Source organism: Nerophis lumbriciformis, linkage group LG14, assembly GCF_033978685.3.
Source record: "Nerophis lumbriciformis linkage group LG14, RoL_Nlum_v2.1, whole genome shotgun sequence".
Lineage (NCBI taxonomy): Eukaryota > Metazoa > Chordata > Actinopteri > Syngnathiformes > Syngnathidae > Nerophis > Nerophis lumbriciformis.
Genome location: NC_084561.2, coordinates 40311052 through 40383140, shown reverse-complemented (window position 1 = coordinate 40383140; position 72089 = coordinate 40311052). Strand labels below are relative to the sequence as shown.

Here is a 72089-nt window from a genome sequence, read left to right as displayed (position 1 = left end):
CATCCCAGGGCCAACACAGATATACAGACAACATTCACACTCACATTCACACACTAGGGACCATTTTAAATGGTAAATGGGTTATACTTGCATAGCGCTTTTCTACCTTCAAGGTCAGTGCCATCAAGGAAAGAAAAAAAAAGTAAAAAGAAAAAAAAAAAATTAAATTGTTAAATGTATCCAGTGATTATACTATAAAGTTATTTTCCACTTAACTTCACCAGTTTTAGATTATTTTTATTCAAAATCGCTGAATTTTCACATTTGCCGTTCAAATACTGAGAAGAGACGGTGCGGTGAACAGCAGCCAGTTGAGGCACGTCACTCAGTGCCTCAACATGGACGGACTCGGCTAACTGCTGGCCTGCTGTGCAGTGAGACTGTATTGCTATATGAATTATATTATACATTTCCATAGTTTAGTTAGCTGAGGTATATAATGTACAGTGTATTTTGTCAACAACTGTATGTGTGTAAAGTATTTCTTGTGCTGAGCGATCATAAAACTGCTGCGAAGACGCACTGGCTGAGGCTCGCGTAACCCCGCCTCCTGGTGCTTAAGGCACCTTCGCCGCAGACTGCACCCCCCGACGAGAACGCCACACCAACCAAAGCCCACACCCAAACCCTCCACGTGCAAGACCGAATCCACCCAAAAAAAGTCACTTAACAAGAAGCCAAAAAGTGCAAAAACAACATTGCTCGCGCCGGAGGAGCCGTGAACGACTGCAAGGACACAACATTAGGTACACCTGCAGACTGCAGCACAGATTTCATATTTCATTCATTCACAACTCCTCCAACACGAACACCACTGTTCCCGCACTTATAAGTAAAGGTAAGACTATAATAACGTTTTTTGTATTAAATGTGCTTTTTTGTGTGCTACAGTTTGTATGTGTAAAGTTAAAGTTAAGTTAAAGCAGGGGCGTCACTAGCTTTTAAGGACAGGGGGGGCTTTGCCCCCAGGAGATGCACAGGATGCGAGCGAATGTTACGCACAAGCACAAAACTTAACAAACGGCTAACAAAGACTTAGAAATTATTCATTGTTATTATTATTATTTTTTAAAAATGCACGGGACGAAATGAAATGCTCCCCGGGTAGATGGCTTTTAACTATATATTTTCTTTTTCTTTTTATGTATTTATTCATTTTACATTTTATATTAAATGTCTTGGTTTTTCCTCCCTCTGAAAATCCTATTAAATGTTTAACAAGCCATCCTATAATACTAAAACAGCTATTAATGTAACAATACAACAAAACAAATATATTTAATGATGTTTTTTTCATTATTTTAACAATAGGCTTATGTATATTACTTTATATAGATTCTACAAGAAACACAAAACTTAAAAAATAAATGATTTACAATTGCACACACAAGGTTTTGTGCAGCTTCACTCATTGTAAAGGAAGATAATGTGCTTCGTACACCTGCAGGACCGCAAGCAAGGTCGCAGAGAAAATGCGGGCTGGAATTTGAGTGATGTGGGCATTTTCTATATGAACAAGTGGAATGGATTGGATACCGACGCACTAAAGGGGCTCTCTACCTTACGCTACGAAGTGAGGGGAAACTGAGTGACTAATAACAGGTTATATGATTATTTATTTAAACTCATATTTGGGCCACTTTAAAATGAATATGTCGGCATTTATTTGTAAAAAAAAACAAAAAAAAACACCAAATTATTTAGGGGGGCTTAAGAATATTTTAGGGGGGCTTGAGCCCCCCTAAAATAGGCCTAACAACGCCAATGAGTTAAAGTACCAATGATTGTCACACACACTAGGTGTGGTGAAATTTGTCCTCTGCATTTGACCCATCACCCTTGCTCACCCCCCGGGAGGTGAGGGGAGCAGTGGGCAGCAGCGGCGTCGTGCCCGGGAATAATTTTTGGTGATTTAACCCCCAATTCCAACCCTTGATGCTGAGTGCCAAGCAGGGAAGAATGCTGGTATGAGCTTTTAAACATAACTGCTGCCAATCAAATGGTGAATAAGATACTCTTTAGGGTTCATATGTTTGTAAATCTGACTGTGATGAAGTCAGTGCCTCACCAGCACGTCACTGTTCAAGGTACTCAAAGGGCTTTGACACTATTCTCACATTCATCCATTCACACACTGATGGAGGGAGCTGCCATGCAAGGCCCTAACCACCACCCATCAGGAGCAAGGGTGAAGTGTCTTGCTCAAGGACACAACGGACATGACGAGGTTGGTAGTAGGTGGGGATCGAACCAGGAACCCTCAGGTTGCTGGCACGGCCACTCTCTTAATCGTGCCACGCCGTTAAATAAAGGGTTTGAATGTTCTCTATATCTAACATGATGTATTATTATCCTAACTGACACACTTCATGAATTAAGTGCACTATTGTAGTTGTTTTCCCCATATTTCTGCACAATAACTCAGATATGGTAACACTAACGAGCAGTAGAGAGTCTGGTGTGAATTTTGGTCCAAAACATCCATCCATCCATCCATTTTCTACCATTTGTCCCTTTCGGGCGGAAGGCGGGGTACACCCTGGACAAGTCACCACCTCATCACAGGGCCAACACAGATAGACAGACAACATTCACACACTAGGGCCAATTTTAGTGTTGCCAATCAACCTATTTTTGCTTTATTCATTATTCAAGTCTCTCTTGCCACCTTGTGTTAGTATACTTTGATATGAGATATCGAGTTCATTTTATCAGCTATTGTACGGACAAATGTGATTTTTTAAAAACATTTTTTTTACACTGTCAATGTTTAAGTCAGGGGTGTCGAACTCATTTTAGATGGGGGGCCCACATGGAGAGAAATCTACTCCCAAGTGGGCCGGACTGGTAAAATCACGGCACGATAACTTAAAAATAAAGACAACTTCAGATTGTTTTCTTTGTTTAAAAATAGAACAAGCACATTCTGAAAATGTACAAATCATAATGTTGTTGTTTTTGTTTTACACTTACATGTTGCAGTTAATAGTATTCTACCTTTTTTTGTAATTATTTATACTTTCTGAATAAATCAGAAAAGATAAAAAAAGAATTTTTTTTTTTAATCAAAATCAAATTACAGGATGTTATTTTTGTAGTTTGCTCATTTTCCTCGACTGGTGCACTAACATGTGATTTATTATTATTATTATTATTATTTTTACATATGTAGCATCATCTACAAAGATACAAAGAATTGTTATTGCGCCATCTAGTGGACACATTTAGAACAGCAGTTTCTTTCATTCAAAAAACTTGGGCTCATTTTTATACTGAGCAAACTCGGGTCTTACGTTCGACACTCCTGGTCTAAGTCGTCTATTTGCATTTGACTTCTGCGGTTCCCGAATAACTTTAGTTTAATTTTACCGAGATTCAAGTATAGTCAGTTTTTGTCAAACCATCTCTTTAATTGGTTGATTTCTTCTGTGTGTTGCCTCTCGAACAGCAGTCGCATTCATTGTCCCATTTAAAGCACCGGTTCCATTGGCAGCAAAACAGGCCCGGAGCATAATACTACCACCACCATGCTTGATGGTAGGTGTGGTGTTCCTGGGATTAAAGGCCTCACTTTTTCTCCTCCAAACATATTGCTGGGTATTGTGGCCAAACAGCTCAAAATGATTTGATATATATATATATATATATATATATATATATATATATATATATATATATATAGATAGTCGAGGTTTCTGTGGTTTATCCGTTATATAATGTTCAATACCGGGGTAGAGCGGAATATACGTTAGGTCAGTAAAAACACAGGGGCTATATCATCCTTTCTCGCAGGGAAACCTGCAAAACAGGCTTGTAGGGATGATATAACCTCTGTTTTTTTCCTGACCTAACGTATATACAACCCTTAACTCAACAATGAGTAGATGAGTGTTATGTGTGTGTATATGTGTAAATAAATGAACACTGAAATTCAAGTATTTATTATATATATATAATAAAATAAATATATATTTATAGCTAGAATTCACTGAAAGTCAAGTATTTCTTGTGTATATATATATATTTTTATATATATATATATATATATATTTTTTTTTTTTTTCTGGTTCATTATTCTGATATGTAAAGTAGTTCTAGCATAGACCCACCGTAGAGCAGTATACTTTTGTATTCACATGTCCTCATTTGTATTCTAGTTTTATGTATACTTTTTAGATCTATAAATAATTGGTATTATTACTCATTATTTGTGTATTTTTTTCTGTTTTGTTGAAAATGCTCTTGTTTTTGAGGTGAGGGGAAATCGGAAATGTGAGTCTAAAGCACGGAGAGACGACACAAGCCAATGGATTTGTTTACAATGGAAAATAGAAATATTGTCAGTATTTCTGAATAATTTGTACCAATACTATAGAGTGAATCAGTGTAAATGTTAATAATTCCGATCCATATTTTTATTGTTTACCTATAATTGCTTCCTTGATAATAAAAAAAAAATACAAATTTTGAACGACAAACGGCTCCTGAAGATTTGGCTCCCTTCAAATAGCTACACATCCCATCTCTAATAGGCTCCAGCAATGAATAAGTGGTATAGAAAATTAATTCATTTATGTATCATGAATATACTAATTTATAGTCATCATATTATGGATTTCATGATTTTTTTTTTATTTGCAACTATAATATATCACAGCAAACACGGTATGCATTAAGAAATATGGTATAAATAATATTGAATACAAATATGCATATTTAAAAATAAATCACAGAGAGCTTGTTTTACATCTTTGAGTATGTTTTTTTAATCATTTTTCACACGTAAGTTTGGAGAGTGAGAGACAACGCTGAAGTCCTGCTATGGTATCAGGTAGTGTTGCACTGCCCTCCAGTGGACAAAAGTAGAAATACATACCGGTGTGTACTATACAGTATATTAAGTGTAATTAGCTCTATAATTGCTTTTTGTTATATGTTAATTTTCCATGACTTATCCTGTTGCTGCATCTTGCGCTGGAGCTTATCCTAGCTGAGTTTGGTAAGAGTGCCGTACATCTAAATGCATAAAATGAACACCCGTGTATGTTTTCTTTCTACAAAATAAGTTAACCAGTGTTAACCAGAATCACAGTGAAACCCAACAGTGACTTCAGGATCTGTAAACTTATGTAGAAAGAAAGTTACAGAAGTAACCATATAATTAGACATGATGTTTAGTTTGTGTTAGTTTATTAATACATACTAGATTAGGACAGACGAAGAATGGTTAAGAGGGGAGGAGTATATTTACAGCTATAATTCACCAAGTCAAATATTTCATATATATATTTCATATATATATATATAAGAAATACTAAGTCAAGTATTTCATATATATATATATACACAGGTAAAAGCCAGTAAATTAGAATATTTTGAAAAACTTGATTTATTTCAGTAATTGCATTCAAAAGGTGTAACTTGTACATTATATTTATTCATTGCACACAGACTGATGCATTCAAATGTTTATTTCATTTAATTTTGATGATTTGAAGTGGCAACAAATGAAAATCCAAAATTCCGTGTGTCACAAAATTAGAATATTACTTAAGGCTAATACAAAAAAGGGATTTTTAGAAATGTTGGCCAACTGAAAAGTATGAAAATGAAAAATATGAGCATGTACAATACTCAATACTTGGTTGGAGCTCCTTTTCAGAAGAATCAGAATCAGAATCAGCTTTATTGTCATTACGCAAGGTAACGAGATTGAGGCCATTCCATACAGTGCGATGTGTGCATGCTAGAAAAACAATGTGCAAATATATAAAAATTTAAAACATTTGCCTCAATTACTGCGTTAATGCGGCGTGGCATGGAGTCGATGAGTTTCTGGCACTGCTCAGGTGTTATGAGAGCCCAGGTTGCTGATAGTGGCCTTCAACTCTTCTGCGTTTTTGGGTCTGGCATTCTGCATCTTCCTTTTCACAATACCCCACAGATTTTCTATGGGGCTAAGGTCAGGGGAGTTGGCGGGCCAATTTAGAACAGAAATACCATAGTCCGTAAACCAGGCACGGGTAGATTTTGCGCTGTGTGCAGGCGCCAAGTCCTGTTGGAACTTGAAATCTCCATCTCCATAGAGCAGGTCAGCAGCAGGAAGCATGAAGTGCTTTAAAACTTGCTGGTAGACGGCTGCGTTGACCCTGGATCTCAGGAAACAGAGTGGACTGACACCAGCAGATGACATGGCACCCCAAACCATCACTGATGGTGGAAACTTTACTCTAGACTTCAGGCAACGTGGATCCTGTGCCTCTCCTGTCTTCCTCCAGACTCTGGGACCTCGATTTCCAAAGGAAATGCAAAATTTGCATGGTTGGGTGATGGTTTGGGGTGCCATGTCATCTGCTGGTGTCGGTCCACTCTGTTTCCTGACATCCAGGGTCAACGCAGCCGTCTACCAGCAAGTTTTAGAGAACTTCATGCTTCCTGCTGCTGACCTGCTCTATGGAGATGGAGATTTCAAGTTCCAACAGGACTTGGCGCCTGCACACAGCGCAAAATCTACCCGTGCCTGGTTTACGGACCATGGTATTTCTGTTCTAAATTGGCCCGCCAACTCCCCTGACCTTAGCCCCATAGAAAATCTGTGGGGTATTGTGAAAAGGAAGATGCAGAATGCCAGACCCAAAAACGCAGAAGAGTTGAAGGCCACTATCAGAGCAACCTGGGCTCTCATAACACCTGAGCAGTGCCAGAAACTCATCAACTCCATGCCACGCCGCATTAACGCAGTAATTGAGGCAAAAGGAGCTCCAACCAAGTATTGAGTATTGTACATGCTCATATTTTTCATTTTCATACTTTTCAGTTGGCCAACATTTCTAAAAATCCCTTTTTTGTATTAGCCTTAAGTAATATTCTAATTTTGTGACACACGGAATTTTGGATTTTCATTTGTTGCCACTTCAAATCATCAAAATTAAATGAAATAAACATTTGAATGCATCAGTCTGTGTGCAATGAATAAATATAATGTACAAGTTACACCTTTTGAATGCAATTACTGAAATAAATCAAGTTTTTCAAAATATTCTAATTTACTGGCTTTTACCTGTATATATATATATACATACACACCAGTGACGTGCGGTGAGGTTGATGACTGGTGAGGCACTGACTTCATCACAGTCAGATTTACAAACATATGAACCCTAAAGAGTATCTTATTCACCATTTGATTGGCAGCAGTTAACGGGTTATGTTTAAAAGCTCATACCAGCATTCTTCCCTGCTTGGCACTCAGCATCAAGGGTTGGAATTGGGGGTTAAATCACCAACAATTATTCCCGGGCTGCTGCCCACTGCTCCCTCACATCCCAGGGGGTGATCAAGGGGATGGGTCAAATGCAGAGGACAAATTTCACCACACCTAGTGTGTGTGACAATCATTGGTACTTTAACTCATTGGCGTTGTTAGGCCTATTTTAGGGGGGCCCAATCCCCCCTAAAATATTCTTAAGCCCCCCTAAATAATTTGGTGGTTTTTTGGTTTGTTTTTTTTTACAAATAAATGCCGACATATTCATTATAAAGTGGCCCAAATATGAGTTTAAATAAATAATCATATAACCTGTTATTATTCACTCAGTTTCCCCTCACTTCGTAGCATAAGGTAGAGAGCCCCTTTAGTGCGTCGGTATCCAATCCATTCCACTTGTTCATATAGAAAATGCCCACATCACTCAAATTCCAGCCCGCATTTTCTCTGCGACCTTGCTTGCGGTCCTGCAGGTGTACGAAGCACATTATCTTCCTTTACAATGAGTGAAGCTGCACAAAACCTTGTGTGTGCAATTGTAAATCATTTATTTTTTAAGTTTTGTGTTTCTTGTAGAATCTATATAAAGTAATATACATAAGCCTATTGTTAAAATAATGAAAAAAACATTAAATATATTTGTTTTAAATCTGCCGCCAGACCCCCATTGAATCTGCCGGAGTGTGTGAGCAATTCAGGAACAAAGGACCTCGGTAGCACGGCAAGCAATGGCGGCAGTTTGTTCCCGCAGACGAGCGAGCTAAACCCCCTATCGACCCTAGCTTCCCTGGCCTGCTGACATCAACTCCAAAACTGGACAGATCAGCTTTCAGGAAAAGAGCACGGATGAGGGTATGTCTACAGAATATATTAATTGATGAAAATTGGGCTGTCTGCACTCTCAAAGTGCATGTTGTTGCCAAATGTATTTCATATGCTGTAAACCTAGTTCATAGTTGTTAGTTTCCTTTAATGCCAAACAAACACATACCAATCGTTGGTTAGAAGGCGATCGCCGAATTCGTCCTCGCTTTCTCCCGTGTCGCTGGCTGTCGTGTCGTTTTCGCTTGCATACGCTTCAAACCGATATGGCTCAATAGCTTCAGTTTCTTCTTCAATTTCGTTTTCGCTACCTGCCTCCACACTACAACCATCCGTTTCAATACATGCATAATCTGTTGAATCGCTTAAGCCGCTGAAATCCGAGTCTGAATCCGAGCTAATGTCGCTATAGCTTGCTGTTCTTTCCGCCATGTTTGTTTGTGTTGGCTTCACTACGTGACGTCACAGGAAAATGGACGGGTGTTTATAACGATGGTTAAAATCAGGCACTTTGAAGCTTTTTTTTAGGGATATTGGGTAAAATTTTGAAAAAAAACTTCGAAAAATATAATAAGCCACTGGGAACTGATTTTTAATGGTTTTAACAATTCTGAAATTGTGATAATGTTCCCCTTTAAGTGAACGAAACGCACGATTGCAGCTATTTCGGATACAACACATCTCAGACGGCAAGAGAACTTTCCAATGTGATTCTACTTAAAAACGAAAAACTTCGCCCCTTACTCCCGTGGATGTGATAAAAAAGGTAGCGTGTGCTTTGTATTACCTGGCCGTCGAGTGAAGACTACGGAAAACATTGAATGCATTTGGACTGGCAACGCAGACCGTATCAGTTATTGTCCGCCATGTATGTCGTGGACGCAACGTCTAGGTCAGGGGTCTGCAACCCACGGCTCCGTCTTTGATCACTCTGATGCGGCTCAGCTGCATACTTGCCGAGCCCCGATTTTCCCGGGAGACTTCCGGACTTCAGTGCCTCTCGCAGAAAACTCCCGGCGGGATTAATATTCCCCGATTTTTACCCTTACAATTTTATTAAGGGCGTGCTATGATGGTACAGTATTTAGCACCCTCTACAATCTGTATTAACAGCGTGCCAGCCCAGCCTCTTGTTATATGCATCTTCTGCTTGCACACGTAAGTGACAGCAAGGCATACTTGGTCAACAGCCACACAGGTTACACTGACGGTGGCCATATAAAAGAACTTTAACACTCTTACTAATAATGCGCCACACTTTGAACCAAAACCAAACAAGAATGACAAACACATTTCGGGAGAACATCTGCACCTTAACACAACATAACCAATACCCAGAATCCCATGCAGCCCTGACTCTTCCGGGCTACATTATACACCCCTGCTACCACCAAACCCCGCCCCCACCCCAACCCTGCTCCCTCACACATCAACCCCCCCTCCGTGAGTCGGTTGAGGTGGGCGGGGTTTGGTAGCGGGGGTGTATAATGTAGCCCGGAAGAGTTAGGGCTGCATGGGATTCTGGGTATTTGTTCTGTTGTGTTTATGTTGTCTTACGGTGCAGATGTTCTCCCGAAATGTGTTTGTCATTCTTGTTTGGTGTGGGTTCACAGTGTGGCGCATTATTAGTAAGAGTGTTAAAGTTTTTTATACCGCCACCGTCAATGTAACCTGTGTGGTTGTTGACCAAGTATGCCTTGCTGTCATATACGTGGGCAAGCAGAAGCCCCGTACAACGTGTGGCTGGGCTGGCACGCTGGTTGTAGTGGGTGCTAAATGCTGTACCATCACGGCATGTTCGAGAGAATAGCTGCCCTGAAATTCGTAGTATGCCGGAAAAACCATTCATATAAAACTCGCGGGCCGCACTAACAATCAATTTTCATATCAAGATGTGGGCAGCGTGTCTGAGACCCTTGGTTTATACATAGCACAAAGCAAAAAAAAACTTTGTATGCAATGTTAATTCATTTTAAATTTCAAAAGATTTTTGTGGCTCCCATTGTTTTCTTTAATTTGTGAAACTGGTCAAAATGGCTCTTTGACTGGTAAAGGTTGCCGACCCCTGTTCTAGGTCCAGAGTATATAAAGTCAGCAAAAAGGAATGGACAATGAAGGTGAAGGCAAAAGAGTGAGGAGTGTCCTGACCAGATATCTAGATCCCTAGGTTGATTGTTGTAAAATGTTCTTTGTCACATATCCTTTAAATCCATCCATCCATCCATCTTCTTCCGCTTATCCGAGGTCGGGTCGCGGGGGCAGCAGCCTAAGCAGGGAAGCCCAGACTTCCCTCTCCCCAGCCACTTCGTCCAGCTCCTCCCGGGGGATCCCGAGGCGTTCCCAGGCCAGCCGGGAGACATAGTCTTCCCAACGTGTCCTGGGTCTTCCCCGTGGCCTCCTACCGGTCGGACGTGCCCTAAACACCTCCCGAGGGAGGCGATCGGGTGACATCCTGACCAGATGCCCGAACCACCTCATCTGGCTCCTCTCGATGTGGAGGAGCAGCGGCTTTACTTTGAGCTCCCCCCGGATGACAGAGCTTCTCACCCTATCTCTAAGGGAGAGCCCTGCCACCCGGTGGAGGAAACTCATTTCGGCCGCTTGTACCCATGATCTTGTCCTTTCGGTCATAACCCAAAGCTCATGACCATAGGTGAGGATGGGAACGTAGATCGACCGGTTCAGCTCCTTCTTCACCACAACGGATCGATACAGCGTCCGCATTACTGAAGATGCCGCACCGATCCGCCTGTCGATCTCACGATCCACTCTTCCCTCACTCGTGAACAAGACTCCGAGGTACTTGAACTCCTCCACTTGGGGCAGGGTCTCCTCCCCAACCCGAAGATGGCATTCCACCCTTTTCCGGGCGAGAACCATGGACTCGGACTTGGAGGTGCTGATTCTCATCCCAGTCGCTTCACTCGGCTGCGAACCGATCCAGCGAGAGCTGAAGATCTTGGCCAGAGGAACCCATCAGGACCACATCATCTGCAAATAGCCACCAAACCAGATCCCCTCAACGCCTTGACTGCGCCTAGAAATTCTGTCCATAAAGGTTATGAACAGAATCGGTGACAAAGGGCAGCCTGAAATTTGTAGTATGCCGGAAAAACCATTCATATAAAACTCGCGGGCCGCACTAACAATCAATTTTCATATCAAGATGTGGGCAGCGTGTCTGAGACCCTTGGTTTATACATAGCACAAAGCAAAAAAACAACTCTGTATGCAATGTTAATTCATTTTAAATTTCAAAAGATTTTTGTGGCTCCCATTGTTTTCTTTAATTTGTGAAACTGGTCAAAATGGCTCTTTGTCTGGTAAAGGTTGCCGACCCCTGGTCTAGGTCCAGAGTATATAAAGTCACCAAAAAGGAATGGACAATGAAGGTGAAGGCAAAAGAGTGAGGAGTGTCCTGACCAGAGGTGGGTAGTAACGCGCTACATTTACTCCGTTACATCTACTTGAGTAACTGTTGGGATAAATTGTACTTCTAAGAGTAGTTTTAATGCAACTTACTTTTACTTTTACTTGAGTATATTTATAGAGAAGAAACGCTACTTTTACTCCGCTACTTTTATCTACATTCAGCTCGCTACTAATTTTTATCGATCTGTTAATGCACGCTTTGTTTGTTTTGGTCTGTCAGACAGACCTTCAAAGTGCCTGCCTTACTGGTGACGTTCCACTTCGTTCCACCAATAAAATGCAGTCACTGGTGACGTTTGACTCCGTTCCACCAATCAGATGCAGTCACTGGTGACGTTGGACCAATCAAACAGAGCCAGGCGGTCACATGACCTGACTTAAACAAGTTGAAAAACTTATTGGGGTGTTACCATTTACCGGTAGTGGTCAATTGTACGTAATATGTACTGTACTGTGCAATCTACTAATAAAAGTTTCAATCAATCAATCAAAAGTGTGAAGGAAAAAAGACACTTTTTTATTTCAAACGTACATCCCGTCACAAGCCTAAAGACTGACTGCACAGTTCCTGTCTTCACAATAAAAGTGCCGCTCCATCGCGCCTGCGCTTTCAAAATAAGAGTCTCCGAAAGCCAGCGCAAACAAGCTAGCAAGCTACGGAGTTTGCCGCCAATGTATTTCTTGTAAAGTGTGTGAAAACGAATATGGAAGCTGGACAAATAAGATACCAAAAACCAACCACTTTCATGTGGTATTAGACAGAAAGGAGGAACTTTTTTTCTCCTGCATTTGAAAACGTGGACGTTAAGCACTGCTGTCTGATTACAATCAATGCAAGTCATCAGAATCAGGTAATACACCAACTTATATTCTTGTCAACATGAAAGAAAGGAATCTATATGTGTTAAACATGCATGTATATTCATTAAAACACCTTTAACATGTAAACAAAAACGGCAAAATAAATAAATATAAATGATACACTGTATATATCAATGTATGTGTATATATGTATATATATATATATATATATATATATATATATATATATATGATATGTGTGTGTATGTTACTCATCAGTTACTCAGTACTTGAGTAGTTTTTTCACAACATACTTTTTACTTTTACTCAAGTAAATATTTGGGTGACTACTCATTACTTTTACTTGAGTAATAAATCTCTAAAGTAACAGTACTCTTACTTGAGTACAATTTCTGGCTACTCTACCCACCTCTGGTCCTGACCAGATATCTAGATCCCTAGGTTGATTGTTGTAAAATGTTCTTTGTCACATATCCATTAAAGATTTGATTAATTTATGATGGCTCAGGTGTGATTCACTACAATAGGGCCCCACAGCACACTGGATTCCAGTTCATTGAAATACCACAACACTGGATATTGTTCAGATAAGTAATTTAACAACTTAAACGACCATTGTGTGTGTGGAAAAGGATAAGGTTAGGTGGGATTTACCCTGGATAACCTTAGTGTAGAAGGGGCCCTAAAGCAGTCTCTGCATCACACCAATCAAGAGAGACATTTCCCTGGCTATTCTCGCCTCCAAAAACCCAACTGTTACTTGATGTTTGGGTCTGATGGCATTGAGAGGGAGGCCACACTATGCAAAGTGGACTTCAAACAGTCTGACTCACAGTGGCTTCCATGCTCCTTTTCGAACCTAGAAGCTGCTTAAAAAAGCAATCTTCCACACATGCTGAGCCAGAAGGGAGAACACATCTTCTAAATTCAAGAGAAATGTTGAAACTCTCCCAGGTGAACAAGAAATATCATCACCTTTGACTTAAGGTTTCAGCACACTTGCACCTTGGAGGGACTCACTGCAAGTTGTAATAATATGACATACTGTCAGTTACCATGGGGTGAGGGGGTTAAAATGGGACTGAATTAAACACATCTTTAAACAATTACTTACATGTGTCAGTTCATTATAATTGGCATGTTAATGCATAAATGGGTTGTTTCAATGTTATTTTATTAATCAATCCAACAAAATAATATACAAACCCCATTTCCATGAGTTGGGAAATTGTGTTAGATGTAAATATAAACGGAATACAATGATTTACAAATCATTTTCAACCCATATTCAATTGAATGCACTACAAAGACAACATATTTGATGTTCAAACTGATAAACATTTTTTTTTTTGCAAATAATCATTAACTTTAGAATTTGATGCCAGCAACACGTGACAAAGAAGTTGGGAAAGGTGGCAATAAATACTGATAAAGTTGAGGAATGCTCATCAAACACTTATTTGGAACATCCCACAGGTGAACAGGCAAATTGGGAACAGGTGGGTGCCATGATTGGGTATAAAAGTAGCTTCCATGAAATGCTCAGTCATTCACAAACAAGGATGGGGCGAGGGTCACCACTTTGTCAACAAATGCGTGAGCAAATTGTTGAACAGTTTAAGAAAAACCTTTCTCAAGCAGCTATTGCAAGGAATTTAGGGATTTCACCATCTACGGTCCGTAATATCATCAAAGGGTTCAGAGAATCTGGAGAAATCCCTGCACATAAGCAGCTAATCCCGTGACCTTCGATCCCTCAGGCTGTACTGCATCTACAAACGACATAAGTGTGTATAGGATATCACCACATAGGCTCAGGAACACCTCAGAAACCCACTGTCAGTAACTACAGTTGGTCGCTACATCTGTAAGTGCAAGTTAAAACTTTCCTATGCAAGGCAAAAACCGTTTATCAACAACACCCAGAAACGCCGTCGGCTTCGCTGGGCCTGAGCTCATCTAAGATGGACTGATACAAAGTGGAAAAGTGTTCTGTGGTCTGACGAGTCCACATTTAAAATTGTTTTCGGAAACTGTGGACGTCGTGTCCTCCGGACCAAAGAGGAAAAGAACCATCCGGATTGTTCTTGGTGCAAAGTTGAAAAGCCAGCATGTGTGATGGTATGGGGGTGTATTAGTGCCCAAGACATGGGTAACTTACACATCTGAGAAGGCACCATTAATGCTGAAAGGTACATACAGGTTTTGGAACAACATATGTTGCCATCCAAGCAACGTTACCATGGACGCCCCTGCTTATTTCAGCAAGACAATGCCAAGCCACGTGTTACATCAACATGGCTTCATAGTAAAAGAGTGCGGGTACTAGACTGGCCTGCCTGTAGTCCAGACCTGTCTCCCATTGAAAATGTGTGGCGCATTATGAAGCCTAAAATAGCACAACGGAGACCACCAGACTGTTGAACAACTTAAGCTGTACATCAAGCAAGAATGGGAAAGAATTCCACCTGAGAAGCTTCAAAAATGTGTCTCCTCAGTTCCCAAATGTTTACTGAGTGTTGTTAAAAGGAAAGGCCATGTAACACAGTGGTGAACATGCCCTTTCCCAACTACTTTGGCACGTGTTGCAGCCATGAAATTCTAAGTTAATTATTATTTGCAAAAAAAAATTAAGTTTATGAGTTTGAACATCAAATATGTTGTCTTTGTAGTGCATTCAACTGAATATGGTTGGAAAAGGATTTGCAAATCTTTGTATTCTGTTTATATTTACATCTAACACAATTTCCCAACTCATATGGAAACGGGGTTTGTACAATAACATAATAATACAATTCCAATTCCAAAACCAAAACCGTTCCAGCAACATTCAGAATAGCAATCAACAGAGCAAATGAGGACACACAAACATGACACAAAACAATCCAAAAATAGTCAAACAAAAATGAATATCAACAACAGTATTTATATTAATAAGAATTCCAACATAGCAGTGATTAGAAATCCCTCATTGATTCGTCTAATGTCTAATTATTTGATCAAATGTTGATTTCATGATTTAATAATTTTATGACCGTGTGCCAGCGCTTCATGGCGGCTAATGTAGACAAACTCCTACTTTTTCGGGAGTTGGTGTTAGATATTTTAAATCTTGCTAAGTAGTTGGAAACAAGACATACGCAGAGAACGTAGCAAGTAGAGGAATTGATTGAAGCTGTCTGAGTTATTTCCGCACTATCAGACCAAGATATTGACCAGTACTAGTGGAAGTATCCAATCAGATGTTAGAATCCGCCCACTGATTTTAGAAGCTGAGCCTGACGGATACAAGTCATGAAGCACATGTTCATGAAATAATTAAATCAAGAAACAAGTTGAGAAAAAATTGGTGAAGCCATTAAAACATTTAAAGGGGAACATTATCACAATTTCAGAAGGGTTAAAACCATTAAACATCAGTTCCCACTGGCTTATTTTATTTTTCGAAGTTTTTTTCAAAATTTTACCCATCACCCAATATCCCTAAAAAAAGCTTCAAAGTGCCTGATTTTAACCATCGTTATATACACCCATCCATTTTCCTGTGACGTCACATAGTGAAGCCAACACAACCAAACATGGCGCATAGAACAGCAAGCTATAGCGACATTAGCTCGGATTTCAGCGGTTTAAGAGATTCAACAGATTACGCATGTATTGAAACGGATGGTTGTAGTGTGGAGGCAGGTAGCGAAAACGAAATTGAAAAAGAAACTGAAGCTATTGAGCCATATCGGTTTGAACCAGCTTCTTCCCCAGGGCCATAACCATCCTGAACGGACTGCCCCATTGTCCCTCATAACTGCCTTCTCTTCGGTGCAATAACCCATTCCACCAACCACCCTGTTTTTGTTTTGTTTTTGTTTTTTTCATGTATATATTCATTTCACACCATATTCATTGCACTTCTACATTTTTTATATTTTTATATATTTGCACATTGTTTTTCTAGCATGCACACATCGCACTGTATGGAATGGCCTCAATCTCGTTACCTTGCGTAATGACAATAAAGCTGATTCTGATTCTGATTCTGATTCATATGCAAGCGAAACCGACGAAAACGACACGACAGCCAGCGACACGGGATAAAGCGAGGACGAATTCGGCGATCGCCTTCTAACCAACGATTGGTACGTGTTTGTTTGGCATTAAAGGAAACTAACAACTATGAACTAGGTTTACAGCATATGAAATACATTTGGCAACAACATGCACTTTGAGAGTGCAGACAGCCCAATTTTCATCAATTAATATATTCTGTAGACATACCCTCATCCACGCTCTTTTCCTGAAAGCTGATCTGTCCCGTTTTGGAGTTGATGTCAGCAGGCCAGGGAAGCTAGGGTCGATATTCTTCTCTTGATCATCTTCGGAGGCATAAGGGACGGTGTGAGCCAAGACATCCAGGGGGTTTAGCTCGCTCGTCTGCGGGAACAAACTGCCGCCATTGCTTGCCGTACTACCGAGGTCCTTTGTCCCTGAATTGCTCACACACTCCGGCAGATTCAATGGGGGTCTGGCGGCAGATTTCTTTGACTTTATCGTTGGAAATGCATCTGCTTTGAGTGTCGCAGGATATCCACACATTCTTGCCATCTCTGTCGTAGCATAGCTTTCGTCGGTAAAGTGTGCGGAACAAACGTCCAATTTCTTGCCACTTTCGCATCTTTGGGCCACTGGTGCAACTTGAATCCGTCCCTGTTCGTGTTGTTACACCCTCCGACAACACACCGACGAGGCATGATGTCTCCAAGGTACGGAAAACAGTCGAAAAAACGGAAAATAACAGAGCTGATTTGACTCTGTGTTTGAGAAAATGGCGATTGCTTCCCAATGTGACGTCCGCTCTGAGAGCGAATATTAGAAAGGCGTTTAATTCGCCAAAATTCACCCATTTAGAGTTCGGAAATCAGTTGAAAAAATATATGGTCTTTTTTCTGCAACATCAAGGTATATATTGACGCTTACATAAGTCTGGTGATAATGTTCCCCTTTAAATAATTAACTGATTAAATACGGCCATTTAATAAAAGAGTGACCCATTAAATAACAGTTGTGTACTATATTTCATTCCATATTCCAACTATGGAAGTATTGTGGCAAAATGATTTGCAAATGTTTATCTTAAAATGTGCGCCTGTGCTCTAATCTGTGTGTCGGTATCTCAATTAGTGTTTTCAGTTGTTGGTCCGGATGATTGGTCTGTGGGTAAAACTAAATCGGTCTGTCCGTATTTCCTCAACTGGCTGTCTTTTGACTCTTGAATTTTTGTTAGTTTCTGATATTTTAAGAGTTGTGTGTCAGTATTCAGAGGTATGTATGTGGTAACTGTACAGCAGTGGTTCTTAACCTGGGTTCGATCGAACCCTAGGGGTTCGGTGAGTAGGTCTCAGGGGTTCGGCAAAGCCTCCGCCGCGGAGGTCACACACCCGACTCATTAATGTAAATAAAAACTTCTCCCTAACGGCGTATTATGGATACGTCCTGGGCATGACGTTAAAGTGCATCCGGCAGTGGAGGGTCCTCTATGGGGTCTTGGGGAACTAGGAGGTTAACCCTTTTACTACTGGTACCCCAGGTGGCCCTTGGCAAAGGCCTAGTACCTGACTGCCCCCTAGCCAGGGATACAGTGAAGACCTCAACGTCTTGGGACTCCATGCCACTGGACCCTGACCCGATTCTGTCAAGGATCCTGTGGTGACTGTCTGTGCACCAGTCTCCCCACGTTAAACAAAGTCACACACAGGCATCCTCCATAAAGGGATACACCCCTACCAGGAGGATTATCATACTCGCTCCAGTGACCGCCGATGATGAGGATTATGGATACGGCATACTTGCCAACCTTGAGACCTCCGATTTCGGGAGGTGGGGGGTGTCGGGGGTGGGGCAGGGGCGTGGTTGGGGGGGCGTGGTTAAGAGGTGAGGAGTATATTTACAGCTAGAATTCACCAAGTCAAGTATTTCATATACATATAAGAAATACTTGACTTTCAGTGAATTGTAGCTATATATATATATATTATATATATATATATATATATATATATATAATATATATATATATATATAAATAAGAGAAATACTTGAATTTCAGTGTTCATTTATTTACACATGACACTCATCTACTCATTGTTGAGTTAAGGGTTGAATTGTCCATCCTTGTTCTATTCTCTGTCACTATTTTTCTAACCATGCTGAACGCCCTCACTGATGATGCATTCTGCTTCGTCTCCTTGTTGTGTGCGCAGTTGTGCACTGCACTCTCTAAAAGCCGTAGATGTTCATGTCACATATGCATGTACAGTAGATGGCAGTATTGTCCTGTTTAAGAGTGTCACAACATTGCTGTTTACGGCAGACGAAAACATGACTGTTGTAGTTGTGTGTTGTTGGCCGCGCTGCGAGGACGTTAATGAAACTGCCTAACAATAAACCCACATAAGAAACCAAGAACTCGCCCTCGATCATTCTACAGTTAAAACGTGATTGGGCAGGCACGCTGTTTATATTGTGGGAAAGCGGGCGTGAAAACAGGCTGTCGACACGTCACTCAGGTCCGCCTGAATTTCGGGAGATTTTCGGGAGAAAATTTGTCCCGGGAGATTTTCGGGAGAGGCGCTGAATTTCGGGAGTCTCCCGGAAAATCCGGGAGGGTTGGCAAGTATGGGATACGGCAACAGTCGAAGTCAGACTGATTTGCAGGTGTGTAATTTGTTGTGAGTTCATGCACTGTGTTGGTTTTGTTCTTTGAACGAGGTGATGTTCATGCAGGCCCGGCCCTAACCAATCTGGCGCCCTAGGCAAGATTTTAGGTGGCGCCCCCCCACATCGGCAGTGAAGTGTATATACTCACAAGAAACCGAATAGCTTTTTTGTCTTTGACCTTTTTTTTTAACTTACAACTATACCTAATATATAAAGGGGTGGAAAAGTGACGATTACCTGCAGGGCAAACATTAGCTAACCAGAAGGCAATAACAATGTAAACAAAAACACCTGCTTAAAAGATCTAATACAAATGTCCCTGAGGAATGTAAGGTGGGAGTACTGTAATTACCTAACGTTACATTATTATTTTCCATAACAATTTAGCCCCCTCCACAATATTAACCCGACGTTAAAACAGAACTCGCTATTTATTGATTAGCAATTGCCGAATCATGTGACATTAGCTTAATGCTAAAAAGCCAGGTTACTATCACATTCTGTAACAGACAAATAATTTCATGTAGGCTAACGCATACTTGCCAACCTTGAGACCTCCGATTTCGGGAGGTGGGGGCTGGGGGCGTGGTCGGGGGTGGGGCGCGGCGTGGTTGGGGGCGTGGTTAAGAGGGGAGGAGTATATTGACAGCCAGAATTCTCCAAGTCAAGTATTTCATACATATATATATATATATATATATATATATATCCTGAAAATATGCAAACAAAACTGTGTTTAGATGATTGATACTTCAAACTTGCATAAATAAATATTAAGGAATATAACATAACTTGGCTTCTGAGAGCTTCAAAATGTAATGAATAAAATGCTAAAGTTGTTGATAAACAAGCAATTATTTTAATAATTAAATATGGTCATTTTAAATTAATTATGATAATTTAAAATTAATTATTTCAAATATGTTTATTTTAATGTATAATTATATGGCTGGATGTAATAAGGAGTCAGAAAAAATACAAATAAAAATACAATTAATTTTTTGCAAAATATAGTAAAAATGTATTTTTATTTTATTTTTATTTTTTTAATTAAATAAATATATTTATTTTTAGGTAAGATAAACATAATAATACAATGTATCTCTACTCTGGATGATTTAGTTCTTGTCACCCTGTTGTCCTCCCATCAATAGGGAGATTTTCGGGAGAATATTTTTCCCGGGAGGTTTTTGGGAGAGGCGCTTAATTTCGGGAGTCTCCCGGAAAATTCGGGAGGGTTGGCAAGTATGGGCTAACGTTACCTACCTGCTACCTCTGTCTTTTCTCGTTTCTCCTCCTCTTCTTTTCTCTTTTTTCTTCCCTGGGCACCTGACAGTTTTGGCCGTTTTGACATCTTGTGTTGATTTTTTGATGTGGTGACGTCCAAAAAGAGTCATGATACGGGAAGGGAGCATTACTTTGCATTTTAATTAACGTGTGATTATTTTTTGTATTTAGAAGTAATAGTACCAACTTTTATTTTTTATTTTTTTTCTCCAACATTTGTGGCACTGGCGTGGCGCCCCCTGATGGACGGCGCCCTTAGCATTTGCCTATATGGCCTATGCCACGGGCCGGCCCTGTGTTCATGCACGGTTCATTTTGTGCGCCAGTAAAAAAAAAACATATAGCTTTGTTTTGAATTTGAAAAAAAACAAAACATTTTATTTTTCACTAAAGAAGGGTTCGGTGAATGCGCATTTGAAACTGGTGGGGTTCGGTACTTCCAACAAGGTTAAGAACCACTGCTGTACAGCAATCTGCCACAATCACCCTACCACAAGAACCTATGCCCCTGACGAAAGAAACGTGACCATGTATGTCATAACATAACTGATAACTCATTTGAGTACAAAATACTTCGGACAACTACCACTAAAACCTGAACTTTTATTTACATAACGTAAAAGAAAGTCAATTGTACTTGTTTTTGGCTTCGACACCAACACAAGTGAGAGTGGATGCAAGGCGCTGACGAGTGGCGAGTATGGGGATAGGCAAGGTGAAATTACAGACAGGCAACTCTTTACACAATTTCGATTCGCTGCACGGACATTCAACTCTTGACATGGCAGGAGTGTTGCAAAAGTCACATGTAAAAATCGGGCACAATCGATCACACAAATCTGATTACAGACGGACACATTTTTTATATGCACATACTCATACAAATCTAAGCACAAATTGCTTTACACGTACACACCTCATAATACAGGTAAAAGCCAGTAAATTTGAATATTTTGAAAAACTTGATTTATTTCAGTAATTGCATTCAAAAGGTGTAACTTGTACATTATATGTATTCATTGCACACAGACTGATGCATTCAAATGTTTATTTCATTTAATTTTGATGATTTGAAGTGGCAACAAATGAAAATCCAAAATTCCGTGTGTCACAAAATTAGAATATTGTGTAAGGGTTCAATTTTGAAGACACCTGGTGCCACAAACTAATCAGCTGATTAACTCAAAACACCTGCAAAGGGCTTTAAATGGTCTCTCAGTCCAGTTCTGAAGCCTACACAAACATGGGGAAGACTTCAGATTTGACAGCTGTCCAAAAGGCAACCATCGACACATTGCACAAGGAGGGAAAGACACAAAAGGTTATTGCTGAAGAGGCTGGCTGTTCTCAGAGCTCTGTGTCCAAACACATTAATGGAGAGGCAAAGGGAAGGAAAAACTGTGGTCAGAAAAAGTGTACAAGCGATAGGGATCACCGCGCCCTGGTCAAGATTGTGAAAAAAAACCCATTCAAAAATGTGGGGGAGATTCAGAAGGAGTGGACAGCTGCTGGAGTCAGTGCTTCAAGATCCACCACCAAGAGACGCTTGAAAGACATGGGTTTCAACTGCCGCACACCTCGTGTCAAGCCACTGTTGACCAAGAAACAGCGCGAAAAGCGTCTCACCTGGGCTAAGGAAAAAAAGAGCTGGACTGCTGCTGAGTGGTCCAAAGTCATGTTTTTTGACGAAAGCAAATTTTGCATTTCCTTTGGAAATCGAGGTCCCAGAGTCTGGAGGAAGACAGGAGAGGCACAGGATCCACGTTGCCTGAAGTCTAGTGTAAAGTTTCCACCTTCAGTGATGGTTTGGGGTACCATGTCATCTGCTGGTGTCGGTCCACTCTGTTTCCTGAGATCCAGGGTCAACGCAGCCGTCTACCAGCAAGTTTTAGAGCACTTCATGCTTCCTGCTGCTGACCTGCTCTATGGAGATGGAGATTTCAAGTTTCAACAGGACTTGGCGCCTGCACACAGCGCAAAATCTACCCGTGCCTGGTTTACGGACCATGGTATTTCTGTTCTAAATTGGCCCGCCAACTCCCCTGACCTTAGCCCCATAGAAAATCTGTGGGGTATTGTGAAAAGGAAGATGCAGAATGCCAGACCCAAAAACGCAGAAGAGTTGAAGGCCACTATCAGAGCAACCTGGGCTCTCATAACACCTGAGCAGTGCCAGAAACTCATCGACTCCATGCCACGCCGCATTAACGCAGTAATTGAGGCAAAAGGAGCTCCAACCAAGTATTGAGTATTGCACATGCTCATATTTTTCATTTTCATACTTTTCAGTTGGCCAACATTTCTAAAAATCCCTTTTTTGTATTAGCCTTAAGTAATATTCTAATTTTGTGACACACGGAATTTTGGATTTTCATTTGTTGCCACTTCAAATCATCAAAATTAAATGAAATAAACATTTGAATGCATCAGTCTGTGTGCAATGAATAAATATAATGTACAAGTTACACATTTTGAATGCAATTACTGAAATAAATCAAGTTTTTCAAAATATTCTAATTTACTGGCTTTTACCTGTATAGACAACTAACGGCAGAAACGAGAAAAGTCACATCGAGGAAATGTTTTTTTGTTTTTTTTTACACATTCAAATCATACAGGCACACGAAGATGTTCACACACACACACTTGCTTACTTGCTTATGGCAGTCCATCGATGTCGATGATGACGTTGCTCCAAACGAAGTATTGGATTGGTTTTTGTTGTGCCTTTCGCCTGTGCATAGCCAGGTGGCTGCTCAGGCCTATGCGTGATCCACAGACTTTGTCACAGGAGGGGCAGGGGAAGGCAGCAGTGATGGTCGCTGGTGCTGTGGCACGTTGGTGTCTTTGTGCACGCCGCTGTGCTCTCCGCTCTGTGAACTTCTCCTGAAGATGAGTGATTCCCTGGTGGCAGGTAGAGGTCCAGGTCTGGCGGTCAGCAGCCAGGGACTCCAGTGCTGGTGGTTTGATGTCACACTTTTTCAGGAGAGTTTTAATGTGGTCCTTGTACCGTTTTTTCTGGCCCCCGGCAGACCTTTGACCGACTGAAAGCTGGCCATACAATATCTGACGGGGTAGGCGGTGGGCTGGCATACGGATCACATGTCCGGCCCATCTTAGGTGTTTTTGGCCAAGGAGTGCTGTGATGCTGGGTGTGTTGGTCCGGTCATAAATTTCAGTGTAGAGCACCCTGTCTTCCCAGGTCAGACCTAGGATTCTTTGGAGGCAGCGGATGTGGAAGGCCTCGAGACTCTGGATGTGCCTCTGGTAGGGTGTCCAGGTTTCAGAACCGTAGAGCAGCGTGGAGAGGCAGACTGCCTTATACACGGCTGTCTTGGTGGAGATGGTTAGATTCCTGTTCAGGAAAACCCTGGACCGTAGCCTTCCAAAAGGCAGCAGAGGCCAGACCAATACGGGCCTGGACGTCATCGTCAATGGTGCAGGATGGCGACAGGGTGCTACCGAGGTAGGTGAAGTGGGGGACGGTGGCTAATGGGTGCCCGTCAAGGGTGAAGATCGGCATGTTTGGCTGGGGAGTAAACTCCTGCACAAGTTTTTGTGTTTTCTTGGTGTTTATCTAAAGACCAATGGCACTGTAGATGGAGGCTACCACATTCAGTGTGCGCTGGAGAGACTCTGGTGAGTGTGCAAGTACAGCGCAGTCATCTGCATACTGTAGTTCCAGAATATGCTGGGTGGTGAGTTTAGTGGTGGCTTGGAGGCGACGGATGTTAAAAAGGTTACCATCCAGCCGGTATTGTATCTGAATCCCATCTGTGGGGTCCAGGTGTTTATGGGACAGGAGGGTGACAGTGGAAATTAACATGTTGAATATGGTTGGGGCGAGGACACACCCTTGCTTGACCCCCACATCCACACTGAAAAATGGGGATTGTTGGCCGCCGTTGCTCACACAGGCCTGCATGCCATCATGTAGCTGTCACAGTAGGTTGCAGACACACACACACACACACACTCACACAATCTCTTGCATTTGTTACCTTCTTTAGAGCTCTGAAAAATGCCTACCTCGGGAATAAAAGTTGATTTAACCAAGGGCCCGCTTTTATTTTATTTCATTAAAGATCGGTTCGCAGCCGAGTGTGAAGCGACTGGGATGGGAATCAGCACCTCCAAGTCCGAGTCCATGGTTCTCTCCCGGAAAAGGGTGGAGTGCCATCTCCGGGTTGGGGAGGAGATCTTGCCCCAAGTGGAGGAGTTCAAGTACCTCGGAGTCTTGTTCACGAGTGGGGGAAGAGTGGATCGTGAGATCGACAGGCGGATCGGTGCGGCGTCTTCAGTAATGCGGACGCTGTATCGATCCGTTGTGGTGAAGAAGGAGCTGAGCCGGAAGGCAAAGCTCTCGATTTACCGGTCGATCTACGTTCCCATCCTCACCTATGGTCATGAGCTTTGGGTCATGACCGAAAGGACAAGATCACGGGTACAAGCGGCCGAAATGAGTTTCCGCCGCCGAGTGGCGGGGCTCTCCCTTAGAGATAGGGTGAGAAGCTCTGTCATTCGGGGGGAGCTCAAAGTAAAGCCGCTGCTCCTCCACATCGAGAGGAGCCAGATGAGGTGGTTCGGGCATCTGGTCAGGATGCCACCCGAACGCCTCCCTAGGAAGGTGTTTCGGGCACGTCCGACCGGTAGGAGGCCACGGGGAAGACCCAGGACACGTTGGGAAGACTATCTCTCCCGGCTGGCCTGGGAACGCCTCGGGATCCCCCGGGAGGAGCTGGACGAAGTGGCTGGGGAGAGGGAAGTCTGGGCTTCCCTGCTTAAGCTGCTGCCCCCGCGACCCGACCTCGGATAAGCGGAAAAAGATGGATGGATGGATGGATCATTAAAGATCGGTAAGTTCAATTTCTCCATCAGTTTGGGGGTTATGGCAGCGCTACAAAAAAGCAGATGCACAAACACCATACGATGTGGATGAAGTATGTAAAAACACTGGCACTTTTGGACCAACATTTTTATTGTCTCACTTTTTTTGTTGTGTATTGTTTGTTAATCTGTTTTTTACTGTAGCACGGGCCAAGCATGTGACAGAAATAAAGTGTGATGACCATAAAGATTTTTCAAAAAAAAACATTTAGATAAGACTTTTACATTCATTTTTTTAGTACAGTCGCTCAATAAAAAAAAAGACAAAAAATGTTTAAAAAACATTAACAGTTGAGTTGTATTAAATCGATGCACAATGGTGAGTCTGATGTCCCTTTCCAAAAATGTCCTGAATATGTTTTTACACCCCTTGTGAAAAGCACATCCAATAATTTCGTTTGTACTTTGATAAGTCAAAATGTCAGTTCGTGTGGCATTCAGCATATTTTTTCAGGCACATCCCTGGCATCTAAATGTTTATTTACTTCGTTATTTACTGTTTCCACAGCATTTTATCTGTAAAACAATTACAGCCCTCTCTTCCAGGGTGTAAGCAACACATTAACAAATGCGTATTTCAAAGAAGAAGAAAAAAAAAGAGACTTATTTCCATTTCAAATGTACACAACATTTAAACTTTCCAAATGGAACTCATGAGCTGTCGTTCACTTTTTTGGTCTAACGCCTTTATCCTTCTCAAACTTGGCAATTTGGTTGAAGATGTCCAACAAATTTGCAGGAAGGTCTTTTTTGGCCTTTCCCCCTGGTACCGAGATCTCTCCACCCTGCTCAGCCTGGAAATCAGCTGTACCTGACCTGCCTCCATCTACCTTCTCCTCCTCAGCTTTTTCGTTATTACGACACTTCTCTTTCCAAGTTTCCTCTTTTTCCCAGCCTCGGCTTTCATACGTTTCGCTTCCCAAAGAGCTCCTCCTAGAAAAATCTTTGCTTTGACCGAAGTGTCCTGAATGTTCTGCATTCTGTTTCCTCGAGTACGAGGACTCAGATGACGAGCAAGATATTTTGCGTTTCCTCTCATCTAAGCTTCTCCTCCTTTTATCCTCATTTCCTCTCTCCACGCTCCTACGACTACTATCTCTACTCATAGATCTTTCTGGACTTCCACTGCTACTCTTCCTCGCCCTGGAGTCGCTTTCTACTTTAACCTTATTGTTACTTCCTGAATGAGACTCAGACTCTTCATCTTCTGAGGTTCCTGACAAAGAGTATAAACAGATCCTTGGGCCATTACCAGCTTTACCCTTCCTACTTGCCTCTCCTTCCTCCTCTTCTTCCATTACTCCAAAACCTTGGCCTCCCTTCTGGTTGAGAAAGGTGGCCGAGGTGTTAGGAGGTTCCGGGTACCACTCCAACTCCTCATCCTCCTGCCTCTTTTTCACACATTTACCCTCTTCACTCTTTTTGTTGCTCTCTCTTGAAGAGAGCCTGCGATGGCGCTTGCTTTCCCGCTGCGACCTCCTTTTCTTCTTTTTCTTCTTTTTGGACCTCCTGTGATCGGACGAGGACGATGAAGTGGAGGAGTCCCTAGAGGAAGGGGATGTCGACGAGGAAGAGGCCGATCTCTTCCGTTTTCGTTTCATCCTAGCCAAAAACAAACATGCTGAGAATTTTATCTGTTCAAACTACTTTTCACTGAATCGTGCAATGATCACCTTTTTTTTTTTTTTGAAGATTGACAGAAATAACTCACCTCTTGTCCTCTTTTAAGATCTTACGCAATTTCTCAGCACTGCTTTGACTGCTCTTAGCTTTGTCTGCCGCTTCTTTAGTGAGCGCCTCTTCCCGAAGGCGAATCGAATTCTTTACAGCCACGAGGCGAAATAATTTCATCACACCAAGGGTGAGCCAGAGTCCAGAAATATGCAAAATTCCCATGACCCATCACATGCAACAATGACCGCAGAGATGGCATTCAGTCAAATGATCATTCAGTAGTTATGTAGAGGGGATGGAATTGTAAAGAAGAGGGTTTGAAAAGGAGTGATCGCAAATCAAACACGATTGTGACGATGTTAGTTGCAATTATGTATTCACCAAAGAAAAAGTGGGAGTATACCAAAAAGTTGGCATAGATGTAGAGACAGAGGTTAAAACATAAGCAGAGAAAAAAAACGTGTTCCGAGGTAAAACAGACGGGTTACCGTATGCCGGTCATGGACGAGGGATGCAAGAGTGTGCAGGGGAAGGAGTCGTCAATTTCCAGCGTTATTATCCCACCGCGAGGCAGGTGACAAAAGGCCGTGTCAGTCAGAAGGTCAAGTCCCAGGGTCACACATGTGCACATACCATAAAAAATAAAAATAAAAAAAACACCCATCAGTATTACTGTACAAACCACTTGAGCACATATAGAAGAACAATTATTTTGTAGAAGTGACATATTCACTCATATCACTATTCCCCATGGGAAAGGACACAGTGGCACCTCCACGTACAAGTACCGTATTTTTCGGAGTATAAGTCGCTCCGGAGTATAAGTCGCACCGGCCGAAAATGCATAATAAAGAAGGAAAACAACATATATAAGTTGCACTGGAGGATAAGTCGCATTTTTTGGGGAAATCTATTTGATAAAACCAAACACCAAGAATAGACATTTGAAAGGCAATTTATAATAAATAAAGAATAGTGAACAACAGGCTGAATAAGTGTACGTTATATGAGGCATAAATAACCAACTGGTATGTTAACGTAACATATTATGGTAAGAGTCATTCATATAACATATAGAACATGCTATACGTTTACCAAACAATCTGTCACTCCTAATCGCTAAATCCCATGAAATCTTATACGTCTAGTCCAGGGGTCGGCAACCCGCGGCTCCGGAGCCGCATGCGGCTCTTTGATCACTCTGATGCGGCTCAGCAGCTTACTTGCTGAACCCCCCAATTTTAATATTCACCGATTTTCACCCTTACAGCTATAATAAGGGCGTGCCATGATGGTACAACATTTGGGGCTCTCTACAATCTGTATTAACAGCGTGCCAGTCCAACACTTGTTATACCATATACATCTTCTGCTTGCAAACGTACGTGACAGCAAGGCATACTTTGTCAACAGCCACACAGGTTACACTGACGGTGACCATATAAAACAACTTTAACACTCTTACTAATAATGCGCCACACTTTGAACCAAAACCAAACAAGAATGGCAAACACATTTCGGGAGAACATCTGCACCTTAACACAACATAAACACAACAGAACAAACACCCAGAATCCCATGCAGCCCTGACTCTTCCGGGCTACATTATACACCCCTGCTACCACCAAACCCCCCCGCCCCCTCTGTGCGTCGGTTGAGGTGGGCGAGGTTTGGTAGCGGGGGTGTATAATGTATCCCGGAAGAGTTAGGGCTGCATGGGATTCTGGGTATTTGTCCTGTTGTGTTTATGTTGTGTTACTGTGCAGATGTTCTCCCGAAATGTGTTTGTCATTCTTGTTTGGTGTGGGTTCACAGTGTGGCGCATTATTAGTAAGAGTGTTATAGTTTTTTTTATACCGCCACCGTCAGTGTAACCTGTGTGGTTGTTGACCAAGTATGCCTTGCTGTCACTTACGTGAGCAAGCGGAAACACCATACAACGTGTGGATGATCAGGCACGCTGGTTGTAGTGGGTGCTATATGCTGTACCATCACGGCACGCATGACGCTGACAAGCGCCATTCATTTCCGCATGCCGCACCATCTTTCAAATTCCATATAAAAGGTGTGGGCATCGTGTCTGAGACCCCTGGTTTATACATAGCACAAAGCAAAAAAAACAACTTTGTATGCAGTGTTATTTCGTTTAAAATTTCAAGAAAATTTTGCGGCTCCCATTGTTTTCTATAATTTGCGAAACTGGTCAAAATGGCTCTTTGACTAGTAAAGGTTGCCGACCCCTGGTCTAGTCTCTTACATGAATGAGCTAAATATTTGATATTTTACGGTAATGTGTTAATAATTTCACACATAAGTCGCACCCGAGTATAGGTCGCATCCCGGCCAAACTATGAAAAAAACTGCGACTTATAGTCCGAAAAATACGCTACCTAAAATTACGAGTACAGTGCATCTGGAAAGTAGTCACAGCAATTCACTTTTTCCACATTTTGTTATGTTACAGCCTTGTTCCAAAATTGAATAAACTATTCTTTGTTCTTGAAATTCTAATGAAAGTGTTTATTAAATTTAGCAAATTTATTAAAAATAGAATACTAAACAAATCACATGTACGTAAGTATCCAGATGCTTTTTTCTCTCAATATTATGTGGATGCACCTTTGGCAGCCACAGCCTCCAGTGAGCTGGGCACACCTACAGTGGGTATGGAAAGTATTCAGACGCCTTTAAATTGTTCACTCTTTGTTTCATTGCAGCCATTAGCTAAAATCTAAAAATTTATTTTTATTTCTCCTTAATGGACACTCAGCACCCCATCTTGACAGAAAAAAAACAGAAATGTACATTTTTTTACACATTTATTAAAAATAAAACACTCAAAAATCCCATGTACAAAAGTATTCACAGCCTTTTTTTCTCAATATGTTGTTAATGCACCTTCGGCAGCCATTACAGCCTCAAGTCATTTTGTATACAATGCCACAAGCTTGGCACACCTATCTTTGAGCAGTTTCGCCAATTCCTGGTGATGTACAGAGCCGAGGCGCGTATCATGTTGAGTGTGTCAAAACGCACACACTAAGTGCGTACAATCAGAAACAGCATGGGGAAGAAAAATTGCAAAAACCATCAATTCTACTGGTTAATAAGGGTAATATGGAGGTATTTGGGCCTCAGAATGATCGATAAAGGGGACGCTTTAAACAAAAAAGTGCCGCGCAGCAAGGCGGTGCTTTAAAAAAGGTGGCAACTGACAAAGTAGCAACTTTGCAAAATACCTTTCCTTCAAACTTAGCCAAACAATTAAAGGGGAACATTATCACCAGACCTATGTAAGCGTCAATATATACCTTGACGTTGCAGAAAAAAAGACCATATATTTTTTAACCGATTTCCGAACTCTAAATGGGTGAATTTTGGCGAATCAAACGCCTTTCTATTATTCGCTCTCGGAGCGATGACGTCACAATGTGACGTCACATCGGGAAGCAATCCGCCATTTTCTCACTTTCGTCGGTGTGTTGTCGGAGGGTGTAACAACACGAACAGGGACGGTTTCAAGTTGCACCAGTGGCCCAAAGATGCGAAAGTGGCAAGAAATTGGACGGAATTTGTTCAAAATACGAGGCTGTGGGGAAAGCCGACGAAATGGTCAGTCGTTTGTTCCGCACACTTTACCGACGAAAGCTATGCTACGACAGAGATGGCAAGAATGTGTGGATATCCTGCGACACTCAAAGCAGATGCTGACATCAACTCCAAAACTGGACAGATCAGCTTTCAGGAAAAGAGAGCAGATGAGGGTATGTCTACAGAATATATTAATTGATGAAAACTTTATTCATTACTCGCGGTTTTACGTAAATTATTATACATAAACTGTGTTTACCAATAATTTATCTTAAAAACATTTATTTTTTTCCAATCATTCGAGTACATTCGGGTAGTCTTGTGCAATGCAGTATTTTGTGTCTATTTAGGTATGGTTAACCTGAGTGCTGAAATCGTGGAAAAATATATGTTCTTAGCGCGCCTGAAATGGGCTGTCTGCACTCTCAAAGTGCATGTTGTTGCTAAATGTATTTCATATGCTGTAAACCTAGTTCATAGTTGTTAGTTTCCTTTAATGCCAAACAAACATATACCAATCGTTGGTTAGAAGGCGATCGCCGAATTCGTCCTCGCTTTCTCCCGTGTCGTTTTCGTCGGTTTCGCTTGCATACGGTTCAAACCGATATGGCTCAATAGCTTCAGTTTCTTCTTCAATTTCGTTTTCGCTACCTGCCTCCACACTACAACCATCCGTTTCCATACATGCGTAATCTGTTGAATCGCTTAAACCGCTGAAATCCGAGTCTTAATCCGAGCTAATGTCGCTATACCTTGCTGTTCTTTCCGCCATGTTTGTTTGTATTGGCATCACTGTGTGACGTCACAGGAAAATGGACGGGTGTATATAACGATGGTTAAAATCAAGCACTTTGAAGCTTTTTTTAGGGATATTGCGTGATGGGTAAAATTTTGAAAAAAACTTCGAAAAATAAAATAAGCCACTGGGAACTGACTTTTAATGGTTTTAACCCTTCTGAAATTGTGATAATGTTCCCCTTTAACTTAGCTCCCCTAAGTTGTGCAGTATGTGCACATACACATACTGTACGTAGACAAACACACAGCTGGTTGGCTTGGTGCCAATTATTAGCGCAGTTAAACCGCCCACGTAACGTCAACTATGCAAGTGAAATGACTAAAGTTTCTTACAAATTCCTACAATTTGTGTTTTAGCTTTAACAATGTGTGTTTTACCTGCTACATGGCATATCTGTGTTTTAGCCATACTATTATTAGAATTTACTAATGATTGTGTTTGTCTTACAGCACAGACAAGAGTGGCAACCATAAGCCATGAAGCATTTATTACAATTTCAAAAAAGCTTTCTATTCTAGTCTAACCTAAATCTAGATTATATAAGGGTATATGTAATATATACACTTGTAAATTGTTTGGGTGCAATACATCTTAAAAAACACATATAACCACATGTTACACACAAAGCTCTCAATATGTTGAGGCTCACACACCTGTATGGTCTCTGTGATCTTGTTCAAGGCTTCCTGGGCCTCAGGGTTTGCATCATCCAGCGAGAGAGCTCTTCGGTACACCCCTTCTGCTGTTACTAGTTTCTCCTGTTCTTCCAGTCTAAAATGGAATAATCCAAAGTCAATTGGCAATAATTGGCAACAACCAAGTAATTGGTAATTAACTGGGACTCTCTCTGACTGATTTAACAGCACAAACAATTTTTTAGGGAGTTGGCCAATTAAAATGCACTACAAAGAGACTAAAAACATTAATAATTAGTAATCTGGTGACAATACTTGGCAAGTAACACAATTAGACAAGTTCACAATGTTTTTAAAGTTCCGCTCATGAATTTGGACCCCGACTTAAACAAGTTGAAAAACTTATTGGGGTGTTACCATTTAGTAGTCAATTGTACGGAATATGTACTGAACTGTGCAATCTACTAATAAAAGTTTAAATCAATCAATCAAAAACCGTAAAGGAGACTAGTTCACAGGAGGTGATGAGGGCATGTATGATGAGTTCTGCAGTATGGAAGGAAATGGACGACTTTCAACATGCTTAACGTGTTAAGCATACTTGCCAACCCTCCCGACTTTCCCGGGAGACTCCCGAATTTCAGTGCCCCTCCCGAAAATCTCCCGGGGCAACCATTCTCTCGATTTCCACCCGGCCAACAATATTGGGGGCGTGCCTTAAAGGCACTGCCTTTAGCGTCCTCTCTCACCTGTAGGGTTGGGTATCGAGTATCGATTGGAACCGGGACTAACTTTCCGATTCTCCCGGAATCGTTCAAAAGTTTAAATTTCGATTCCTAGTTTCGATACCCAGTCCGCCGACCGGAGGAAGAAGCCGCTGAACACCAACGCAGAGCCTATGTAGCCGAGCGAGTCAGTCAAGCATGGATAGCGGGCGTCGGCGGTCGAAAGTGTGGCTTTCTTTTACTAAAAAAAATGAAATATCGGCGAAATGTAACACGTGCGACATGACTGTTTCGTGCTTAGGAGGGTGCACGTCGAACATGATGAAGCACCTCCAAGTTCATGGAGTACAAATAAATGCGTGTCCCGTCTTCGACGCGCTGCGCCGACCGTCCTCCTCTGCCTCCGACGCCCAGCCTGGCACTTCGGTGACTGCACTGCAGTCCGAATCCGGTAAGTAAAACAATATATATGCAATAAATAATGTGTTTTGCGCCAACGTTGAGGCAGCTAACAAATTAGCCCGCGTATTTTTTCATAGACAATTTACAACCTGCGAGCCAGGCTCCGCGATGTGCTCAGCGTACTCCGTTCACCGTAGCGGCAATGAGGAAGATGTCGGTGCCACAGACGGAAGAGTGCCACAGAAAGGTCACTGCACACATAGTCAAAAGACTGCATCCCTTTTCAGAGGTGGAATCTCTAACATTTAGTTAGTTAAGCAATAACGTTAGAGCTAAGCTAATTGATACTGGGCTAAACAGTAACAGCAACATTACATGTTTGTTTATGTTTGCAGGGATATGGTGAAAACTCTCAACCCAAAATACATACCACCTTCCAGGGACTACCTGTCAAACACATTGATCCCGGCATGATACAAGAAGAATTGGAATCGAGAATCGTCAGGAATCGGAATCGAAACAAAGAATCGGAATCGGAATCGTTCGAATTCAAACGATACCCAACCCTACTCACCTGAAAAGGAGACTATTATATATATCTCCGTTATCCATAGGTTTATCTATAACCCATAAAGTAGGCAGGCACGGAGCTATTTCTCAGCGTGTGTTTATTCCAGCCGGCATGTTAATACACTGACACACGACATCCGGATTCCCATCATGCATTGCTTCAAAACTACGGCAAGTAGTAATGTCCAAAAACATAACAGAGACGAAGCAGAAGAACGCAGAAGAGACAGTCATGGCGACGACGAGTAAGAAGAAGAAGTACGCTTGCAAGTTCCAAAATGATTGGAAAAAATAATTTCAGTTCATCCAGGACAGCTGGAAGGGGAAGGGGTATGCTGCCTGCACATTTTGTAGATCAGACTTCTCAATTGAACATACTTGCCAACCCTCCCGGATTTCCCGGGAGACTCCCGAAATTCAGCGCCTCTCCTGAAAACCTCCCGGGACAAATTTTCTCCCGAAAATCTCCCGAAATTCAGGCGGAGCTGGAGGCCACGCCCCCTCCAGCTCCATGCGGACCTGAGTGAGTGTCGACAGCCTTTTTTCACGTCTGCTTTCCCACAATATGAACAGCTGCCTGCCCAATCATGTTATAAGTCTAGAATGATCGAGGGCGAGTTCTTGGTTTCTCATGTGGGTTTATTGTTAGGCAGTTTCATTAACGTCCTCCCAGCGCGGCAACAACAAACAACAACAGCAGTCACGTTTTCGTCTACCGTAAAGCAGTTCGTCTGCCGTAAACAGCAATGTGACACTCTTAAACAGGACAATACTGCCATCTACTGTACATGCATATGTGACAATAACATCTACGGCTTTTAGAGAGTGCAGTGCACAACTGCGCACACAAGGAGACGAAACAGAATGCATTATCAGAGAGGGTGTTCAGCATGGTTAGAAAAATAGTGACAGAATAGAACAAGGATGGACAATTCAACCCTTAACTCAACAATGAGTAGATGAGTGTTATGTGTTTGTATATATGTAAATAAATGAACACTGAAATTCAAGTATTTCTCTTATTTATATATATATATATATATATATATATATATATATATATATATGAAATACTTGACTTGGTGAATTCTTGCAGTAAATATACTCCTCCCCTCTTAACCACGCCCCCAACCACACCCCCAGCACCAACCACGCCACCCACTCCGACCACGCCCACCACCCCCCACCTCCCGAAATCGGAGGTCTCAAGGTTGGCAAGTATGCCATTAATGGTGGCCGAACGGATATACTCATTCATTCATGAATGGATTTATATATATATATATATATATAAGAAATACTTGAGAATATATACACCCCCCGCAGACCCCCCCCCACCCCCCACCACCCGAATTCGGAGGTCTCAAGGTTGGCAAGTATGGTGTTAAGCATGTTGGAAATGAAAGCCAGGCAATGCAACTGTCTAAATTATTTGGGGGTCACTTTTTCAGAAAGCTGAGAGGACTGGGGGGTCCGGACTTTTTATTATTACTCTTATTTGTATTGCGGAGAACCAGCATCCTCTACAGTAGACATTTGATTTTGGTCCATTTATTTTGTCAGTTCCAGGAGCGGTCTGCTGTTTGAAGGACCTTCTCCAAAAAAAGCTAGTCAAAGATTATTTCTACGAAAGCACTTAAGTGTTTTTAAGAACATACCGCAAACATGTGAGTCTCTCACAAGTTCTTTGAACTGAACTCGCAGGCTATCAGTTAAATAGTTCAAATTATGAAAAAGAGAGGAACCTATTTCGAAACTTGGCACACCTATTATGATAATTAAATAAGTTGAACAAATGCCTAATGACTGCAGGAACCTATTTCGAAACTTGGCACACCTATTAGGATAATTAAATAAGTTGAACAAATGCCTAATGACTGCATCTGAAGTTAACAAGCTACAGAATCACCTTAGTTACACAAATCAAATTACCAAGAAAAATGTTTTGCTTCTAATAAGGTCAGGACTTAAAGGAGTGCCTTGAGGAAAGCCTCAGTTATGTAAATCAAAAGTCTGGACCACAGTGTCAATGAAAGGATCTGCCAAAGTGTTTACAGTGGCTCAAATTCCTCTATTGAACAGGAGCACTCATGTGTTTATTAGGAATTTGCTGCAAAAGTGTGGTAGGGGTGGACGATTATGGCAACAAATAATATAAACGATTATTTTGATTGATATTGTAGAGGCACATTGCTGATTGAACATTAATTAAGTCGTGAGGACACTGACTTTCGCGATGGGCGCGCATACGAACAGACTTTCACAGAAACAGGATTACAGTAAATAAGGGTGAATTGTTCCGTGGGGGATTTTACCAAGCATTGTTGCTTCCCTACTGTTTGCTACATACTAGCAGACTATTCCGCCACATTTGATCGAGGAAATAATGCTAACAGCTGATCACCACGATCAAACTCAAATTAATCGCGATCATATCACCCAGCCCTACTTTCACTAAAATATTTCATTGCCTGGTAGTCTCATCTCAGTAGATGTGCCATTTTAAATGCTGCATTAATCTGAAAAGTAATACTTTTTGACTACACATGTTCCCTTTTCATTAACCAAATGATTATCGCCTGTGAGAAGTTCAATACAATATATAAAATAAGATTTCTAGATTATATAGAGTGGTTTATAGTTAATACAATGTAAATAAATATTTGGTCAACTGTCACTGCCATCCCCAAAATGTAGCATGGCTTACTGTTTTCCTCTCTCAACCAGTGTCTGGCAGAGGTACTTCTTGGCGTTGCGGTGATCTGGACAGGTCTTCAGGGCCAGTTCGAAGTCTGATATAGCCTTTAAAATGCTGCCTTTATTAGCATACCTGAAAATACAAACAAAGCAACATAAGAATAAAATTAGCGCTGTCGAATAATACAATTTGTAATTAGGTTAATCACAGGGTTGCTATAGGTCAATTTTGATTAATTCCAACTAAATACCATTTACTCTTGAACTCGTGTATATTAATGGTGTTTCATTTTGCATGAACAAAGAGACTCAAGAAAAAAAGTGGATGTACAGTTATGTTCATAATAATAGCAGTGTGTTTAAAAAGGTGCGTAAACCTCAAAATTCTTCAAATAAATTGTATTCTAATGAACACAAATGCATTGGGTACACTGCACATTCTATTTCAAAGCCAGAAAATTGGAAAAAAGTAATTTAATTTGACAATATTTTACAGAAAGTCAAGAAATATAAAACAAAAAAAATAGCAGTGTTGACATATTTCTTTACAAAACACAAATGTACTGTATAAACGAAGAAAGGCTTGCAGATTCAACTTTCCTTAGAATTATTAAATATAATTTAGTTGCATAACCACGGTTTCTGATAACTGCTTCACATCTGTGGCATATGGAGTCCACCAACTTCTGGCACCGGTCAACAGGTATTGCAGCCCAGGACAATTGTACTACGTTCCACAATTCCTCTGCATTTTTTGGTTTTGCCTCACTAACAGCATTTTTTATGAGTTTTCAATGGGATTAAGGTTCGGGGATGGTGCTGGCCTCTCCATTACTTGAATTCTGTTTGTCTGGAACCATGATTTTGCTTGCTTGCTGGTGTGTTTGGGGTCAGTGTCTTGTTGAAACACCCATTTCAATCAAGGGCATTTCCTCTTCAGCATATGGCAACATGACTTCTTCCAGTATTCTGATGTACTCAAACTGATCCATGATCCCTGGTACACGATGAATAGGACCAACACTACAGTACGAGAAACATCCCCATATCATGATGCTTGCACCACCATGCTTCACCGTCTTCACTGTGTACTGGGGCTTGAAGTCAGTGTTTACAGGACGTCTGACAAACGGTCTGTGGCCATTAGACCCAAGAAGGACAATCTTACTCTCATCAGTCCCCAAATTTTTTGGCCAGTCAATGCGTTCTTTGGCAAATTGTAACCGCTTCAGCACACGTCTTTTTTTTAACAATGGGACTTTGCGGGGGCTTCTTGCTGGTAGCTTGGCTTCACGTAGACGTGATCTGATTGTTACAGTACTCACAGGCCATCTTTGATCCTACTGGAGCTGATCATTGGCTGAGCCTTTGCCATTTTGGTTATTCCCCCATCCATTCCAATAGTCGTTTTTCTTCTTCTTCCTCGCCTTTTTGGTTTTGGCTGCCATTTTATAGCGTTTGATAAAATTTTTAGCTTAACAGCCTATCATTTTCTGCACTTCTTTATAGGTTTTCCCCTCTTTTATTAAATTCTTAATCAAAGAACGCTCTTCTTCTGAACAGTGTCTTCAACGACCCATTTTACTCTGTTTTTCCAAGGACAAATGCACAGCCAGCATATGCAGCGTCAGTTGCCTTTATCCTTAAATAAGGGCCACTTGTTTAACACCTTTTTTTCCCACATAATCAATGACCTCACTAATTTAACTACGCACTGCTATTTTTTTTGAACACGCCCCTTTCAGTAAATGATTCAGTTTCACAGAACCAGCAGCATGCACGTCATGCCTGTTGGGTCTGTTGGTTTTCTAAACCTTTACTAAACATTCTAGAAACTTACTTGCAGTGTAGAAGTTGAAATTCTAACAAAAACAGTGATTTATCTTGCTAGTGATGCGGGACTGCTATTATTTTGAACACAAATGTATGTGCACTTAATGTGTTTATTAAACACCTTTGACATTATGTTCACGTTAACAAAAACATATCTACAATAATGTGGACCTGTTACTCCTTTTGTGTTATCAATTCTATTAATTTTAAGATGGAAGTGGTTTGAAAGAGAAAACCTATTCTTGCACAATGCGCATAATAACACATTATGGTGATCAACTGTTCCATCCTGATTTTTTGTATTCCCGTTACCTATCAAAAGGGCCAATGTGCTGTTTAGCGTCTTCCATATTGCTTGTTAGCTTTTGAAGATTCTCACTGCATATTTGCGCATGAGCGACGGCAACACTAATTGGATAAACCAAAAATGTTTAATCATATTTATATTGATAATGGATTAATTTGCATTAAAGCATACATTTTGACAGCCTAAATAAAATACAAAATACAAACAATCGTTTCCCCGTCAGACAGAGATTTTGCAAAGATTAAACAGCCCACAAATACACAAAGCTGATGAAAGATGATTTCAAATTTGAGTCCCAATTAGAAATAAGAAATAAACATCTGCTGTGTGTGTTTAACATTTTGATAGAGCTTGGTAATGTTGTGATTGTATGTGCAGTCAAGCCCAAAAATGCACATACATACATACTCATAGTTAATTTTGACTTCAGAGTTTTTTCTTCAAATGTAAATAAATGCTGAAAAATATTTAAACATGCTGGTAACTTTAAAGGGGTCATAATTTGTTGTTAAGGCCTTAACAACAAAGAGCCACCGCCTAAACTAAAGTCTTAACAAGCTGCTCCGCTTAGTTCTGCCTCTGCCTCTGTCAGTACGTCTCTGCAGCACCCAGCATTGTCCCACCCACAGAACCATCTGATTGGTTACACGCAGAGCGGTAACAGCCAATCAGCAGTGCGTATTCAGAGCGCAAGTAACAGCCAATCAGCAGTGCGTATTCAGGGCGCATGGAGTCAGTGCTCCTGTGGTGGGGTTAGCAGGAAGGTGTTTAGCAGGTGAGCATAATGCAGCAGACTCTCCCCAAATTATAATAAACACCTCCCAGTCAACTACTCGTAACATTACTATGAGCCCGTTGACGTTCTAGAAACATAAGCGGCAGCTCAGCTCGCTCGCGGTCTTTGAGCTGAAGGCTAATTAGCTTTTAGCGTAACGTTAGCTCATTTTGCGGTATGTGTGTGTGTTACGGACAGAAAATCCCTGTCTGTCTGAGAGAAAGACAAGCATTATTGACCTACAGTTAACAACTAAGTTATTTTACTTTACCTTTTTCTGTGTTGATTGAGCTGTGTTGAAGCAGCAAAAATGTTAAATGAAGAGTTTCCTGAAGCTGTCTGATAGTTTATAAAATAATGTACCTACATGAACTCCATGGTGTTCAGGGATGAATAGTCTCTCTTATTGCTCAAGTACTATTTTTTTCAGCTATAGTTACATTAATCATTAGTAATGTAGCAGCCTAGTTTTGAATGGCAGGGTCCCTGCTATCACATGTTGATAAAAAAATATAACATTTATATAATAAAAATCAACTACAGGCTTCCCAAATGCTGTAATAAATTAAGCATGATGAGTTGAACATATGTCAGCACGTGGCCCCACTTTTATTGCACGCTTATTGCAAACGCTTACTTACAGTAAGTCATTAATTTGACTTAAGTCATTATTTTGACTTATTAAGTCATTATTTTGTCATTTTGATTTAGTAAATTAGTAAGTCAAAATATTGACTTACTAAGTGATAATATTGACATACTTAGGTACTCAGGTAACTAGGACTGTTTTGTGTATTGTTTTTACTTTACGGAAAAAATATCGAGATATATATAGTATATCGGCATTCAGCATATGGAGCAAAAAAACACAACCAAAAATTGTAGGCTTCTTCACGCGACAAAGCCGGCCTACGTCACCACAGTTTGTAGTCTATTGCCCCCCCAGGCTGTGGTGGCACCAATGAGATGGAGGCGTGATGGCGACAGGCTGAGTTACGCTGTTCCTTACACCCACCCACCCTCTTCCCCCTGGAGAGACACCACCTTAACTAACAAATTTTCTGGGGGAAACACTGAAGACCATTTTTTTATAAATATCTCAACGCTGCCATGGTTTGAATTCACATTTTCGGCTTTTTATAGTGATTCCAAATACACAAAAGAATGATTTTAGGTTTGACTTTGGCTCAATGCAAGGCCTCTGTCTGGTATAAAAGAGTGAACAAAAGTTTCTTGTAGTTACTAGGTTTGCCCACATCCCAGAAGGTTTTGGTCGATGTTACGATGTCAGACTGTCCAAATACTGATGGTTTTGAGACTATTACTTATCAACCCCAAAGTGTCAGGTCCCTTCGCAGGTTTTTGTGGGATTGGGATTAAGGTCTGGACACTGTCTAGTACATTCGTTGTATGATGGCCCCTAAATGCAGTGCACCCTTTGCAAAGAAGCAGTATGAAAGCAGAATGTTTCCATCTCCATGTTTGACAGCAGGAATGGTTTTGGGTTCATAATTAGCATTTATCTGCCTCCACGTTCAACTGATGCCAAATAACTACAGCTTATCTGACCATATCACATTCTCCAGATCATTCATAATGCTCTCTGGCAAACTTCACACATGCCTGTTCTAGTGTCTTTTTCAGCATGGAAGAATCTCAATCCACTACAGATGTAAAAAGGTAACACACTCAGGGCCTGATCCACGAAGATCCAAATTAAACATTCTACAAAACCAGTGAAGTTGGCACGTTGTTTATATCGTAAATAAAAACAGAATACAATGATTTGCAAATCCTTTTTTAACCTATATTCAATTGAATAGACTGCAAAGACATGATACTTAACATTCGAACATTCACAAACAAGGATGGGGCGAGGGTCACCAATTTGTGAACAAATGCGTTAGCAAATTGTCAAACAGTTTAAGAACAACATTTCTCAACAAGCTATTGCAAGGAATTTTGGGATTTCACCATCTACGGTCCGTAATATCATCAAAAGGTTCAGAGAATCTGCAAAAAAAATCACTGAACATAAGCGGCAAGGCCGAAAACCAACATTGAATGCCCGTGACCGGCACTGCATCAAAAACCGACATCAGTGTGTAAAGGATATCACCACATGGGCTCAGGAACACTTTAGAAAACCACTGTCAGTAACTGCAGTTTGTCGCTAAATCTGTAAGTAAAAGTTAAAACTCTACTTATTGGGGCGGCATGGCGTAGTGGGTAGAGCAACCGTGCCAGAAACCCGAGGGTTGCAGGTTCGCTCCCCGCCTCTTACCATCCAAAAATCGCTGCCGTTGTGTCCTTGGGCGGGACACTTCACCCTTTGTCCCCGGTGCCACTCACACCGGTGAATTGAATGATGAATGACAGGTGGTGGTCGGAGGGGCCGTTGGCGCAAATTGCAGCCACGCTTCCGTCAGTCTACCCCAGGGCAGCTGTGGCTATGAAAGTAGCTTACCACCACCAGATGTGAACGAATGATGGGTTCTACATGTAAAGCGACTTTGGGTACTTAGAAAAGCGCTATATAAATCCCAGTTATTATTATTACTTTGCAAAGTGAGACACCCAGAAACGCTGCCGGGTTCGCTGTGCCTGAGCTCATCTAAAATAGACTGATGTAAAGTGGAAAAGTGTTCTGTGGTCTGATGAGTCCACAATTCAAATTGTTTTTGGAAACTGTGGACGTCGTGTCCTCCGGACCAAAGAGGAAAAGAACCATCCGGATTGTTATAGGCGCAAACTTCAAAAGCCAGCATCTGTGATGGTATGGGGTTGTATTAGTGCCCAAGGCATGGGTAACTTACACCTCTGTGAAGGCACTGTTAATGCTGAAAGGTACATACAGGTTTTGGAGCAACATATGTTGCCATCCAAGTAACGTCTTGTTCATGGACGCCACTGCTTATTTCAGCAAGACAATGCTAAGCCATCTTCATAGTAAAAGAGTGCAGGTACTAGACTGGCCTGCCTGTAGTCCAGACCTGTCTCCCATTGAAAATGTGTGGCGCATTATGAAGCCTAAAATACCACAACGGAGACCCCGGACTGCTGAACAACTTAAGCTGTACATCAAGCAAGAATGGGAAATAATTCCCCCTGAAAAGCTTTAAAAATGGGTCTCCTCAGTTCCCAAATGTTTACTGAGTGTTGTTAAAAGGAAAGGCCATGTAACACGGTGGTGAACATGCCCCTGGGACAACTTTTTTGCAATGTGTTGCTGCCATTAAATTCTCAGTTAATGATTATTTGCAAAGAAAAAATAAGTTTCTCAGTTCGAACATTAAATAGCTTGTCTTTGCAGTCTATTCAATTGAATATAAGTTCAAAAGGTTTTGCAAATCATTGTATTCTGTTTTTATTTACGATTTACACAACGTGCCAACTTCACTGGCTTTGGGTTTTGTGAATAGTGTGTGCAAACTATAAAACAGTGCATACTATTTATTGGGCGTGTGATCTACCAAGACTGCGGCTACAATTAATAACAAGTACAAAAGTGGTGCAACCGGTGGCGTTTTTTTCATGTTGTTGACATGCAGCACACATATAATACGCACCACCTTCTCTGGGCTATACTGAAGCGCAATCTTGACAACTGAACCCACTTCTAGCACACACACAAAGCGCATTCTGGGAGATGCTGCAGTGTTCAATGATCCAGACACAAGAATGTGCTTATTGCAATAAGTTTTTTTTACTACTGTAGTATATTATAAGGATCGGAATATAATCTAAAACAAGTGCTTGTTGAATTTAATGAAATTTCCGTCCTTACGAGAAAATCTAGGTTTGGTAAACATCATAATTTCGCAATAACTCACAGAGCTCCTCGTGCTACCAGCGCTTCCACATTGTTTGTGTCGATGTCCAAAGCTTTGTTGTACTCATTCATGGCTTCCACATGGCGACTGTGTTTGAAGTGGTCCACACCTGCCTTGACACTGAAAAAAAAAAAAAAAACACTTTCTGAGACACAATGGAGGACAAAACTACTACACTGCCGTGTTGAGTGTGTTTCTACCATTTCAAAGCCCAGGATGCAGATTGCTTCTCCCGGATTGCGCACGCAAAATCTTCTTTTTCAAAGAGTTTACTGCAGAGAAGTGGCAGGTGAAAACAATCGATAAGTTGTATTAATTAATATATTGATTATCACAACAGTCCCATTTTGGTATCGTAAGATAGTGTGTGAATGTTGTCTGTCTGTGTTGGCCCTGCAATGAGGTGGCGACTTGTCCAGGGTGTACTCCGCCTTCCGCCCAAGTGCAGCCGGGATAGGTTAAAGCACCCCTCGACCCCGAGAGGGATGGATCTTACCTTTGTAGCCCCCTCATCATTGAGGGTGGGTGAATGTCAGTAACACCAATGTTCTCCAGCAAGTAGTCCACGACAGAAGGGTTGTGGTAGCCGTGGCAACCACACAGTATACGCTCGTATGTCTCCCTTGAGTCACTAGCTGCCCGAACACTACGACTGAAAGAAGGTCGCACTGATTAACAAAAGTGTTAACATGACACTAGTGTTGACCCAATAATAAACCTGTTACAAATTAGTAGATTATTTCAGTGTTTTTCAACCACTGTGCCGCGGCCTAGTGTGCCGTGAGATATTGTCTGGTGTGCCGTGGGAAATTATGCAACTTCACCTAATTGGTCCAAAAAATATTTTTGGCAAATCAATAATTATAATAATGTGCCCTTGTCTAGAGTCTGTGCTGTGTAGAGATTGGCAGAGTAACCATGTAATACTCCATATCAGTAGGTGGCAGCAGGTAGTTCATTGCTTTGTAGAAGTCGGAACGCGTCAAGGATGGTTTGTCGTGATCCCAATATGCAGAGCACAGCGGGAGACAGCGTGCAGGTAAAAAGGTATGTAACGCTTAAACGAAAAATGAACAGAAGGCAAGTCCCGCCAGGAAAAGGCACTGAAGCATAGGGATGGCTATGCAAAAAAAAAAGGAAAACTGAACTGGCTACAAAGTAAACAAAATCAGAATACTGGACGACAGCAAAAACTTACAGTGTGTGGAGCGGAGACGGCGTCCACAAAGTACATCCGTACATGACATGACAATCAACAATGTCCCCACAAAGAAGGATAGCGTACGCAAAACTTAAATAGTCTTAATTGCGAAAACAAATTAGGTGCGGGCAATGGCACTCAAAGGAAGGTGTGAAGCTGCTACAGGAGAACACCAACAAAACAGGTAGGGTCACCAAAATAACAGCGCAAGACAGAAACTAAAGCACTACAAACTCAAACTAAGGCACGACAACCTGGTGGAGTTTCATTTTTTAACCTTTTCTGCTGGTGGTGTGCCTCCGTATTTTTTTTTTACGAAAAAAATGTGCCTTGGCTCAAAAAAGGTTGAAAAACACTGGATTATTTTACACTGAACTTGTTTTACTTTGTATTTCAGACATTGGATTTAAGCTTTGATTTAAGTGTTGTAGTGAATTTGTCATTTGATGTTCTTACTTATAGTGTAGAGGCAGCTCGTCCTTGTTTATGACTCCTAGCTGGACGCTCTCCGATCTGGGTGAAAGCGACGTTTGAAGCAGTGACACTGTGATTTTTTCCTGGTAGCGGTCAATGTCTTTCACACCAGCTGTAATATCAAATATGATAATAATTGATGGGGCTTTTTGGTTAACAGTGAATAGAGTTAACAGATTAATAGTTCTGAATAGACAGACTTGGAATGCAGACACAACTTGACAGATATAACAACAAATTATAAATCCCGTCTATGGCTTCATTTCAAAGAGAGCCAAATAAAGATGAGGCTATTTTCCTGATGCCAAGCAATTAAGGCTGCAGCTAACGATTATTTTTCTATCGATTAATCTATAGATTATGTTTTCGATTAATCGGTTAATCTATAGATTATTTTTTTCGATTAATCTATAGATTATTTTTCCTTTTACCGATTATTTTTTTTATTTAAAATGAAGATGGAAAAAGAAATGTAGGCCAGTTTTTTCAAAAGGCATGGCTTTTATTTACAAAAAAAAAAAAAGTATGGCCACTTAGTCAACATTGACAACAACATGACAAAATATTCTGTAACAATGTAAACATTTAAAACTTTTAACATTTAACAAAATTAAAAGTAGCTTATTTGCTTTTTAATGTGCAAATATAAAAGTAAACATCCAGTGCAAATCTTAATATTCTGCAATAGTATAAGCATTTCAAAAGTAAAAGTATTGCTTATTTTGCTTTAAAATGTGCAAAAATAAAGATAAACATTCAATACAAAAAAGTGCAAAACGAAAATAATCTGTAACAATGTAAACATTTCAACAAAAGTAAAAGTATTGCTTATTTGCTAAAATGTGCAAAAATAAAGATAAACATCCAATACAAAAAAGTGCAAAACAAAATATTCTGTAACAACAGTGTAAACATTTCAACAAAAGTAAAAGTATTGCTTATTTTGCTTAATAACACAACAATGATAGTATGATTAAAGTGAAAGTTAATTGTTCGTTTGTACATAGTATATGTAACTGTTAATGTTGTAAAAGGTATTTGCACAACTAATTAACATTAGCGTTTGTGACACGTCTTGTGCCTTGGGGTTCTTTCAGGACCGACAGACTGAACGCCAGACGGCTTTGCCAGGTTTACAATCTTTTAATTTTACACAAAGTCTTTTCTCTTCCAACTCTTTTGTCTTTCTTTCCTCGCTTTTCAGCTCCTCTTCCTCGCTCGCTCGTCGTCCTCTGTCTCTGTCTCTCGTCCTCTCTCGCTCCACGTCAGCTTCACTCTGGCTCCTTCCAGTCTCTCTTCCCTCTCTCTCTGCTGCTCCCCTTTTCTTCAGCGAGAGGAGATTGGATGATCGTGCCCAGGTGCGCGATGCGCGCACCTGGGCACGATTGCGGCGTCGCTCCCAGCACGCCCCACCTCGCCGCTCGATCGCCGGCCCCGCCTCTCCACAGCGTTGAAGAGGAGCACGTCTTTGTAAACACTGAACAGGCACGCCAAACGCGCCTCTCAGAGTGAAACGGTGCTTTAGTTTATGAAATTACAACGCAGATACAAATGACACATTCATGTTTTTGTGTAATGATGACAACGTATACTCACGCGGACGATTGACTAGTTGATGGTGATGGCAAGAACGCTGTCGGTTTTCTTTTCAAATGTTCGTTCATAGCCGTTGTGCTGCTATGATAGGCCATTTCCGCTCGACACAGTGTGCATACAACAACATTATTAGGCCGTTTATTGAAATACTCCCACACTTTTGATGACTTTTGGCGTGCTTTTTTCCCCTCGCTCGCACCGTCTGCTTTGCGATCCGCCATGACAGTAGTGTGACGTAAATATGCGACGCATCGACGCACAAAAATGGCGTCGACGTATTTACGTAACCGATGACGTCGACGCGTCGTTTCAGCCTTACAAGCAATCATTTCAACCATTATGTCACGTGCCAAACATTCTTTGGGTAGAAAGCTCAAAGCATAATGGTATGAGGTTTCTTCAAAGTAAGGAACTGTGAGAGACCTTAAGTCACCTGGGACTTACATCTTGTTCTGTCAGTCTCGTGAGAATTTAGTGTTTATATTAGAGGGCAGAGTTAATTTTTATTTATTCCAATTTTATTTTTTATGCTAACAACAGCAGTAATTTGTGGAAGCCTTTCATAATGACATGTCTATTATTAAACAAACAAAAGCTCTAGATCAGGGGTCACCAACGCGGTGCCCGCAGGCACCAGGTCGCCCGTAAGGACCAGATGAGTAGCCCGCTGGCCTGTTCTAAAAATAGCTCAAATAGCAGCACTTACTAATGAGCTGCCTCTATTTTTTAAATTGTATTTATTTACTAGCACGCTGGTCTCGCTTTGCTCGACATTTTTGATTCTAAGAGAGACAAAACTCAAATAGAATTTGAAAATCCAAGAAAATATTTTAAAGACTTAGTCTTCACTAACTGACAAAGAAACAGATAACAGATTTGGTGTCCAGTTCAAAGTGTGACATGATTTATTAAAACATTTGAGAGTTGACTTTTGTATTTTACATGAGTTATTATTTGTACAAACATAGTGATTTGTTAAAAAATGTTAGTGGCTAGCTAGTTAAAATGGGATATTGTGATTTCACAAGACTGTCTTAGAAGTGATCATTTGAAAATGTTCAATTTGAAAAATGTGCACTTAGAGAAAATATAAAAATAAAGTGTTGCATATTGATATTTATTTGTTTCCACAAAGATAAATATCATTAATTATTAATAATAACAGAGTTAAAGGTAAATTGAGCAAATTGGCTATTTCTGGCAATTTATTTAAGTGTGTATCAAACTGGTAGCCCTTCGCATTAATCAGTACCCAAGAAGTAGCTCTTGGCTTCAAAAAGGTTGGTGACCCCTGCTCTAGATTATTAACCATACTGTATTCATCTGTCATTTCACTTCTGTCTTTACATGCTAACATGCACCTTTTCACCTGCTTTCTGTATCGCGTGCAGAGGAGCCCTCACTTTAATCGTTATTTTGACTTTGTAGATTATTTGAGTCTTTAAATTGCATCTCTTATAAAAGACGCTAGTTACCAAATGTAACTCTAGAAGCAGTAGCAATATAGTTAAAGTATAAACTGAGCTGTCAAAAATAACATGTTAACTCATGTGATTAATTACAACAAATGATGGCATTAATCATGTATATACGCAGATTATTCAGGCAATTTATTTTGACCGTACATTCTCCTTCACCTTGATCGTAGATGGTTACTAAGGCTGAAACGACACGTCGACGTCATCGATTACGTAAATACGTCGACGCCGTATTTCCTTGAATAGCCGTCGGGGTGCTAATTACTTTAAAACCTCTCACTCCTGCGCTTACCAAAAGCATGCGGGATAGGCAAGCAGTGCACTTGGCGGTCCGATCCTCGGCTACAGAAGCTAGCTCTTGGGACGTGGAACGTCACCTCGCTGGGGGGGAAGGAGCCTGAGCTAATGCGCGAGGTGGAGAAGTTCTGGCTAGATATAGTCGGACTCACTTCGACGCACAGCAAGGGCTCTGGAACCAGTTCTCTCGAGAGGGGCTGGACTCTCTTCCACTCTGGCGTTGCCGGCAGTGAGAGGCGACGGGCTGGGGTGGCAATTCTTGTTTCCCCCCGGCTCAGAGCCTGCACATTGGAGTTCAACCCGGTGGACGAGAGGGTAGCTTCCCTCTGCCTTCGGGTGGGGGAACGGGTCCTGACTGTGGTTTGCGCTTATGCGCCAAACCGCAGCTCAGAGTACCCACCCTTTTTGGATTCACTCGAGGGAGTACTTGAGAGTGCGCCCCCGGGTGATTCCCTCGTTCTACTGGGAGACTTCAATGCTCATGTTGGCAGCGACAGTGAAACCTGGAGAGGCGTGATTGGGAAGAATGGCCGCCCGGATCTGAATCCGAGTGGTGTTTTGTTATTGGACTTTTGTGCTCGTCACAGATTGTCAATAACAAACACCATGTTCAAACATAAGGGTGTCCATATGTGCACTTGGCACCAGGACACCCTAGGCCGCAGTTCCATGATCGACTTTGTAGTTGTGTCATCGGATTTGCGGCCTCATGTTTTGGACACTCGGGTGAAGAGAGGGGCGGAGCTTTCTACCGATCACCACCTGGTGGTGAGTTGGCTGCGATGGTGGGGGAGGATGCCGGACAGACCTGGCAGGCCCAAACGCATTGTGAGGGTTTGCTGGGAACGTCTGGCAGAGTCTCCTGTCAGAGAGAGTTTCAATTCCCACCTCCGGAAGAACTTTGAACATGTCACGAGGGAGGTGCTGGACATTGAGTCCGAATGGACCATGTTCCGCGCCTCTATTGTCGAGGCGGCTGATTGGAGCTGTGGCCGCAAGGTAGTTGGTGCTTGTCGTGGCGGTAATCCTAGAACCCGTTGGTGGACACCGGCGGTGAGGGATGCCGTCAAGCTGAAGAAGGAGTCCTATCGGGTTCTTTTGGCTCATAGGACTCCTGAGGCAGCGGACAAGTACCGACAGGCCAAGCGGTGTGCGGCTTCAGCGGTCGCAGAGGCAAAAACTCGGACGTGGGAGGAGTTCGGTGAGGCCATGGAAAACGACTTCCGGACGGCTTCGAAGCAATTCTGGTCCACCATCCGCCGCCTCAGGAAGGGGAAGCAGTGCACTATCAACACCGTGTATGGTGAGGATGGTGTTCTGCTGACCTCGACTGCGGATGTTGTGGATCGGTGGAGGGAATACTTCGAAGACCTCCTCAATCCCACCAACACGTCTTCCTATGAGGAAGCAGTGCCTGGGGAGTCTGTGGTGGGCTCTCCTATTTCTGGGGCTGAGGTTGCTGAGGTAGTTAAAAAGCTCCTCGGTGGCAAGGCCCCGGGGGTGGATGAGATCCGCCCGGAGTTCCTTAAGGCTCTGGATGCTGTGGGGCTGTCTTGGTTGACAAGACTCTGCAGCATCGCGTGGACATCGGGGGCGGTACCTCTGGATTGGCAGACCGGGGTGGTGGTTCCTCTCTTTAAGAAGGAGAACCGGAGGGTGTGTTCTAACTATCGTGGGATCACACTCCTCAGCCTTCCCGGTAAGGTCTATTCAGGTGTACTGGAGAGGAGGCTACGCCGGATAGTCGAACCTCGGATTCAGGAGGAACAGTGTGGTTTTCGTCCTGGTCGTGGAACTGTGGACCAGCTCTATACTCTCGGCAGGGTCCTTGAGGGTGCATGGGAGTTTGCCCAACCAGTCTACATGTGTTTTGTGGACTTGGAGAAGGCATTCGACCGTGTCCCTCGGGAAGTCCTGTGGGGAGTGCTCAGAGAGTACGGGGTATCGGACTGTCTGATTGTGGCAGTCCGCTCCCTGTATGATCAGTGCCAGAGCTTGGTCCGCATTGCCGGTAGTAAGTCGGACACGTTTCCAGTGAGGGTTGGACTCCGCCAAGGCTGCCCTTTGTCACCGATTCTGTTCATAACTTTTATGGACAGAATTTCTAGGCGCAGTCAAGGCGTTGAGGGGATCTGGTTTGGTGGCTGCAGGATTAGGTCTCTGCTTTTTGCAGATGATGTGGTCCTGATGGCTTCATCTGGCCAGGATCTTCAGCTCTCACTGGATCGGTTCGCAGCTGAGTGTGAAGCGACTGGGATGAGAATCAGCACCTCCAAGTCCGAGTCCATTGTTCTCGCCCGGAAAAGGGTGGAGTGCCATCTCCGGGTTGGGGAGGAGATCTTGCCCCAAGTGGAGGACTTCAAGTACCTCGGAGTCTTGTTCACGAGTGGGGGAGGAGTGGATCGTGAGATCGACAGGCGGATCGGTGCGGCGTCTTCAGTAATGCGGACGCTGTATCGATCCGTTGTGGTGAAGAAGGAGCTGAGCCGGAAGGCAAAGCTCTCAATTTACCGGTCGATCTACGTTCCCATCCTCACCTATGGTCATGAGCTTTGGGTTGTGACCGAAAGGACAAGATCACGGGTACAAGCGGCCGAAATGAGTTTCCTCCGCCGGGTGGCGGGGCTCTCCCTTAGAGATAGGGTGAGAAGCTCTGCCATCCGGGAGGAGCTCAAAGTAAAGCCGCTGCTCCTCCACATCGGGAGGAGCCAGATGAGGTGGTTCGGGCATCTGGTCAGGATGCCACCCGAACGCCTCCCTAGGGAGGTGTTTAGGGCACGTCCCACCGGTAGGAGGCCGCGGGGAAGACTCAGGACACGTTGGGAAGACTATGTCTCCCGGCTGGCCTGGGAACGCCTCGGGGTCCCACAGGAAGAGCTGGACGAAGTGGCTGGGGAGAGGGAAGTCTGGGCTTCCCTGCTTAAGCTGCTGCCCCCGCGACCCGACCTCGGATAAGCGGAAGAAGATGGATGGATGGATGGAGTTTGACCCGGCGAACATTCCAGACATGCGCTAATAAAATTAATATATACCATAAAGCAAAATAAGCAATACTTTTACTTTTGTTGAAATGTTTACACTGTTGTTACAGAATATTTCGTTTTGCACTTTTTTGTATTGGATGTTTATCTTTATTTTTAAATAAAGTTGATTTGATTTGATTTGATTTTTGCACATTTGAGCAAATAAGCAATACTTTTACTTTTGTTGAAATGTTTACACTGTTACAGAATATTTTGTTTTGCACTTTTTTGTATTGGATGTTTATCTTTATTTTTGCACATTTTAAAGCAAAATAAGCAATACTTTTACTTTTGAAATGCTTATGTCACTTATGTGGGCTCTGTACCGAGGATGTCGTTGTGGCTTGTGCAGCCCTTTGAGACACTTGTGATATAGGGCTATATAAATAAACATTGATTGATTGATTGATTGATTATACTATTGCAGAATATTAAGATTTGCACTGGATGTTTACTTTTATATTTGCACATTAAAAAGCAAATAAGCTACTTTTAATTTTGTTAAATGTTAAAAGTTTTAAATGTTTACATTGTTACAGAATATTTTGTCATGTTGTTGTCAATGTTGACTGAGTGGCCATACTTTTTCTTTTTGTAAATAAAAGCCATGCCTTTTGAAAAAACTGGCCTACATTTATTTTTTCATCTTCATTTTAAATTAAAAAAATAATCGGTAAAAGGAAAAATAATCTATAGATTAATTGAAAAAATAATCTATAGATTAACCGATTAATCGAAAAAAAAAATCTATAAATTAATCGATAGAAAAATAATCGTTAGCTGCAGCCTTAATTGGTTACCTCGCGGGTTGTTATATGGTCAATGATCAGGTCAATGCATACGTCAGATATGTCAAACATGAGTGTGGAGACTGACTGGTTGAACATTTTTCTTCAAAATACACCAACTGGACTCTAGATAAAATTGTTACCAAGTTTTGAGCAAATAAATTACGTGCATTCAAGTATAATATTTTAATTTAGACAATCTGACAAAATTGCATTTGTGTCCAAATACTGGACTCTTTTTTTAAGATAATTTAAATCAAACAAGCGAGTAATAACCTGTCACTATCATGATTAATCCAAATTTAAAAGTCCGATTTAATACAGGTATGCTTGCACATGTCTGTGCCGGTTACCACTACAGCAATCCAGATATCACAAAAATAACAAACATCTGATCTGGTGAATATTGGAAGTGAAATGAGTAGGCCTGGAAAAGCTCATATCTGAGCATTTGGTTTTGTGAATGAATGAAAAATAGGCACAATAAAACCTTGAGAGTCACTAAAATAACAGTTGAATGCTGTGTCAGAGCACCAGTTGAAACTGGTTGTCATAACTAACCTCTGATTATGTCTCCAATCTGGTAGTAAGACAAAGGATCGTCATGGCTGCCAGCAGAGGGAATTTCCCTAATGTGACAAAGAGCCTAAAAGTAAAAAAAACAAGTTTTAACAATACTTTGCCAATTAATCACACCAATTAATGAATCACACCTGACTTTCCACTCACAGATAACTCCAGGTCTTCTATGTCTCGATTCATTCCTCGCGCCATGCAAATCAGAGTGAGAAAAAAGCCATATTCTCGGATATTGTTGATCCTCCCCACCACAATGTCCCCTCGTTCCAAATCTCGATACAGCATGGCCCTTCTCTCATCATAAGGCACTTCCATGAATAACTCCAGGGGTGGCATGACAGCGTAAGGCTCTGGAGAGAAGAGCACAATGGTTAGAGCACACTTTTTGTTATGCTTTATGTTGCGAGCAGAATTTGCGTTACAAGCCCTTGAAGTAATATTTAGCGCATAGTTGTGCTGTTTGAGCAATAACAAGACAACACACATTGCTGTCCCTACTTCGCCGCTTACTGATTGACACAATCTTGCCTTTCGACTACCGTAACTAAGAATGTTAGTGCAAAAGAGAGGAAGCGGACGACCAAATGAGAAAAACAAACCATTAAAAAAACATGTCCTACAAGTTAGCAGCCCTCCTGGTGAGGCTATGAAAGTATTGTTTTAGCAAAATTATTTGCAAACGGCCATCACATTCTGTGCGTTTGTAATCCAATTAATGTGCATGTGTACTTATGTGTGTCTGTATCTCAATCTGTGTGTGTTTTAAGTTGTCTGTCCGTATTATGATTTGTCTGTGTGTAAAAAAAACTTCAGTTTTTCGATCGGCATGTGTGTAAAAAAAATAAATAAAATTGTGTGCCTGTATTTAGAATTGTTGGAAGCAGGAACTCTCTTTTGGCTGTTTTTTTTTTGTTTGTTTTTTTACACGTGACTTTTGCAAAACTTCTGCCGTGTACGAGTTGTCTGTCTGTACAGCAATTTGTACGTGTAAAGAGAGTTGTCTGTCTGTAACTTCCTCTTCCCTTTCCTTATAATTAAAATAGTTGGCACCTTGCAGACACTGACACTCGCAGGGTTTCCCACACATTCATTTATTTGTGGCGGCCCGCCACGATAGAATTACGTCCGCCACAAATGGATTTTTCGGCTTTTGACTCGCTCTACCGCTCATAAAAGCAATGAGACTCTGTCTGTGAATGGAGCTTGTAGTTACAACACCGGTGCAGTAGGTGGCGGTAGCCTACTATGCATTGTAACTCGCCAATAGCAATTAATTCACCTGGTGCGCCAGAAGAAGAAAAAGAAGAAGAAGAAGAAGAAGAAGAGGACGGAACGGACCGACCGGATGAAAATACGAGGGTAAGACGTCTTGGCGTTTCACCGACGTGAGCAGCCTGACGCTGCTTTATTAACATCGCCGCTGTTTGCTCGGGGGGCGGGGCAGACGCACGTAGTAACAGTCAGGTGTTTTCATTCGACGAGCTAACGTGTCCAGGTTATAACCCTGTTGTCAATATACACACGTGGAGACGGTGCTTCAGATATTGCATTAATACTGGAGCTAAATTGTCCACTGTCCATTGCAGCATGTGAATGCAATGAAAAGAATAAAATCTGAGCCAAGCAGCTCTTAAAAAGCTGTCCAGGTTAATGTTTTGGCCATTAAAGGCCCTTCATTTCAAGATGTGAACTGTGATTAGGCTTTAAACAGGTGGATGACCTGTTCAGATGAGTGTACCGTATTTTCCGCACTATAAGGCGCACCTAAAAACCACAAATTTTCTCAAAAGCTGACAGTGCGCCTTATAACCCGGTGCGCTTTATATATGGATAAATATTAAGATTCATTTTCATAAAGTTTAGGTCTCGCAACTACGGTAAACAGCCGCCATCTTTTTTCCCCGTAGAAGAAGCGCGCGGTGCATGCTGGGATATGTGACGTTTCATTTCCATTTGTGTGTTTATGTAAAGACCCCAAAATGGCTCCTATTAAGTGTGTTGTCTGTCTAATTATAAATAATGCAGACGAGGCGTGTTAACTGAGTTCTCAACATTTACTCACAGCGTGCTCATAACCACATTCTAACTGCCAGCATACAACGCTTCTCAGGGCTACCGCGCATGCTCGTAACTATCGTTGCATGCTGGGTAGTGTAGTTGTTATATTTGCTAGCTCATAACAGCACATTAAGAGACACGCTTACGCGCTTAATTCAATACTCGCCGTCATTCCGGGTGGATTGACAAAAGACCTCCAGCCGCTAGATATTGGTGTCAACAGGGCATTCGAAGCTAGACTGCTAACTGCGTGGGAACAGTGGATGACGAAGAAGCGCGCGGTGCATGCTGGGATATGTGACGTTTCATTTCCATTTGTGTGTTTATGTAAAGACCCCAAAATGGCTCCTATTAAGTGTGTTGTCTGTCTAATTATAAATAATGCAGACGAGGCGTGTTAACTGAGTTCTCAACGTTTACTCACAGCGTGCTCATAACCACATTCTAACTGCCAGCATACAACGCTTCTCAGGGCTACCGCGCATGCTCGTAACTATCGTTGCATGCTGGGTAGTGTAGTTGTTATATTTGCTAGCTCATAACAGCACATTGAGAGACACGCTTACGCGCTTAATTCAATACTCGCCGTCATTCCAGGTGGATTGACAAAAGACCTCCAGCCGCTAGATATTGGTGTCAACAGGGCATTCGAAGCTAGACTGCTAACTGCGTGGGAACAATGGATGACAGAAGGCGAACACACCTTCACTAAGACGAGGAGGCAGCGCCAGACGACGCCAACATCTGCCAGTGGATCGTAAATTTGCCCAACTTTTCACTTCGGACACCGAAGACGAAGGATTTACGAATGAAGAATAACTTCAGAAAGTGAGCGCTATGTTTATTTTGTGTGTTGTGACATTAACGTTCGAGCAACATTATGTTGCTATTGCTCTGCACTATTTTGAATTTTACTATGTTTGTGATTGCACATTTGCGTACATTTTGGGAGTGAACAGAGTTGTTAGAACGCTGGTTTTTAATATATTATTAAAGTTTGACTGACCTATCTGACTGTTTTTTTGACATTCCTTTAGCGCAGCGTAGGCGCGGCTTATAGTCCGGGGCGGCTTATTGGTGGACAAAGTTATGAAATATGCCATTCATTGAAGGTGCGGCTAATAATCCGGTGCGCCTTATAGTGCGGAAAATACGGTAACTGCTACTGGTCAAATAATGTGAAATAGCATTTAATTTTACATGTATGCAATGCCATTTAAATGTAATTATAGATAATAATAATAAATACTGTGTAGTGTTGTAAATAGTCAACGGGAAGGATTTTAGTAAGATATAAGCCATGAGCACTGGCTCCTGCATGTGTTGAGCTGCTGCCGCTTAAGGTTAGACGGCACTGTACATAGAGCGGTTCTGTTGTTAGTAATAAATTCTAATGTTGGATGTTCACTCCTTCACACAGATGAATATAGAAAAATATTTCCAACGGCCGAAAAGGGCTCGACTTGGAGAGGAGGTAGGCCTACAGTCCAGACCACAGGAGGTATTATCTGTTTATTTGTTACTTTTGTAAAATATTGGGAGTATAGTTTCACTTTGTTGCTGGTAAATAATATGGTTGTAGTAGTAGGCTAAAGTTAAATTATTTAGTATGCACTAATTAAAGGGGCAGAGCTTTAAGAGACATTTTAGCTTTTATATTTTATAAGATATATTTTTTGTAAGAACCACAATTAATATATTTCAGTGAATAACTAATTGTTAAAATCTGTATATAAAAATGTACATAAAGTGTTGTAATTATATTCCAACTCCGCGTTCTTCTTGGTCATCGCCGCCCAAACCCCCCCCCCCCCGGCCGGCCGGCCACACCACCGCAAATAGATGCCTTTCCTGTGGGAAACACTGCACTCGTGTTGCTGTAGAAGCCAAGTCCAATGGACTTTTCGTCACTTGCTGCACATAAAAGTCCATGTTTTAGCGGCATCTTTTATTTCAATAAGTGATCATTTAGGTCAGTGCTTTTCAACCTTTTTGAGCCAAGGCACATTTTTTGCGTTGAAAAAATCCGGCGGCAAACCACCAGCAGAAATCATTAAAAAACGAAACTCAGTTGACAGTAAAAAGTTGTTGTCGCAATTGTTGGATATGACTTTAAACCATAACCAAGCATGCATCAATATAGCTCTTGTCTCAAAGTAGGTGTACTGTCACCACCTGTCACATCACCCCCTGACTTATTTGGAGTTTGTTAGCTGTTTTCCTGTGTGTAGTATTTTAGTTCTTGTCTTGCGCTCCTATTTTGGTGGCTTTTTCTCTTTTTTTTTGGTATTTTCCTGCAGCAGTTTCAGGTCTTCCTTTGAGCGATATTTCCCGCATCTTCTTTGTTTTAGCAATCGAGAATATTTCAGTTGTTTTTATCCTTCTTTGTGGGGACATTGTTGATTGTCATGTCATGTTCGGATGTACATTGTGGACGCCGTCTTTGCTCCACAGTACGGTAAGTCTTTGCTGTCGTCCAGCATTCTGTTTTTGTTTATTTTGCAGCCAGTTCAGTTTTCGTTTTGTTCTGCATAGCCTTCCCTAAGCTTCAATGCCTTTCCTTAGGGGCACTCACCTTGTATTTATTTTTGGTTTAAGCATTAGACACCTTTTTACCTGCACACTGCCTCCCGCTGTTTCTGACATCTACAAAGCAATTAGCTACCGGCTGCCACATACTGATATGGAAGAGTATTACATGGTTACTCTGTCGAGCTCTAGACAGCACCGACACTCAACAACAACACATAATTTGCAGACTATAATTACTGGTTTGCAAAAACATTTTTAACCCAAATAGGTGAAATTAGATAATCTCCCACCGCACACCAGACTATCTCACGGCACACTAGTGTGCCGCGGTACACACAGTGGTTGAAAAACACTGATGTAGGTCATATATAGGTCGAAATTGTTTCTTTTTCTACGCCAGGGGGCAGGGCTTTTCTCCATATACGAGTAAAGATTAACAACATCCAGGTTAACATCCGGCGGAGTAGATCATTCCAAACTCTTGTCATTTCTTAATCACTTCACATTTGAATACAAAATACTTCTGACCACTAAGTTACTGCTTAAACATGAACTTTTATTTACAGCAAGTGATGAAAAGTCCCATGTTCCTGGCTTCAATGGCAACACGAGTGTGAGTGGCTACAAGGCGCCGACGAGTGAGTAAAAAGAAAGGCAAGGGGGAGTTAAACAGACAACTCTTTCTTTACACGTTAAAATCGCTGCACTGACAAGTCATACACATAAAGGTTTTGCAAAAGTCACATGTAAAAAAGACAGCCAACAGAGAGTTCCTGCTTTACACATTTCTAAATATGTTTGTTTTTTTACACGCACGGTGAAAGAGGGGTTAGTGCGTCTGCCCCACAATACAAAGGTCCCAGGTTCGATCCTGCACTCGGGATCTTTCTGTGTGGAGTTTGCATGGTCTACCCGTGACTGTGTGGGTTCCCTCGGGGTACTCTGGCTTCCTCCCACCTCCAAAGACATGCACCTGGGGATAGGTTGATTGGCAACACTAAAGTGGCCCTAGTGTGTGAATGTCGTCTGTCTATCTGTGTTGGCCCTGTGATGAGGTGGCGACTTGTCCAGGGTGTACCCACCCTTACCCATTATACTAAAAACTGAAGGGCGTTACCCCCGACGACAACATCGACCCTGGAGGCAACGTCTGCCCTAGACTACGGTCTGCATGGGAGCCGAACAGCTGGAAAGGTTTAACAACTAAATTATTACCCGTCACTCTTTATAACTCCTTGTGCAGATCTGAATGTTTATTATTTAAATGTTTACCTAAGATTGAAGCAAAGGTGGTAATACTAATCTCCACGTTTGGCTAGGCGTGTTTTAAAGCAGCACTCCTGTTTAAATCGTCACATTTATTGTTAGTTTTGAAGCCCAAATACCTCCATATTGCGCTTCCCGCACCCTCTTTCTTAAAGACCTACTGAAATGCGATTTTCTTATTTAAACGGGGATAGCAGGTGCATTCTATGTGTCATACCTGATCATTTCGCGATATTGCCATATTTTTGCTGAAAGGATTTAGTAGAGAACATGGACGATAAATATCGCAACTTTTGGTCGCTGATAAAAAAGCCTTGCCTGTACCGGAAGTAGCAGACGAGTAGCGTGACGTCACAGGTTGTGGAGCTCCTCACATCTGCACATTGTTTACAATCATGGCCACCAGCAGCGAGAGCGATTCGGACCGAGAAAGCGACGATTTCCCCATTAATTTGAGCGAGGATGAAAGATTTGTGGATGAGGAAAGTGAGAGTGAAGGACTAGAGGGCAGTGGGAGCGATTCAGATAGGGAAGATGCTGTGAGAGGCGGGTGGGACCTGATATTCAGCTGGGAATGACTAAAACAGTAAATAAACACAAGACATATATATACTCTATTAGCCACAACACAACCAGGCTTATATTTAATATGCCACAAATGAATCCCGCATAACAAACACCTCCCCCGTCCCGTCCATATAACCCGCCAATACAACTCAAACACCTGCACAACACACTCAATCCCACAGCCCAAAGTACCGTTCACCTCCCCAAAGTTCATACAGCACATATATTTCCCCAAAGTCCCCAAAGTTACGTACGTGACATGCACATAGCAGCACGCACGTACGGGCAAGCGATCAAATGTTTGGAAGCCGCAGCTGCATGCGTACTCACGGTACCGCGTCTGCGCAACCAACTCAAAGTCCTCCTGGTAAGAGTCTCTGTTGTCCCAGTTCTCCACAGGCTAATGGTAAAGCTTGACTGTCATCTTCCGGGAATGTAAACAATGAAACACCGGCTGTGTTTTGTGTTGCTGCAGCCGCCCGCAATACACCGCTTCCCACCTACAGCTTTCTTCTTTGCTGTCTCCATTGTTCATTGAACAAATCGCAAAAGATTCACCAACACAGATGTCCAGAATACTGTGGAATTTTGCGATGAAAACAGACGACTTAATAGCTGGCCACCATGCTGTCCCAAAATGTCCTCTACAATCCGTGACGTCACGCCCAGACGTCATCATACCGAGACGTTTTCAGCAGGATATTTCGCGCGAAATTTAAAAAATTGCACTTTAGTAAGCTAACCCGGGCGTATTGGCATGTGTTGCAATGTTAAGATTTCATCATTGATATATAAACTATCAGACTGCGTGGTCGGTAGTAGTGGGTTTCAGTAGGCCTTTAACCAGTAGAAATGACGTTTATTTGCCATTTTTCCTCTCCACAATATTATTGCTTGTATGCACTTTATGTGTGCGTTTTGACAAACTCAACATCATGCCCCTCGGCTCTGTAGTCACCGCCGCACAGCAGCATAAACGGCACCGGTATTTTTTCAAAGGTGTCAAACTTGTCCAGGGTGTACACCACCTTCCGCCCGAATGCAGCTGGGATAGGCTCCAGCAACAGCAGTAGAAAATGGATGGATGGATGGATGGAGTTTAGTCCCGTTTCCAGTTGATTAGTATTGTGGTACTTTATTAGTACTGGTATACCGTACAACCCTAGACTGTGCATTAAAAAAAATTATTTAAAAAAAACTTTTAGCTGTTCAACGTCCACACACCACCACTTTCATATGCGCTCTATCACAGTGACCGGGCAAAAACAATGTTTGCTAGGGTTTCCCCTACATGTAATTGATCTTGGTGCACCGCCAGGGAAAAATAATTTCCGCCACACCTTAAAAATAAGTGTTTTGTTTTTTACATGAAATGATTTTTCTTACAACCAGTAGAAAAGACACACTATTGTCTGTTAGCATCATAGCAAACTCCAAATGCAAATTACAAAAACATAAAGCACGTTTTGGAAGAATTCTACGAACCCTTCAAAGTGATCGCCGTATCAGAGACATGGATGGATGCTAAGAAAGGAATATCTTTCGAACTGGAAGGATATGAAATAAACTACATAAACAAGAATGGAGGCAGAGTTGCAGTTCATGTGATGAAGGACTTGCACTATAAAGTGATAAAAATACATGTCATATTTGCCATTGAAAATATTTTAGATAGTATAACCATTGAAATATGTCCCGAAAAGAACAAATTAGTGTTGTCAACAGTATCGGTATATACAGAGCACCTCAGTCAAGCATTGAAAGGTTTGAGGACTGGATTAAGGCAACCTTCACTGATATCAGTCAAAAAGTAATTTTCAAATGTAGTGACGTCAACATCGACCTTGTGAACCCTAACAAGCAAAAGACCATTGTTGATTTCATGGACAAAAAAGTATAGTATGATCTTAGATATCCTAAAATCACCAGGCCAAGCAGAATCACAAGTCACTCTGCTGTGCTTATTGATATCTTTACCAATGATTTTGATAACGCTATAAGTGGTCTGCTAATAACCAATATCAGCATACTTGCCAACCTTGAGACCTCCGATTTCGGGAGGTGGGGGTGGGGCGTGTTTGGGGGCTTGGTTAGGGGCGTGGTTAAGAGGGGAGGAGTATATTTACAGCTAGAATTCACCAAGTCAAGTATTTCATATATATATATATATATATATATATATATATATATATATAAGAAATACTTGACTTTCAGTGAATTCTAGCTATATATATATATATATGTATATTTATTTTATTATATATATATATATATATATATATATATATATATATATATATATTTATTTTATTATATATATATATACACCGTATTTTCCGCACTATAAGCCGCGCCTAAAAACCACAAATTTTCACAAAAGCTGACAGTGCGGCTTATAACCCGGTGCGCCTTATATATGGATTAATATAAATATTTATTTTCATAAAGTTTCGGTCTCGCAACTATGGTAAACAGCCGCCATCTTTTTTCCCCGTAGAAGAGGAAGCGCTTCTTCTTCTATGGTAAGCAACTGCCAAGGTAAGCACTCGCCCCCGTAGAAGAGGAAGCGCTTCTTCTTCTACGGTAAGCAACCACCCGCCCCCGTAGAAGAAGAAGCGCGCGGGTATTACGTTTCATTTCCTTTGTGTGTTTACATCTGTAAAGACCACAAAATGGCTCCTACTAAGCGACACGCGTATAACGCAGAATTTAAACTTAAGGCAATAAGTCATGCCGAAGAACACGGAAATAGAGCAGCAGCAAGAGAATATAACATAAGCCGGCCATTTTGGATCCCGTATTCGCCCAACTTTTTAATTCGGACACCGAAGGAGAAGAATTCGAGGGATTTATGAATGAAGAATAACTTCAGAAAGTGAGCGTTATGTTTATTTTGTGTGTTGTGACATTAACGTTCGAGCAACATTAAGTTATTGATGTTGATGTTATTGCTCTGCACTATTTTGAATTTTACTATGTTTGTGATTGCACATTTGCACATTACCGTACATTTTGGGAGTGAACAGAGTTGTTAGAACGCTGGTTTTTAATATATTATTAAAGTTTGACTGACCTATCTGACTGTTTTTTTGACATTCCCTTTAGCGCAGTTAGATGCGGCTTATAACACGGGGCGGCTTATAGGTGGACAAAGTTTTGAAATATGCCGTTCATTGAAGGCGCGGCTTATAACCCAGGGCGCCTTATGGTGCGGAAAATACGGTATATATATAAATAAGAGAAATACTTGAATTTCAGTGTTCATTTATTTACACATATACACACACATAACACTCATCTACTCATTGTTGAGTTAAGGGTTGAATTGTCCATCCTTGTTCAATTCTCTGTCACTATTTTTCTAACCATGTTGAACACCCTCTCTGATGATGCATTCTGCTTCATCTCCTTGTTGTGTGCGCAGTTGTGCACTGCACTCTCTAAAAGCTGTAGATGTTGTTGTCACATATGCATGTACAGAAAATGGCAGTGTTGTCCTGTTTAAGAGTGTCACAACATTGCTGTTTACGGCAGACGAACTGCTTTACGGTAGACGAAAACGTGACTGCTGTTGTTGTGTGTTGTTACCGCCTGGGAGGACGTTAATGAAACTGCCTAATAATAAACCCACATAAGAAACCAAGAACTCGCCCTCGATCATTCTACAGTTATAACGTGATTGGGCAGGCACACTGTTTATATTGTGGGAAAGCGGACGTGAAAACAGGCTGTCGACACGTCACTCAGGTCCGCCTGAATTTCGGGAGAAAATTTGTCCCGGGAGGTTTTCGGGAGAGGCGCTTAATTTCGGGAGTCTCCCGGAAAATCCGGGAGGGTTGGCAAGTATGAATATCAGTGATCATCTATCGATTTTCATAATCTATGACGGAAACAAAGGGAAGAGAAAAATGCAAAAGGACACTGCAAAAACTACACACAGAGATAAAGATGATCGGATTTAAGAATGATCTAAGAAAACAAAGCTGGGACAATGCGCAAAGAGAAAATTATGTAAATGAGGCGTATGTCAATTTTTTTTATACTTTCCTGATGCTTTTTGTCCATTGAAACAATTAAGCAAGAAGCAAAAAGACAATCAACCATGGATAACAAAGGTTAGTTAACAATGCTTACAACAACAAAAAATACATTATACAGAATATAACACAAAGATCTACAGAGGCAGAAAAAAAGTACATAAAAATATAAGAACAAGCTAACTAGCACACTACACACATGTAGAAAATAGATAAAAACAGTTATTGAAGAAATTTCAGAACCTCTTACGTATATCAGCAATCTCTCATTTCAAACTGGGAAAAAAAATTTACTGTACCAATTTATAAGACTGGAAACAAACACCAATTCACAAACTGTTTCCTTACTTCCGCAGTTTTCTAAAATCTTTGAAAAGCTATTCGACAACTGATTAGACCAATTCATAAATAAAAGTGAAACACTTGCCAATACAACCAATGCGGACCCAATACAGATTCCGAGCTGACATTTCAACATTCAAAGTAACAGAGGAAATTACCAATGCAATAGATAGTAAACAGTGTGAAGCTACAATATTTATGGGTCTAACAAAAGCATTTGAAAAGTTACACAATCATACTATAATAATAAACTAGAAAAGTATGGCATCAGAGGCCTGGTTTTGAACTCGATAAGAAGCTACTTAACCCACATGAATATGTGAAGTTATGCGAACATACATCAACATAACTAATTACAGTATATCCTGTGGCGTACCCCAGGGATCAACACCGGGACCAAAATTATTTAATCTCTGTATAAACAACATTTGTAAGGTTACAAAGGAGACACAGGTGACAATTGTGTTTTGTTCAGGAGAGAACACACAGAAGCTAATACAAATTATAACAAACAATTAACAAATTAAAAAGATGGTTTGATAAAAACAGACTGTTTGAATCTCAGTAAAACTAAAATAATATCATTCAGAGAAAGTCAAACCAATACAAATAGATTGAGTATATATTGAAAAGGTAAAATAAATCAAATTTTGGAGAGTAATTATAGATGAGAAATGAACTGGAAATCCCATGCAAAAAATATACAACATAAAGTAGCAAGAAATATATCAAAAGTGAACAAAGCAAAATATGTACTGAACCAAAAATCACTTCATATTCTTTACTGCTCGCTAGTGTTACCATATCTGCATTATTGTGTATAAATATAGGGGAAATAATTACATAAGTACACTTCATTCACTAACCATGTCACAACTAAAATCAGTTAAAATAATACATAATGTACGATATAGAGAACATACAAACACTTTATTGATCAAGTCTAAAATATTGAAATTCAAGGACTTGGTGCATTTGCAAACACGTAAAATTATGCACAAAGCAAACAATAACCTCCTACCCAAGAATGTTGGGTAACTGTTTTGCAATTTGAGAACAATGAATGAATACATCTATTGAAAGTTGGTATGAAGTGGAAATGGGTAGGATTAAATAGGCTTTGCTTCTTCCTACATGTTGTAATGAGAAATTAAAATGTGTATTATGTAATATTCTGACATTGTATACATGTTTGAAATAAAAAGAAACATAAATATAAGAAAAAATATTTATTAATAACAACACATTTATTTTTAAATATATAATATATATATTTTTTAGCCTTTAAAAAATATATATACGCATCGTTGCAAATCAAAATGACCATGACGTCATATGTGATGATGTCATATTAACCACGCCCCCCACATCGCTAGCCACACCTCCACCGCCACATACTGCAGTTGCAATTTCGGGGAGCGTTCCAGGCACTCCATTCAGTTAAACAACAGAATAAAAAAACAACGTCGCAATAACGTTGCAGCCCTCGGTACCGATCTAGAGAAAGACAAATAACACGTTTATTTGCTCTATGGGAAGTTGGCCAGGAGAACTCTTCGATAAGCACTCCTTGCATGGTGCCATTAACCTATTTTAATGTTTGATTTTATGAATTATTTTTAAAGTTATACCTAATTTCAGGTGTGATTGTCACAATCAAATTGCAGATAGTATGATAAATAAGGTTTTGGACTAAAGGACATATCTTCAAATCATAGTTCATATGTAATTATTTGTTGGTTATTACAGGGAAAGTTATGTTTCAATAATTTTTGGAGTAAATGTTCAAGTGACTCACTATTTTTTTTTAATAGAAATCAGTTATTTAAAAAAAGGTTGCATCTGGGTACAGGTTAAAAAAATAAGTGTCAAATTTGGACAACCTGCAGCCTCTTCATCTCCATGCTTCTCCTCTTTAGGAGTTGCTGTCTTCCACGATGGACAGAATAGAATGTCAGCCTTCCTGGCAATGAACTGCTCCACGAGGGGGTTCCCCGGCCCTTCGCCGTTGCTGTCAAGTTGCACAAAAATATGAAATCAAAAGTTTGTCAGAGTAGAAACTGAATGTCAGCGCACACGTCAAAAAATATTGTGACACCCAGAACAATATCATCAATCAAGGGTATGATTCAAACAATATGGAATATGTCACCTTGTATGCATGGTATATCCAAAACCTAAGAATTTGTAGATTAAATTATACTGACTGATTGTGATTTAATTGGCCAGGCCATCAGAGGTGCTGTAAAAAAAAATGATTCACATCCGAATTGCCATTCTTATTTATTCCGAATCAATTTTCTTTTTAATTTGTCATCTAAGAATCTGTTTTTAGGCCATCCACTGCATTTGAGTGTCTACAAAAGCGCTATATGAATCTAATCCATATTTATTATTATAAGCACAGAGATGGACTAGCTTTTGTAACCTTTTTTGAGACGGAATTACTTTGATACTTCCACACAGAGTAAACAGATATACGCAACAAGTCTGAAGTTGATATTAGGTATTGAGTTGAGAGGGCTGTGCGCTTCGCTTTGTCACCAGGAGCATCGGCGCTACTAAATTAAAAAAAATGAGTAGCGCAGAAACATTTTAGTAGCACAGAAACAGAATGTCTTAAATATCACAATTAACTCCCTCGTTTGAGTCACACATTAAGAGTGTTACTAAAACGGCCTTCACTCATCTCCGTAATATCGCTAAAATTCTTTCCATTTTGTCCACCAGCGACGCTAAGATCATTATTCATGTGTTCGTTACATCTCACCCAAAAGCCTCTCAATTATAAACAAAGCAAAACTATACCTCAATGAAAATGCACTCCGTACTCTATACTGCACCTTGGTACTAGGGATGTCCCGATCCGATATTTGGATCGGATCGGCTGCCGATATTTGCCAAAAATTGCGTATCGGCAAGGCATGGGAAAATGCCGATCCAGATCCAGTTTTAAAAAAAACTCTGGTCCGTGTTTTCGAACGCACCGATTTAAATAATACATTCCACTTTTCTGCTGCTCCGTAATTTCCGTTCCGCATTTTCCAGCACACCTTCAACACATCCACAATTCTCACGCAGTTGCTTTTAGCTGCTGGCATTACACAACAGGCTCTTCTCACTCTTTCCTGTGTCTCCCTCTCACAGACAGCGAGCGCACCTTCTTACACACGTCACATACTGTCACGACACACGTCACATACGGTCACGTCATACGTCACATACGTATACGTACTCCCCAAGCAGAGAGGTAGCAGCATGGCTAACGTTAGCTGTGATGCTAGCGCAGCCGTGCGAGCAACGCTCCCTCTAAGGTGCGCGCCTGCAATTGCGCACTGTTTAAACGTCCTCTGCGCATAGCAAATCTATGCCACGCACAAAATCAAATAAAAAAATAAGCGCAAAACAATTTTCGACACACGGACACGACAGAGACAACAGTTTTCGTCATCATTGTTCAAATATTGTGACGTCTGTCGAGACGCTTATCTCCATTTGGTGCCACACGCCCACACCATCAAAATGCATAGGCAAAAATTTCCACATCAACACCGTATGAAAAAAATAGTGATTTTTTTTAGTTGTGATTTCCTTCTCTGCATGAAAGTTTAAAAGTAGCATATATTAATGCAGTATGAAGAGGAATGTTTTAATGTAGACATGCAAGCCTTGAAAGAACATTTTGAAAATCAAGACTACATTTCCTGCAAATGGGTGCATTTCTACCCTATATTTTAATTTTAGATTTATTCTCATATCAAACTCTTTTGGCTGTCTTTTTGACACTTACATCCGGCGCCCCCCTCCACACCCTGGATTATAAATAATGTAAATAATTCAATGTGATTATCTTGTGTGATGACTGTATTATGATGATAGTATATATCTGATAGTATATATCTGTATCATGAATCAATTTAAGTGGACCCCGACTTAAACAAGTTGAAAAACTTATTCGAGTGTTACCATTTAGTGGTCAATTGTACGGAATATGTACTTCACTGTGCAAACTACTAATAAAAGTCTCAATCAATCAATCAAAACACATAGAATCATCATACTGCTGTGATTATATGCATCAAGTGTTCATTCAAGGCTAAGGCAAAATATCGAGATATATATTGTGTATCGCAATATACATGCTCGGATAGGCCAGTATCGGTCAGTATCGGTATCGGTCAGTATCGATATCGGATCGGAAATGCAAAAACAATATCGGTATCGGATCGGAAGTGCAAAAACCTGGATCGGGACATCCCTAATATATATTGAAATATAATGTAGGAACCAGAATACTAATAACAGAAAGAAACAACCCTTTAGTGTGAATGAGTGTAAATGGGGGAGGAAGGTTTTATGGGTTGGTGCTCTAATTGTAAGTGTATCTTGTGTTTTTTATGTTGATTTAATAAAAATAAATAAATAAATTTAAAAAACGATACCGATAATAAAAAAAAAACGATACCGATAATTTCCTATATTACATTTTAACGCCGATATTATCGGACATCTCTACAAATTATTGTTACAGTGTAATAATTATTGTTACCTGTGGTAATGCCACTATGATACAACATCTGTATTATAATCCTTGAACAAAGTAAGAGTGAAACTCATGTGAATAATCACTGAATAGAGAACTGGGGGTGGGATTAAATCAGGGGTGCTCATTACGTCGATCGCGAGCTACCGGTCGATCTCGGAGGGTGTGTCAGTCGATCACCAGCCAGGCATTAAAAAAATAGTCCTAAAAATGAGCGATCATAAATCTTGACTATGACGTCACTTTCGTCACTTGATTGACATTCACGGCACCCGAGGGTCTTCTGAGATGACGCAGGCTGCTGCCAGCTCATTAAAATTACCGACTGGAAGGCGAGAAACACTTTATTTCAACAGACTCTGGCGCCGTACCTGTCCGCAAAACTCCAAAGACCGACTGCACAGTTGCGCTAACAAAATAAGAGTCTCAGAAAGCTGGCGTGCACAAGCTAGCAAGCTACGGAGTTTGCCGACAATGTATTTCTTGTAAAGTGTATACAAAGGAGTACGGAAGCTGGACAAATAAGATGCCAAAAACCAACCACTTTCATGTGGTATTGGACAGAAAAGAGGACTTTTTTTTTCTCCTCCATTCGAAAATGCGGACGTTATCAGCACCACTGTCTGATTACAATCAATGCAAGTCATCAGAATCAGGTAATACACCAACTTATATTCTTGTCTTCATGAAAGAAAGGAATCTATATGTGTTAAACATGCTTGTATTATCTTTAAACACCTTTAACTTGTTAACAATATTAACTATATGTGTTAAACATGCTTGTATTATCTTTAAACACCTTTAACTTGTTAACAATACTAACTATATGTGTTAAACATGCTTGTATTATCATTAAACACCTTTAACTTGTTAACAATATTAACTATATGTGTTAAACATGCTTGTATTATCTCCCAACTCTCTCGTTTGAGTCACACATTCAGAGTGTTACTAAAACGGCCTTCTTTCATCTCCGTAATATCGCTAAAATTCGTTCCATTTTGTCCACTAGCGACGCTGAGATCATTATTCATGCGTTCGTTACGTCTCGTCTCGATTACTGTAACGTATTATTTTCGGGTCTCCCTATGTCTAGCATTAAAAGATTACAATTGGTACAAAATGCGGCTGCTAGACTTTTGACAAGAACAAGAAAGTTTGATCATATTACGCCTATACTGGCTCACCTGCACTGGCTTCCTGTGCACTTAAGATGCGACTTTAAGGTTTTACTACTTTCGTATAAAATACTACACGGTCTAGCTCCATCCTAGCTTGCTGATTGTATTGTACCATATGTCCCGGCAAGAAATCTGCGTTCAAAGAACTCCGGTTTATTAGTGATTCCCAGAGCCCAAAAAAAGTCTGCGGGCTATAGAGCGTTTTCTATTCGGGTTCCAGTACTATGGAATGCCCTCCCGGTAACAATTAGAGATGCTACCTCAGTAGAAACATTTAAGTCCCATCTTAAAACTCATTTGTATACTCTAGCCTTTGAATAGCCCCCTTTTTTTTTAGACCAGTTGATCTGCCGTTTCTTTTCTTTTCTCCTCTGCTCCCCCCTATCCCTTGTGGAGGAGGAGACACTCAGGTCCGGTGGCCATGGATGGGGTGCTGGCTGTCCGGGGTCGGGACCCGGAGTGGACCGCTCGCCTGTGTATCGGTTGGGAACATCTCTGCGCTGCTGACCCGTCTCCGCTTGGGATGGTTTCCTGCTGACCCCACTGTGGACTGGACTCTTACTATTATGTTGGATCCACTATGGACTGTACTCTCACAAAATTATGTCAGACCCACTCGACATCCATTGCATTCGGTCTCCCCTAGAGGGGGGGGGTTACCCACATATGCGGTCCTCTCCAAGGTTTCTCATAGTCATTCACATCGACGTTCCACTGGGGTGAGTTTTTCCTTGCCCTTATGTGGGCTTTGTACTGAGGATGTCGTTGTGGCTTGTGCAGCCCTTTGAGACACTTGTGATTTAGGGCTATATAAATAAACATTGATTGATTGATTGATTGATTAAACACCTTTAAGTTGTTAACAATATTAACTATGTGTTAAACATGCTTGTATTATCTTTAAACACCTTTAAGTTGTTAACAATATTAAGTATATGTATTAAACATACTTGTATTATCATTAAACACCTTAAATTTTTTAACAATATTAACTATAAGTGTTAAACATGCTTGCATTATCATTAAACACCTTTAACAAAAACATATATTTCATAAACAAGTAAATATAAATTATATATATGAATGAGGTAGATCCCCACGACTTGATCAATTGAAAAGTAGCTCGCCTGCAGAAAAAGTGTGAGCACCCCTGGATTACAAACTATACATTACCTTTTGCACTATATTAACTTATATTATTATGTGTTGTCAACTTTTATTTATTTTTTTTAATGTCATTGCCTGAAATAAATAAATAAATAAATGGGGGAAAAAAAAGAATTATCGAGATATATATCGTGTATCATGACATGGCCTAAAAAATATCGCGATATTACTAAAAGGCCATGTCTATCTCCATAATGACCCAAATAAAACACACTTGACTTACCTTTCATACGCAACCTTACAAAGGTCAGTCACCACGTCTTGGAAGTCTGGGTTTTCAGTTTGTTCACATTTAAGCGTGCTGAATAGTGACTCTCCGTGATAAGTCAGACACTGTCTCAACAAGTCTCTGTCCATGATGCTCTTATTTCACATGGTCGGAGTTCTCCGCATAAAAAGGGAAACTCATAACACGTGTCGCAAAAAAAGAACCGAAAACAAAGAATGTTTAGTTAAGTGTTCGATGGAGTCAATAAAAAAAAGCAGCACTTTTTGGCAGCGAAAACGTCCACGCTAATAGGACAACACGACGCCTTTTTGTCTGTAACCCGTGAAAATCCCAGACTATGACGAATACTTGTTAGAAAACAAGACAATAGTCTACCGTTTAACGCGAATTTGACCAAATGTAAGTTTGTCGTCACTAGAACTGCTAGCATGAGCACAGCCTGTTTTGGGAGTGAGGACGCTTATTCTTCTTCTTCGTTTTGAGGCGGGTCGCAACTCACGTTACAGGTGCATAGCGCCACCTACTGTACTGGAGTGTGTATCCTCAGGGTGAGTACTGAGAATAGCAGACTATATTGGTATATAGCAGAGGTGGGACCAAGTCATTGTTTTGCAAGTCACAAGTAAGTCTCAAGTCTTTGCCCTCAAGTCCGAGTCAAGTCCCGAGTCAAGACAGGCAAGCCCCGAGTCAAGTCCAAAGTCAAGACTGGAAAGTCTCAAGTCAAGTCCTAAGTCCTGCATTTTGAGTTTCGAGTCCTTTCAAGTCCTTTTAACCACAGACTAATATATTAACACAGATTGTGTATGCTTTTCAAACGCTGTATTTATTTATTAAAACAAGTGCATTTTAAATTGCAGGAAAGAAAATTGTGCTGACATTGCACTTTATAATAGCACTATTAACCAGTCATTTTAAACATTAACTCATTCCTTTACAGAACAAACACATTGAAAAATAAAGTGCAAATGTACTTATTTGTACAAAAGTGTTAACATTGAAAAAACATGACATATACGTGAACATAACAAAAAAGTTGTACTTTTTATATGTCAGGGCCCTATGCTGCATTGCATTTGCAAAAGACCAAATTAGCCAAGAGTCTGTCAGTCATTTGTGCACGATGGGGGCGTAGTATGATGCCACCATGGCTGAAAACTCGCTCCACTGGAGCACTGGAGGCAGGCACTGCAAAGATTCTCATGGCCACTCGGAACAGTGAAGGAAGAGTCTTCATGTTCAATGCCCAGAATAAAAGGGGGGAGAGAGTTGTTTTGGGTTGGTGCACTACTTGTAAGTGTATCTTGTGTTTTTTATGTTGATTTAATTAAAAAAAGAAAAAAAATATATATATATTTCTTGTGCGGCCCGATACCAATCGATCCACGGACCAGTACCGGGCCGCGGCCCGGTGGTTGGGGACCACTGAGGTAAACAACCAACAGTATGTCAGAAAGCTAGCTAAAACGGTACACATATTCATAATATAGTATACATTTTAACTGACCTTTATTTGACTATTTTTGTCTTTTTTTAGGTGGCTAAAATACGCGGTGCTGCTGACCGCCGTCTAACGTTACGTGTGATATATTGACTAACGTAACCCTGCTTAAAAAAAATCACTGAACAAAAAGTATGAATAAGGTAGTGAACTGCAACAGATTC

At 41.1% G+C, this 72089-nt stretch overlaps 1 protein-coding gene across 1 annotated transcript; it reads right to left on the bottom strand.

Annotated features, from left to right (window-relative positions):
- Positions 1-25177: 25177 nt before the first annotated feature.
- ttc14 (tetratricopeptide repeat domain 14) lies at positions 25178-70907 on the bottom strand. The gene is made up of 12 exons (XM_061975518.2): positions 70422-70907; positions 65191-65318; positions 52656-52855; positions 52488-52572; positions 44727-44856; positions 43566-43721; positions 43270-43341; positions 43070-43189; positions 36332-36454; positions 31946-32063; positions 26940-27049; positions 25178-26830 (listed from the first exon to the last, which is right to left on the bottom strand). The coding sequence occupies exons 1-12, from the start codon at positions 70553-70555 to the stop codon at positions 25894-25896; spliced, it is 2313 nt and encodes a 770-aa protein (XP_061831502.2). The 5' UTR covers positions 70556-70907; the 3' UTR covers positions 25178-25893.
- Between the last annotated feature and the right edge of the window lie 1182 nt (positions 70908-72089).

Bases quoted from the DNA above. Each gene is read 5' to 3' on its own strand.
- ttc14 (XM_061975518.2), bottom strand. From the start codon at position 70,555: ATGGACAGAGACTTGTTGAGACAGTGTCTGACTTATCACGGAGAGTCA. The intron at 65,319-70,421 runs GTAAGTCAAGTG...GCAACTTGACAG, and splicing joins TGTAAGGTTGCGTATGAAAG to CAACGGCGAAGGGCCGGGGA. The intron at 27,050-31,945 runs GTGTGTGAGCCT...GTGGCTGTAAAG, and splicing joins AGATCACAGAGACCATACAG to AATTCGATTCGCCTTCGGGA.